The 58,049-nt window shown below is 38.1% G+C and overlaps 1 protein-coding gene across 2 annotated transcripts; it reads right to left on the bottom strand.

Moving 5' to 3' along the window:
- Window positions 1–6,988: 6,988 nt before the first annotated feature.
- LOC120714225 lies at window positions 6,989–38,058 on the bottom strand. 2 transcript variants are annotated; one of them, XM_040000335.1, is made up of 4 exons: window positions 37,884–38,058; window positions 35,035–35,420; window positions 28,310–28,431; window positions 6,989–11,886 (listed from the first exon to the last, which is right to left on the bottom strand). In XM_040000335.1, exons 1-4 carry the CDS (start codon window positions 37,892–37,894, stop codon window positions 11,734–11,736), a joined length of 672 nt encoding a protein of 223 aa, XP_039856269.1. In that variant the 5' UTR covers window positions 37,895–38,058; the 3' UTR covers window positions 6,989–11,733. The 2 variants fall into 2 exon arrangements, 1 of the variants encoding a protein (XP_039856269.1); XR_005691373.1 differs by lacking the exon at window positions 35,035–35,420.
- Window positions 38,059–58,049: the final 19,991 nt, after the last annotated feature.

Raw genomic sequence — 58,049 nt, 5'->3', positions numbered from 1 at the left:
AAAACAGCTCATATGCTGTATGTGCGTAGACATACACTGAGACAGCAAGAGATTCTCTTAGAAAGCCACATCCTTCTGAAGAGCAAAGTCTTTTTTTTCTGCAGTCATCAAAGGGAGAGCTTGTATAATAGGAAGCACTCTACATTTTAATGAGGAAACATGAATATGATGTTAAAAAGTAAAACTCTGCACATGGAAACATGCCATGAATAGAATATAACAGGAAACAACAGCTTCCCTACAACTCACTGTTTTTAGCCACATTCTTCTCTTGAATGTTGTACACACTGTGGGGTATTTCCACTGATACCGTGTGCATATTGATGGGGCCCAAGAGAACAACTTCCTTAAAGTGGACTTGCCCTCACTCACCCTTACAGAGATGAAAAAAAAGCTTCCTTTTGTTCTCTCTGAATTTCTGTCCTGATGCTAGATATGACTAACCAGTGTAGCAGTGTATTCTTCTTATATTTCTTTTTCCCATATGGCAAATAAAACCACAAATCAAAAGTCATATGCCCATTTCTTTCTAAATTTTGTATCTGACATGTCAAAGTCACAAGCAAATACGCGATTGATTGTGTGCATATTGGATTGGATGCATATACAAACAGGGTTAAAGACAAATTCAAGTCTTCTTGTCCTGCTCTTGTGACTAATGCATAATTCTAATTGCACTCACCATGTATTTTGCTGCGATTCTTCAAAACCATTCAGGCAAAGATAAACTTAAGTTTAAAATAAATTATTTCAAGCACACAAAACAAAACATGCTATGCTAGTAGGCACCATAGGAATATTCATTAGAATTTGCTAAACAAAACAGCAGTCATATAGGCCTAGTGACTTCCCAGGAACCCTAATTCCTTACCACTCCCAGCAATTATTGAAAAACTAAAATGAAAATATTGATTTGATAGGTGGTTGTTGTCGGGGAATACACATTTTTCTCTTGTGACCAATAGTTGCCAGGAGGTCACCTACTGCTCTCTAGGCCTGTGTGAATAGGGCTTAACCAAACTCACATCTGCAGTTCTCTTCCCTAGCTCTGTGGAAGAACAGCAGCTTTACTGTTCTCCTTCAGACAGAAAAGGCTTTGATGAAACCTTTATGCTAATGCTGCCAAGCAACAAGGAATACTTAACCACTGAACAGCAGAAGCTTTAGCAGATAGAGAACTAGATATTTCCTTCCAGAGATGATGGAAAGCAAAACCAGACTGAACATAAAAATTTATGTTTAATGTTAATGCATTCATCAGCTGGCTAGAGTTCAGGTTGTTGGAAATCTTGCTTACTGGCATCGTGTATTGCAAGCAGGACTGAGTCATTTACTTTATTTTTTTCAACTGCAGTTACTAAAGTGTGTAGATGCATCACAAAAAAATGAAGATTATTGCATTAAGCAGCAGCATCGCAGCCTAATGCTAACTAAAATTAACGTTGTTATGAGAATAAATATCCAGGTATATCTATTAAATAGTCTAGTAAATGTGCATACATTCTAGGCATTGTCTGTGGAAATATTTTTACACAGCATATTTACATTGTTTTATCATAAAATTTATCAAAGGCATTCCAGAGTCAAAGCTGAGCACATATTGTGTCATTGTTGCTTATCTCTTTTAAGTACTGAACATTAAGATAAGACATTAGATGTATAATGCTCTAAGCATTACGTACGTAGTTTCTCTGCAGCTGTCTGAAGCTGGGACTAGCAAGGCCATTGTGTTTCCTTTTCCCAAGAGCACTGTTGTACCCACTTCTGCTTTGAGGACTCAGCAGTTTATGACAAACTGAGACTACCACACATAAACAAACCTCTTCATCATGTTTTCTGCTCTGTTTTGACCTCAAGTAACAGAAGATTACAGGAGACATCATTAAAATTGAAGACCTAACTTACAATCACCCATGCTCATCTTCAGCTTTACCATGCTTGTCATGCTCTTTTCATGCCTATATTGTTTATTAGACTAATATATAAAGTATGTGTAAGTATAATTATATGTACGCAGTATTTTTTGTGCTGCTGGCACTGAATTCAAATTTAACACATAAGAAGTATTTTTCACTCATCAATATTTGGTTCATGACTATTTGTAGCTGGGTCTGAAATTTTAAAAATGCTGCATTTTGTTTTTATCTCGACTTGACGTGTTGCATCGCATGTCTCTCTTTAGTTTGAGGTGTGCTGCAAGTACAAATGAGTGGTTTGCTGTAAATACCTATAAAGCTAGCATTTTCTCAAAAGTCAAAGGTGTAAAAAAAGAATCAAAGCCTGATAACATTTTGATGATGGAAGTGAAAAAAAAATAGAAGTTATTGTCGTACTAGAAAACCCAACAGTAAAGACTAAGAAGAATCTCTTTATAGCCAAAGGTTTGTTGTATTTAGAGGAAAGCTGGTCATATCCTTTAAAGGTTTTGCATGCAAAGTATTTGCCCCTGAAGCTAGCTACTATATATATATATATATATATATATATATCTCTATCTATCTATCTATCTATCTATCTATCTATCTATCTATCTATATATATATATATATATATATATATATATATATATATATATATATATATATATATCTCTATCTATCTATCTATATATATATATATATACACATATATGTATGTGTGTGTGTGTGTGTGTGTGTGTGTGTGTGTGTGTGTGTGTGTGTGTGTGTGTAATATATTAGTGACATTACAACAACAAGTACCTTATTAATAATACTTATTCCACTTTCATCAGCAGTATCATCAGTCAGAATCAGGCAGATTTTCATGAAGTTAAATTTTGCCACAAGCATGAATCAGTTTTTGCATTTTACTCTTCCTACATGCACATGGTTGTGTGCGTCAGCAGTCAAAACTAGGAAACAGATGTGTTCTGATATCTCTGTGATCCTCACTCATTTAGAGGGTTAGCTGCCACTGACTAATCCCGACTGAACCCACAAGCTTTGTGTACAGCTATCTTATGTAAAAAGAGAATATCCACTATGAGATACTGATTATGAGTTCTGTTATGAAAAGATGGCTAATCTGTTTGTCCCTATAGCTGTACTGTGCATTGTGAGGCACACGGAAGTCAGAGTCTTTGTGGGGAAATTTGTTATTGTGACATATTGCCTTTTACAGAAAGCTTTCTTGTATGTAATGTTTTAACCATCCATGTATGATGTCTGTGTGTGTCTGTGTGTGTGACAACACACAATAAATGAATAGAGAAACACCAGAAAATGCTTTTCTTATTTTGTTTTTGTTGTTTTTTCTTATTAAGTACTTATGCTTAAAAAGGTTTTCCAGATGTACTTTGCAATTTGTGAGTACAATGTGGTTAAACAAAAAGAAAAAGTTATCATATATTTGAACATAATACAGTTTATGAAAGATCTGTATAGTATGTGGAGGGGTGGGATGATGCATAAAATAGTAGCCGAGGGTCAGAGGGATACTCTACTAGTGGGTGTAATTTAAATCTATATTATAATAAAGCAGCAACTTTTATGGCTAAACAAACAAAAAATAAAAGCCTGTGTGAAAGTGCCAAAAATCACAGCTCCTGAAATAGAGACTATAGGCAAAGCAAGTCCATCTCCATGCCCACATTTCCATAAGAACATTAACTTATGTACAGAATCACAGACAAATGTCTTAGTTACTATAGCTTATTTCTGTCTACCAGTTCAAATGAAGACTTAAAATTTCCATTATTAGTGGTGTGGCTGTTTTAACTGACATGTTGCACCACTAAAGGCTACTATAGCTTCCTGAGACCCTTGATACTTATATGGGGACATTGCATTGTGGCTTTTCTGCACCCTCTACTTCAGTTTGCTCAGTAAAGGCCACATAATGAGATACTTTATTTTACGTTTTTAAAAGATTACTTTCTATTCAAATATTAAGGTTATTTTTTTTGAACTTATCAGATTCAACTTTTGCCAAATAGAAGAGAAATTAAAAAAAAACATCCCAACCAAGAGTTTAGGTTTGTTTTGGTGAATGAAGAAATTCCAGCATTTTATTAGTTTGCTAAAAAACACTAAACAACATGTTTACATGTCCTTGTTCAAATACATTTCAAGATCTAGATTTTGCTCAGAGACATGAAGTTCACTAAAAGTGCTGCTGGAGTCATAAGTGTACATTATTTACACATGCAGGTGCTGTTGTGAAAACCTGAGTGTCTAATTCAGCAGAAATTCACCAGACTTAACAAGTTCACTTTTTCTTTTTAAGTTATGATTTACAGGAACATCTGTTTTTATATACTGACAACTGCAAGTAATTTCCATTTTTGTTCTACCTGAGTGTATACATTGTTTTGCACTTGTGGAAATGTAGTTATTTTGTACTCTATACTTAATATAAAAACTTATTATAGGCTAGCCAAAGTTTTACATCAATTAGATGTGAATACTTTTATGTATGCTCTTTGTCGATAACACTTATATACTTGCCCCTTAAATGCAGGACTTTTTTTTTTTCCTGTGGTTCACTTTTCACACAAACAGCACTCAATACAGGAAGAGAATAGACTGGAGGTCTCTGACCACAGCATCCTGAATATGTCTCCTCTTGGCCCTAATACAGAAAGAACTCTGTTACACTAGTTGTATGTGTGAAAAGCAGCAGTGAGGAAACTATGCGCACACCTGGTTCCTGCTGTGTTTTACACAGTAGGTAGTGTAGTCTGAAGGAGTCAAACCACAAACCATTTTTATAAGTACTTCCTATATAATCATAGTGTGCCCAGCATGAGTGCCACTGTTGCCAAAAATCGTAATCAAAATACTTTTTCAAAATTTAGTGTTAAATCTTTATTGTTGAAATTGCTTCTTATTAGCAGGAATTTCTGACAATTGGCCCTAAGTTATTAAGAAATGTCAACAAACTGTTGGTTGAATGACTGCAAAAGCGCCAAAATTGCAGTATGGTTCTTTGATTACACAAACATTTTTAAGAATACGTCATGTAACGATGAAGTCCTTGACCTGCCTTATAAAACTGAGATGAGGCATAAAGAGATAATGAATCATGGCTGTTGATACTTGGACTTTAGTGGTGCATAATCCAAATTTTAAAAACAAGAGCACACTTGTTTTCCCACAAACCAGTTGCTACTTGAACCATTAAAGTGACTGTCCTGAATCACTGTTGGCGCAGTCTAAATAATTATCTTCAGACACTGTACCTTCATACTGAAGGTAACTGATAGCACTTTTATCAGGTCAGGTGCAATACACAAAATGCTACTTCCTTGTTAAAACTACTGAAACCAGCGTTACAAAAAGTGAAGCATTCCTTTACCACATTACACTCCGAGGAGCTAATTGATTCTCTTCTTTTAGAAACAAAAAATACAATCAAGACTTTGTTGATAAGTTAAGTCTGACTCTGTAACTTCTGTCGGTGCTGTGCTTTTGGAAACCGAATTTCCCAGAGGAACCCACCCAAGGGATTAATAAAGTTTTATCTTATCTTATCTTACCTGTCCTGATCCTGAAAGGGGCAGTGGTGTTCTTAGGCAAGGGAATAGTAGATGCAATAGAATCAACATGTGTCATGGTTGTAGATTAGGCTTTAAGGGTCTATGTCAGGGTTCCCCAATCCCAGTCCACGAGGGCCAGTGTCCCTGCAGGTTTTAGATGTGTCCTTGATCCATCACAGCTGATTTAAATGGATAAATAACCATCTTTAAGTTCTCCAGAGGCCTGGTAATGAACTAATCACGTGATTCAGGTGTGTTGACCCATCTAAAACATGCAGGGACACCGGCCCTCGTGGGCTGGGATTGGGGACTCCTGGTCTATGTAAAACATTCAGGGAAAATAATTTCTCAAAAGAACAAAAGTCTGTAGTACTGATTACGAAACAGACTAAACACTAAATATACGACAATTCATTGACCTGTACATAGGACATTAGTGCAACTGAAGTGCATGTTGAACTTCTAAAGAGTGCACACCATATAATACTGAATTATGTTTACAAAGCAGATCTGTATGCTGTAGCAGAAAACAGTCATACATTTTCATTTTAGTTGAACTTTGAGCAACACAAACCTGCTATATGAAAGTCATTTTAGACACCTTTTGTTCTCTTACCTTCAAACCACTAAGAGTTAAAACTGTTACTTCTCTCTTTCTCTACAGATGGAGGAATCCACCCCGGCTGGACTACAGTTCTGACTCACACACGTGTATGAATGTGTTTGTGTTGGTGTCTGTGTGTGTGTGTGTGTGTGTGTGCCTGCAGGCGTGTAGAAACCATTTGTGTGTGTGACCAAGTGTGCGTGTGTTAATGAGTTGTGTATGTGAGTCTGAATGTGGAAGACATATAATTATCTGAGCATGTGCTTTTGCCAAGTTGTGGAAGGCACCGTACTTTCCGTGTACTGCAGATGAGCACACGAACACACGCACGCACACAAACACAAAAGGAAAAGGAAAGGGAAACAACTTTATTTCTTTTTTTTTTGAGATTTTATGCCAATAAACAAACTGATGTTTGATCAAATACAGATCTCATAAAAATAAAATATATTTGCTAATAAAATATATTTTGCTTCTATAATTTCTTTTCTGAAAGATGTACATAAAGAAATTTTATACGCTTCACTTAGATGTTTCACTAATACTTCCAAATAAAGTGAGCATATTGGATGTGTGTGGATGTGATATAAAAGCCTTCAGCTGAGTATGGCAAACAAGTATCTCTCAAAGTCTTTAGGCATAAAATTCAGCTGCAAATGGGCTACTGGGGGAAAAATAGGGGGATTCTGTTTTCTTTTAAAAAAAGAAAACGTACACATGACTGCCTCAAACAAAGTCTGACCTTTACATTGGTTACACATTCACAGTTGTTCATATTAACAACTAAATTCTATTTAAATAAACAACTTTCTATAACCAAACATATGCAAATTAGAATAAAAAGATGGTTTCTATTGACAAATAATCACACTGCTCTGATTTTTGGATTAAATTGAATGTAAAAAGCTTTATTTTAAATTGAAGCAATAATTACATGTTCAGTGTACAGTTACAATATTAACAAAAGACAAATTTGCTACAATTTTACTGGGTCATTTGGAATTGTTTGTCTCAGTTCTTGCACAAACAACCTCCATCCAAGAGATGCATTTCTGTACAGCACTTTCAGCAAAAGCAAAATAAACCGCTATGTCTCTGGGTCCACTATACTGTGTGTTTTATCTTTTTAACAATTCCACTGATTTTTTTTATTTTTTTTCTTATTTTCCTGTCATGAGAATAGTCTTAATAGTCTGGCTTCTTTTGGCATATCTGTTAAACATTTCATAAAATGCCTATGGATAAATGTACTATGTAATTTTTCCATGTAAATAATTTGAGTGGAAAAGGTGTTCGCCACACCTTCAAAAACCAGAACATTTCAACCAGGGTTTAGAACCACCTTAAATTCCATACAAAGGCAGACTGATGCAAACTGAAGTTTTCATAAATCTAAAAGTTGTAATCACAAACTCTGAAGGTATCGCCTATAATTGTTGGCATCAACATGTATGCATCACTGGACCTCAACTGTATTTATTCATTTATAAAAAAGCCTTTGCTATTCCCAAACAAAACAAAACTCAAGACAACAAACAGAAACAGGGGAGATTTTAACTTCTCAGCCTATGCAATTTCAATTCTGGAGTATAGTGGATAATAATTTTGCTGTTGATTTCCCACCTAGGTTATTGTCTAGCCTGCCTGTCTAGTCTTTGATTCAGCTGCAAATATATTTACCTTTATTTACCTTTATTTACCTCAAAAAGAACATGTTGAGGGTTATGGATTTGATTAACCATGAAAGGTCATATAAAACAACCCAAATATGATCCCATTTAAAAGTTATGGGGGGGATTAGAAAAGTGCAGCAATATCAGTAAAACCCTTAAAAACTTTTGCAACTTTAGACATTTAGCAAGGACAGTTATAACAATTATACAAAACACCTGCTAAAAATGATTTCTGCCGAAGGGGACCAAGACCAACGGTGACTCTCTTTCTCCACACATCATTACATCTGTTCATGCTTTTGTCAAATTCATGATTGAAAAATTCTTGTCATGTCGACCACCTTTATCAGTCGGCACTGAAGATATGCCAAAAAAGCTAACAATTTGCAACTTGCTTTTTCACATAACTGTATGTAGATAATAGCTGTTATCTTAAAGCCCCAAAGAGCACAGCACAATATGCGAACGCAGCCTGAGCAGGGTTAAAGCGAGTCAGTAAAACCCTGAATGTAATACAAGTGTTTCTGTGCTCTAACACCTACAAATGATAGGCGGAGAATCTGCACATTGCCAGGTTTCCATATCAGTTTCATAAGCCGTTAATTCATCTTTCAGTTTCCTCCCTGCCATGCTCTTCTCTCACACTCCAGCTGTAATACAGTACTTCAAAATGAGGTTGTAGGTTTCACATGGCACGATATCAAAAATCAACACGCAGTTACAGCGATCTCAGTGTCACAGCAGAGACAAAAGCAAAAGCACTTAGGTTTGGTGCACACGAACACACACCTGGAACGTGTGCAATTCCAAACAGAGACAAATCTGAAAGGTTACATGGTATGCAATACATTACTCCAACAGGAAAAGATAGAACAAAGAGGAAATACAACCAGAAACAGAAAGTAGTGTAAAACAACTTTTGCATTTTCTGTTTAGGTTGCGCTGTGGCAGTTTTGCTAACATAAGTGGACAAATGTGGTTCTCGGAAATAAACAATACATTGGTAAGAGCTCTTTGTGGTTTTCTGTGGTTATGTTAAATCTCTTTGTATCTTTTAATGTATTTTTTATGGCCATTAATGTCTCTTTGTTGCGATTTTTTATTTTAATCTTGTACCAATAAGCCAGATGTGTACGGTGATGTTTATATGACAAATATAATCTATATGACACTGCGTCAGAAGTGGATTTTTACCAATATAAGTACAGATTATTCTAATGACTTTATCCACTACAAGTAATGCTAAATATCTTTAGATAACGCCTGCAAAACCTTCAATTAGTGACCAGTCCTAAACCATCTCATCATATCATAGGAGAAAGCTTGAAAATGATTACTTATAGCTGATGAATAGCTATTAAAATGTAAGATTACACAGCTGACAGAGTAGCTGAAATTCTTATGTAGCAGTGATAAATACCAGCACATTAATGTATCAGTGATTTTCAGTGGTGTTGACACAACTGTGCAAACGTACATTTGATTATTGCTGTGTTACAACAAACTTTTGGGCTAACCTCACAGGGAGTCGTCAACAGTGATTGAACTACGTTGATTCTGAAGTTTTAAATCAAACACATGTATCACACATAATAGCACAGTACATCTCCAAGGTTGCTCACAGGGGCATAAAAAATACTTCCCTATTTTTGTTTGTGTCATGCTTAAACAAACATGCACACTAGGCAATGTCATTTTATTATTATTGGTACCGATCAAGTTAACGTATATTATGTCAATGAATTTGGGAATATTCAACTTGTACCATTCAAACCAACATGGAAAACACGAGTTGTACACAAATATAATTGGTCAGTGTTCACATTGGACCTTTGAAATACAGTGTTTAATGCTTACTACTCCAACCAAACCTAGCCAGTCTGCTTGCTTGGTAAAGTTTGTCAGAAAAGTTCAAGGAGTTGGCTGTGCACCATGCTTTAAAGGAGGTAGGGATGTTGTGATTATTCTCAAAAAAGCCAGTTAAACAGAGCGTCTGTGTCTTTTTTCTCTAATTTTCATGAATCACATCATAAGAAGTATTGATTGATTTGGTTTCCCACCTCCAATAAACTGTAGTGCACAGTTGATTCCTTCACCTTTCCTAGTAGAAGCATGCACTTTTGGTATTATAAAGTGCTTCGGTTAAATGTATTTTTGCATAATCCTTTGACACCACATTATATTCATATAGCAAACAATGTTCAAAGTCAAGAAAATGGACTGATTTATATTTACCCTCAACATTCAAATGGGAGTAAATTCTGATATTTGTAAACACAGACAAGTGTACTCAGTTGTTTGTATTTACTTCAGATTTAATCAGGATTAAGTGGTAACATTTATTTTTTCGTAACATAACCCAATATCTATTTTTTTAAAGGATCATGAATTCTTACATTATAACACAACAAAGGTTTTCATTGGCATCAAGAGTTCAAAGATACAAATACATGTTTTTAATCTGAAGCCTCTATTTCCGCTGTTCACTAATCACTTAGTTATTTAAGAGTCTTTGACTTGCACTATTCAATGTTTGGTGTTTGTCCAAAACTCTAACTAACTATTTAATGACCTGGCAAGCGTATGGAGACTTGGCCAGGTCTGAATCACTGTGCTAATATACGGATATCGTGACCTTGTCAAGAAACCATTGCACTCTGCCTGGTAAAACCAGATGCTTAACGAAGAAGGTGGAAGACAGTAATGGTTGGTTCGTTTAAATTTAAAGGTTGCATAATGCATAAACAAGACACTATGAAATGACACTATTTAATAGTTTTGTTGTTCACTTTGTTCATCAACACCACTCTGCTAACTGGATTTCAACTTAGTAACAATTCCTCCAATTTTGTTATTGAACAAAAATGGAACACTCACATTCAGATTTTGGTTATTAACACACTCTTTTTCTTTGCTTTAATGCTGAATACAAAATGACCAAAGAAGAAAACTGTTATTGCATTTTGATGTCATCTTGCAGGAAGCCATGTACACAGATAGTATTTGGTGGTATAACCCATTTCTGAGTTCTCTAGTGGAGACTGGAAGACTTGTATCTACTACTGCAGGAAGTTGGTTCAATATCATCTTCTGTTATGATTAAGGGTTTTTTGATAAAGTCTAAAAGATGCAGATGGTAAAATCTACTTGGGTGGGCTCAGTTCATTATCAGGTTGTGCTGTATATTATGTACCAATTGTTGTTAAAGTAGTCATGAAACACAGTGATAAAACATCAATTTTGCAGTTTTAGAAGACAACAATTTCTATGCTATATATGTTTAGAAAACAAATGAAGATTCATACAGATGTCTCCTGCTATATATCAGTAACTTAAAAGTACCTTTTAAGGGATAATAATCCAGATTATAGATTCAAGAAAAACATAATACCCAATTCATTTGAGTTCTAAAATGCTGGTGTGCTGTCAATCTGCCACAAGTATTTTTAAAAACAAGTTGGATACTGATGCAAGTCTGGTCCGGCTGATTCCTACAGAGGTCATGAGTCTGCTGCATGATGGCAATGAATGTGATGCAGGTGCAATTCCAAACCAAAGTCATCCATTTTGACAGATATTTTGACCTGGGGAGAACATAATCTTTGTACAAAAAAAAAATTGTATAGAAAGCTAGCGAAGTAAACGAGAAACTGTTCAAGGCACATTTGAATTTCCACAGGCGTCATTTTGCAGAGGCATATTAAGGTATTGCGACTGCCCCTGCCCACAAAGAATTGCAAAATCTTGCCTCTTTGGTAGCATCACAAAATCTTTGAGGCCATGACGGAAAAACATTGGTGCAAACACAAAAAAGGATTAGAGTTCCAGGAGAGTCTTTTTAGCAAATGGAAAAGCAGAGAGTAGAGGCTAAAAATGAGTTCCCCCCAAAAAAGTAGATCCAAAAACAGTTAGTAAAAAAATGCTACGTCTGCCGGGTTTCTAGGTCTACCACTCTCATTTTAAACCTGGGTGTCCTGGGTGTTTGTATTGCCTTGTATCCAAATCCATCGCCCAATCAGTATCAGCAGTAGGCCTACACAGATAAGGGTGACAGGCTCCTGGTGGATATGAGGCACTATGTTCGGCAGGAGAACAACCGGTCTAGGTGCCCTCTGGAACAGAAAGAACAGAGAGAAGAAGAGATATTTTAGTTAATGACAGTTATGCTTCATAGAATACACATGTGACTGCATTAAAATGTAACAAAAACCCAGTTATTGAAACAAAAGCTAACTCCTTGTTCTTACTAGAATATCTTGTTGTATATATGTGGGCTTATATAAAATCAACCCAGTGCTCCATGAGTTGGTTAACAAGTCTGGTGTTACTTAACTTTGCTTCTTACTGAGTTATTTGACAACACCAACTCTGTTTGACATGTCTTAAATATTCACTTGAGAGCTTCTTGATGTGGAACTATAGACTAATCATTGTCTAATCAAGACAAAAAGGTAAGTATTTTAGGGTGAGGGTGCTTGATGCTAATCCTTGTGCAAGTAATTACCAAGAAAGTATTTATTGTATGCAGTTTTATATGCCTAAACTTAATAAAACGGTTAAACTGTTCTATTTAACAACATGTACAGTAAAAAATAAATATATATCTACATGAAGAATTTGCATTAGCATTTGCATAGTGTGTTGCCATATCGCAAAATATTCTGAGTGTGCAGTGATGTAGATCTAAAGCTCATGTAAACACCCTGTGATCACTTGACGTTTTAAATCAAAGGGGCAGACACCTACTGTATGTTTACGTCTACAGGAAGCACGTAAGTATAGTTCTCAACATCCTGCCACAACTCTCTTTTTACTCTCTCCATCTCCAGGTGTGAGTGCATTTTTGAATGTACGTGTTTATATGTATGTCTTCTTATATTTTGGGTTCGTATGAAAGCTTCTGATCTTTCAAGTTCTGACTTTTTTAAAATCTTGTTTTATATGTTGCATGACAGCAGAATTTATACAGTTGATCACACTCTGAGAATATTAACTACCTTTACATGAGAGCATACATACACATTCCCAGAACAAGGAATGTGGTACTGTAACAAAAGCTGTCACAGTCCTTTCACTCCAGCACACACTTTTAATTAACAGTAGCTAACCTGAAAGTTTGCTGCAGCTGATATTAGCAGCACTTCAAAAGCCCCATCTACTGCCCAATACTGCCTGATAAACTCCATGTTACCATTTGAGAAAAGCCCACAGCAGATGTCAAACATTAATGCTGTATGCATTCTACAGTGACAATGAAATGGTTCAGTACAAGAATGTATTAAAATGGTAATTTAATGTTGCACTTCCATACAGTAGTGGAAAACCAAGCAAGATACAAATGCCTGATACAGCAAGTGCCGAAATGCCAAGCACAACTGAAGATGATTGGTTTGATATAATCTGAGCACAGAAGATGTTTTTACAAACACATATTATGCAAACTGTTAAAATAATAAAATAAATAAATAAATACTAATGAAATTAGATATATTTGTCTTCTGTTACTGTTACATTTCATAGAGTTTCTCAACTTTTTTGTGAATGAGGGTGTGCTACTGTACTCCTAATTAGTTAATTGCTTTATAAACTGTTCAGAATTGTCAATACAGCGAGTAAATTAAGTACTGAACATGTCACCAATTTTCTATGTATTTCTAAATGTGCTGTTGAACACATGAAGAAAGGGAGGTGCAACAAAGCATGCAAAGTCATGACACCAGCTGAAATCTATTAGTAATTAGAAAGCAATCCTGCCAATTTTTGCAAATTAAAATCAGCTGCTTCAGTCCCAACTGATTGGCTTATAAAAAGGTCTCATTACCAGGTGTTGCACAAGAAACCTCTTGTGATTGATAAAGTTACTGAGCAGACCTTTGTAGCCTTGATGTTGCGAAACATTCTGATGGTGCTGGTTACAAAAGAATTTCTAAACTACTGAAGGTTCCAGTGAGCACTGTTGGGGCCATAATGTGGAGTTGGAAAGAACATAATTTCACTGTGACGACCACAACCAGGTGCTCCCAGCAAGAAGAATGAAAAGAGTTATCAGAAGTGTTATTTAAGAGCTAAGGAACATATGTGGGGAGCTACAGGAAGATCTGAAATCAGCAGGTACAATTGGTTCAAAGACAAAACAATAAGTAATGCATTCAGCCGCCATGGCCTGTGTGCTTGCACACCACGCGAGACTCTATTGCTGAAGAATAAGCATGTCGAAGCATGTTTAAAGTTTGCTGAACAACATTAAGACAAGCCTGTGAAATACTGGGAGAATGTAGTCTGGTCAGATGAAACCAACATTAAACTCTTTGGATGCCATAATACACACCATGTTTGGAGAAAATAGGGCACTGGATCAACCCCAAAACAATTTCACATAACTGAAGTTTAGAGGTGGGAGCACCATGGTGTGGGGCTGTTTTTCAGCATACGGCACTGGCACGTAATTGAAGGACGGTGGAATGGAAAAATGTACCAGGATATTGTGATTTAAAAAAAATCTGCAGCAATCTACCAGGATGATGATGATGATGATGATGTTGAAACGAGGGTGGACCTTTTTAGAAGGAAGATCGTCCCAAACACACTGCCAGGGAAACTGTTATTTTGCCTGCCTATTGATCCCGCTTATCGGTTCTTACAGTCTCGTTACATTTAGCTGATTTTAGTTTGTGTGTAGGAGGAAAATAGTGTTGCAGTCTGCAGCATGGATATGGACATTACTTTTTTTTTTTTTTATTGCACAAGGATGAGAGTGTGATGGTAAAGTGGAAACCGCTCCAGGACAGAAACAACTGCATTATACTTTTAACATAAGTTTGGCTCTTTGCAGGCACCTGTACAGACAGCATGCTAACGCTAAGCTAGCCAAGAGCCCAGGGTGATGTTAAAGCTGAGTAAATATGGACCCCTGCACAGCACCGTGATAAAGTGAGCCATCATTTGTGGTGAAATCAGCCACACGTAAGCTCACACGTGTCTTCATTTGGATAGAGATTTGTGCTGGTGTGTAGGGCTGTAGCCTCAGGTTAATGCTGTTAAATGGTAATTATGACACCTTTTAGAAATACATTTCCTTAGGAAACTGGTGATGTGTTCAATACTTATTTTACTTGCTGTAGCTCCAGTGACACATTCAAGCATTATCACAATGTCAAGCTGAATTTGCTCAAATTTTCTTTTTCAAATCATTAAAAAATAAAAGTTGAAGCAAACAAGCTGAAAGCTGAGTCTGGTTGGATTTTGGGTGCCCAGTCCTCTTGTCTGCATGTTGTAACAGAAATCACCTGCCTTGTTTCACACTGTGCCCCTCAGCTGTGTCTATTTGTAACTCCTTGCCTCAGTCATCTAGATACACTTGGCAGGCTGTTGATTGAAACAGGTGTTTTCTTTTCTGTACAGTAACCCTGCAGCTGATCGCTCAGTGTCTTGGCCTCAGTCCATTTCTTCAGCAGCAGGAAGAGTAACTTTTCAGTAATAATCTCCCTGGTCAGTAGAACAGGAACACATCCTCAGGGTGGATGCTTAAAAAAAAAAACTCTCTCCAGAAACAACAAAGTTCCTGTTACTGTGGAAGGGGATCCCCACAATGAAAATTATGTAGTAACTTGTGTACACAGAAAGCCATTTTAGACAACAACAACAGAAACTTTAGCTACTTCACTCAGACGCAATGTTGTGCAAGTTACTGAATGTATTTTCTTCACCCACTTTAAAACCTATTTTAAGAATAAAACACCTGAGTAACTGAATCCTCTCTTATATAATTAATAGCTGGAAATTACAGCCACAACTACCCGGAGTAGCTAACAGTGGATGGTTTTGGTTGAACTGCAGCTTTCAGGTGTGAGTTTTAATGAGTTCCGTACAAAATGTTTGCTTAAACTGCCATACGTGAATAATTTAAAGAGCAGCTAAGGAATTTACAAGGGCAGGAAGAATCTTTTTTTCTTTTCCCTCACGTTGTGGCTTTAAGCCTTTCAGATTTAGCCCGGATGGACAGACTGTGCAACATCATCCAGATATCCGCTGGCACAAAATAATGCTGCCTGCCCCAGGCCACACTGTACTCTGAAAAACAGGATCTTTACAGATGCAACAGGGATATAAAAGCTGTGTGGTTTAATTTGAAAAGTGAGCCAAAAGCCACAGAAGCCTCTAATGCCAGAGGAGGAAACAGGTGAGGGGAACACTAGTTAACCCTGAAATGAATCACAATGTGCTTCTAATTCCACATCTGACTAAACAAAGAAGCAAGTTAGATGACCAAAGAGCTAGCAGAATGCTTATTTGAAGAAGACATGACCCTGATTTTTTACACTGAAACAGTTATGGCAGTTGAAGGTAATGGGGTATAGCTTATCAACCGTAGGGTTAGTTCTGGCAGGCAAATCACCGGTACCAGCTGATAACATTCCTAGAGCTATTCTCATACAGGTTGGTGTGCCATTTAAGATATCTATGCATATAGTTTCTGTAGTTGGGGTGGCTGTAGCTCAGCAGGTAATCTGCTAATCGGAAGGTTGCTAGTTTAATCCCTGGTTGCTCTAGTTTGTGTGCCAAATATCCGACAAGATACTAAGAGCCTGGATTGTTGGAGCACCCAAGTTGCTCTCCAATGCATCCTTTGTGAATGTTTCTTAGATAGGAAGCATGTGTATAGAAAAAGGTGCTTATGCGAATGAGACAAGTTATATCAAGTGCTTTGACCCCTTAGGTACAGTAGAAAAGTGCTATAAAAGAACTGATCCATTTGCCACTTACATCCCAGCTAATGCTCTCCCCACTTGAGGCTTTCCCTGTGTGGGTAAGGGTGGGAAGGCCACAGAACATAGCAGTGGTGCCAAATATAAATTGCTGTAGATGGAAATAACAATCCCACTTTACTAACATCTCCTGACAGAAATGCTCTCAAATGGTAACGGCAATCTGGAGACAATCGCTTGGAAGATGTTAACATTATATCTGTTAAATATTATCCTGTTAGCATTGTGGTGCTAGCATTTGGGTTCAAGTACCCTTGTGAATAGCTTCACAGAGCTGGTGGGACTGAAGACTTAGTTTTATTATCTGTCAGTGGTTTAAATCAAATTCACCATGACAGAGGGGAAAAAAATTGCACATCTGGAAAAACATCTTATTCTGACAGGACATGTGATACTTTTTCTTCCTTTGTGGATTTTTCCTCCAGTAATCATCACTTTATGAACTTTTTAACTTTAAATCAACAATTCAGCTACACCAGTGTAGGAAGTAGCCGATCACCGGCAGAGAGTCAATACAGTAAGACTGATTTCTCTAAGGCTCAGTTTCCCTGAATGTCATCAGGGGACTGTTGTATTTGGCGGCAAAGTGAAGAGTAAATTCTCCACATGTTGATTTTTTTGGCAATTTAGTTTCATCTCCGCAACCTGAACGTCTGCCATTACTATATATCAAGACTCTTGTCTTGAGTGAAGTTAATACCCATTAATTCAGCCTCCCCTTTCATTTGGCATCAAAAATTGGCGTCTCACATCACACATTACCATTAGAGCTTTGCCTTTGTTTATAGTAGAATATTACACTGGATTTCAACCCGAATAAGAACTTTTGTAAAAGCAATAAAGAGTTGCAATTTTCCTTCGGCAACTTATTTTCTCTAGGCCTTCAGAGATGTTATTATACCTTCTTGTTATGGAAACAGTGAGATTCTTATTATTATTGTTAATTTGCTTGCAGCAATGTTTATCATGTTGCACATTAAAGACTTGTCTCTCCTCAAAGCAGCGTTGGAACACAGACATAAGGTTTGTGGGTTTTTGTTTTGTTTTTTTGCTTTAGTTGGCAGCTTTTCTGCGCTCTTTCGTCACCTCACCAACCACTGTAATGATTTGACTGTCATGATGGTCTTCAGCTTGCAGAGTAAGGGAAGGGCTCCTGTTGGCAGATGTATGGGTCTCATGACGCAAAGCAATCTTACTGAAAGCTTTTTTCATTATAACGTTTTATTTAATGGTCCATTGATGTCTAGATACTATTATAATATATTAGCTGTTTTTGGTACACTGAAGAACATGGGTTATGTGGTTTATCAAAACCAGTGCAATGAAAAACAGGGAAGCTCAATAGGAACTGCTTGGATTCACAGCATGTGAATTTATTCCAAATTAAGGATTTGGATTAATTTCATATCCTGATCAAAAAGGCCAAAATGCCACTTCTGAATGACCTTCCAAATCACAGTATGTGCTGATCTATAGTCATGCTTGGCTGCAAATGAAAGCTGAGAAACTATGAATGACAACATAACAGGAGGATGTGGTGTACCTGAGAGGAGCCTGTATGCAGACTATCTAAAACCACCTCTCATTGTTATCAAATTAACTGCATCTAAGCTATAATTAGAACTGGACTAATAATACTTTATTTGATAACATGCATGCTGGAAGTTTCTTTACTTCATAGAGTTCAAAGAAATAGTCTGCCGTTTTGGCAAACAGACTTGTTTGCTTTCTTGCTGGCAGTTTGATGAGAAGATCAATCTCAGTGTCATGTCCATGCTTTGAGTATGAGAGCAGAACGTTTTTAGCTTTGCTTATGATAAAGAACAGCAAACAATGCTTTACAATATCACACATCAACATGTTTTAACTACTTTCTTTTGCTGTTTTAACATTACTGTAAATCCAGGGATAAACCAATAAACATCTTAAATCAGAAACACTGTGTATAGGGTTGATCTGTTACTCTGGACGATTGGTTGTATTTCACAGTCAGTACAAGAGGTTTGAATTGCACTGCAATCAGAAGCAGATGTATTCCTTTAGCTGACAAACTGCGGGCTGAGAGACTGACATGAAGCCAGAACCAGTTTCCCAAAAAACTTTTCATTTTCAAGCTTACTGTATACCTCAGGATTACAGAAAGGAAACACGCACATGCACACCCAGACACACATTGGTAATTCTCTAATAGTTTCCTCATTTGAACTCTTACCTCAAATAACCTCATCCTTCATCTGAGAATAGAAAACCTGCTGCCACAAATCATTTTCCTGCTGTCACTGCAACTCTGCAGGCTCCTAACAAGTAATTCAAACAGCACGTGCAAACACACGAAGGCACAGTGTACAGTGCATGCATTTTCCCGCACACACACCCACAGTAATTGCTAGCGGGATGTAACAGCAGGCAAAGTGTGACAAAGATGCCAAAGGACGAAAAGCCAAACTTTCACAAAAACAGATTCAGAAAGGCAGGAAGTCAGCCAATCATCGGCAATTCACCAGTCAGGCATTTAATCAGTAAAAAAACATAATTCAGCCCATCAGTCAAACAAGATGATACAATTCATCTACTTAGAGATAAAACAGTTTATCACAATTACTGCAGATTCTTTCATGTTTGCACAGTGAATTATTTTGGTCTGTTTGTTTTGGGAAGCCACAGGTAAATGAATCCTTTACTGTTAACATCGTGCCTTTTAAAAATGTTGCTTACATTTATGTTGCTGTATAATTTGATTTGATTTCAGCTTAAAGGAGCGACCAGTTTAAAATGTTTCATTGGTGATCTGAGACTCCAACATTGTTTTCCACTTTTGTATAACAGTAGTCTTTTTTTTCCCCCCTTCAACATCAGCACAATTAGCAAACATGCATGAGTCAATCTGCCAGTTTTAGAGCACTAAAGGAGATTTGAAGTCGAAGATTCCCCACTGGCTTTTGAATGCAGCATATTTAAAAACCTTTGCAGTGTTACCATGACACTGAGAAATATTAAAAGTTGACAAGATGCACTTTGGATCCAGAAATCTAAAAATTGTGGATGCAAAAGGTGATGCGAATGAAAAGACAGCCAAGTTGTGCGCATTCTGCAAGTGATTGTTTCTGCCCAAAGTCTTTGAAGACAGACATCTCTGATGCAAGGGTTTTTAAGTTTCTCATCTTTCTATCTTGCTCTTCTTCTTGCCTCGTTCCTTTCACAGTGGAAACATTGAGTCAGCCACTTCCAAAGAGCTCGTGTGATTTTATTTGGTTACCACAACTTACTATGCTGCTTCTCAAAAATAGCTTTCAAAACAAGGCTACACTTTCAACCACACACATACACACACTGATGCACACAATGCAAAATGACTCAGGTTTTGCTACATTATTTTTCTATCTACTGTTACCATCTCTGTGGTGTCTGTGCCACTTTGAATTAAAGTGTTTTTCTTTTCTTTTTCAGTTGTCTCTCTTTTTAAAAAAAAAAAAAAAAAAAAAGCTTTAAAACAAAACTATGCCATGGGTCTTACATGCATGCTATAGCTTCACTTAATCACATACCATTGCTAAAATAAATGTAAAATTTAAGTACTGAATGCAAAAGTACTGCAACCAAGTATTAACAAGTTCCTTTTCCTGTAAAAAATGTCTTTACTGTCAGCTTGAACATCTACTCATTGATCTTGCACAATCTGTCCAAACTGACATTCATAGAGTTGCACTGGGAAATATGCATAATAACGGCTACAAATACTTGCATAACAATGCCCAACTCTTGCTACTGAGTTGAAAGATTTAATTTTTTTTCTGTGTGTACTTTTTCTGTGTGTACTTGAATAATGGGTGAAAGGTTGGGGTGTTCTGAATACCATTCTTTTGAGGGCTTTAGAGAGATGGTGGTATTCAGAAACAAATAGTTACCATAACATTAATTCACCATTGTCGCTATATTTACAAGTAAAATTATTCCTCTGAGAAAAAGCTCGAAGCACCAGATTGGGTGAACATCACAGTGATGCAGTTCTCTGCTATCTCACTCGAGAAACGGAGGGAAAGCTGTGCTAGCATTGACCTAGAGATTTGATGTTATCCTGAGTGGGGTAAATATTGATAAAAGACCATGATAAGTTGCCAAATCTTGCAGTAATAAAGTAAACTGAGGTGTGGTGTTGACTGCCATGACTGAGAGAAATAGGTGATTATGCATTTATAAAGATTTATATTAGAAACCTGAAATTAGTCAATATTTCAAATGAGTCAATAGTGAAATATTTGAAGCCCTCAAATAGAAAAAAAATGTACTGATGCTGAAATAACTTTCCTCTCTCAGTGACTACTGTCCTAGTTTCTTTGAAACTTTGAGACATCAAAGTTCCTTCCGTTACAATAGCTGACAGCAGAAATTGATAATGGTGTTTAAGTTCAGAAAACGCCTTTAACAAAACAACTGTTCAGCTAGCAGGCCATAAACAGGCAGAACCTACGGCAGGCACTGTGTAGTCACAGAAACAGTGCTGTAGGCAAACCTAGATGGTTAAGCAAGGGTTAAAAATATTGCCCTGCACTTTGTCTTTCATACACACTCAATCACTCTCTCACACACACACAAATACAAGCAGCCAGCCAGTGACACCCGACTGGTCCAGAGTGTTCCTCAGAGTTATTTCTGTCTTCAGGACAAAGGCTTTTACCTCTTACTGAAAGACAGTGTGTGTTGGGAGTTTCTGTAAGCGTGTGTGTGTGTGTGTGTGTGTGTGTGTGTGTGTGTGTGTGTGTGTGTGTGTGTGTGTGTGTGTGTGTGTGTGTGTGAGTGTGTGTGTTTGGACAGGATAATTAGACCTTGTGCTTTGCTCCCTTAGAGTTCTGTAACCGCAGGTTTGAGCCATAATGAATCTACACTGTCACGGACACTGGGCTGTCGCACCACACACACACACACACACACACACATGGGCATGGACACCATTTTGGGCATGTTCACAGAAGTCTGAAAACAAACATGCACACATTGTGTAAATGTTTGACAGAGAGAGAGAGACAGAGAGAGAGAGACAGATATAAAGACAGGGAGGAAGAGAGAGAGAGATTGGATGGATTAACTGAGGGCAAAGGAGAAAAAGCTGAGTGTGTGGAAGATTACTAAAAAAAACAAATGCTTACTCATTACATTTGAGATTATACACTGCTGCATATGTTTTCCAGCAAAATAATTAACCACTATAATATAGTATGGTTGTATGGTATGTTACAGTAGTAAGTGCTTTTCAAACTTCTCAGGCAGTAAAGTGAACTAAACCCAGAGTCTGTGTCAGTGTAGCGTCTCTGTGAGTCACTCTGCAGTCTGAAGTGAGGCAGACTGTTTCTTATCCTTCAGGCATCTCTTAGGCTTCAGGCAATGAAGTCAAATAAAGCTCTTCTGTCAACCTTAGCAATGCTGGCAGCTAAGTGTTCAAAAGTAATGTGATACGGGCTGATAATAATGTTTTTCATTTTGAAGCTAAAAACATAATAAATTCCCCTATTAAGTATAAAATTGTGTTAACTGGGTCCTGTTTTCATAGATATTTCAAGACAACTTTGGATCAGTGACTCGCAATCCTAAATTGAGGAGTGCCAAAGAAGCAGGGTTGTGAGATGAATCTAAACAGGGTGGTTGGATGTGTCATTAGTTTTCCTGATCATAACCCAGAGGTCCGGGCAGCTTCAAGCTCAACTGTTGACCTGGTGGTAAGAGTTTAAGTTCATTCTAATCTTTCTTATAACTGTTATAATGTTTCACACACGACCAGAAACGTAATTCTAATAACTATAAAAGAAAAGAGCATATCAGCAAAGTCACATAAGGATAGATCATCTTGGAACCGTGATTTACCAAATGTGACAATCCGTGTACCATGTACCAAATTTTGTGGCAGTGTAATTAAAAATTGTTTGGAAATTTTGGTAAAAAAACAAAGGTCAGCATTTTAGATCTGCTGGAAGAAAAGTTAGAGGCCCATCAACATTAGTAGAAATCATTCTCTGTGGAGCACGTCGATGTGCAGAAAAGAAGACTGATAATTTGATCTTATATTTTTAGATGGTTTTATTGGATCAGTAGAGATCCAAAAATGTATGTGAAATAATGCAACTTGAAGAAATGCTCACAGCCGGCTTGGCATTTTTGAGTTAAAGAGGCTGGAAGTGAAAACTGTTTTAGTTTTAAGGAGCAATAGGTCAAAAGGGTGTAGGCTTTAGGTTGCAGGCAGTCACACCACATGCTTTAATCACCTCAGTTCAACCCTTGTCTAGCCCGGCTGTACTGGAGCCAGATGATTCATCATTTACTGCTGTGGCGGTTTGATTACGGTGTAAAGTTCGCGGCAGTGCTGAAGACTTCTTATATTTTCTTGTATTCAGAAAACTTCCTAAAGTTCAACTCTCCAGGTCACTTCAAGGATGCAGTCCCACCAGGATATCTCAACGCAGACACAGCCACTCACAAACACTCAGATAAGACATAAGAAACCTGAGGGATGTGAGAGAACATCTGTTGAGAATTTGCTTTCTGAATTACATGAGAATGGAGTGCCATTTGAGTTCACCGGGTTGAACAGGTGACTCATAATGCAATAAGGCTATTTTAGAGCCTGCATGTCTTCCCCCTGCTCTCTCCCAGCTTTCCTGTCATAATAAAGGCTTTTAAAAAAAACCATAAAAAGAATGCTAAATGTAAAACTTCAATATTCGAAGTGGTAATAATTCACATTATTCAGATAGATGGATTTAATTATCTTTAAAAAATGTCTTGTTGCTGACCTTCTGAAAATGTAAGTATTTTGAGTGACCAGTAGGACGTACTATGAAGCATGCTCAACATAGCCAGGATTTCTTTGTATCAGCTGGCTTGAAAAAGTCTAAAACCTAGTCAGAGAAAATTGGTGGTTATCGGATTTGTTTGTTAACTCAGGCTTTCTGCTTTAGGCTCTTAGTGCGCTCACATAAAGCAAAGCTTCTGATGGGTCATTTGACTCTTCTGCACAAAATAGATCAACTGAGCACGAGGTGCTACAAGAGGAACGGGTGATAGATATCTATAAAGAACAGAAAAAATATAACAGTAAAATACAACCCTGCAGCTGCAAAGTAGACAAGAGAGTAACACTGCAGAAAATCATTAATCTTATGAATTAATTGTCATCACAAACTCACAGTGGTAGAAAAATATATCAACATAAGTTCATATGTTTATTTTACTTCTTGGTGCACTCAGATGTTTATTTCTAATGTTGAAACTTAATGCATTTAAGGTTGATCAGTGTACTCTTATTTCAGCTACTGTTCTGTTTCATAAAGATGCATTCACAGATAGCCCGATCTTTTTGTAAACCGCATATTTCTTGTAAGACTGCTTTCATACTCTCATCCTTGCAAAACTGCAAGAAAACCATGATTAAAAACTGGAAAAAAGATCTCTGACAATCATTTCTCACCAGTTTCACTGAAACTTGAGCAGTTTCTCTTTCACTGTTTATTACAGCTGAATTTCCTTTTCCTTTTTGTAGTTACCATCATATTACACTAAAATCTGCATGACCTGAGGTTTTGTAATTGCATGCAATTTTTTAAATTAGCTATAGCTCAAGTAGATTAAACAGCACTTCACTCACGATGACCTCCTTCTATGCTTTCTTTAGTGGATAAAATCCAGACATCAGAAGTGTGCCTGTGTCGCAGTCCTGGTTTTTGGAAACTAGAGCTAATCAAAATGCGCACTGTTGTCTCAATATGTGGGATGAAAGGCGAGGGATTAAAACTCTGTGCAATCACCCATAAAGTGAGAAACCTGGTCAACCTTATGTGTAACCACACATGTGCATTTATACACTGCAGCATCAACACCTGGCAAGAGAACAAGGAACAAGTCTCCACGTTCCTCTTTTCTCCGTCTCATTATTGTTCTACAGCAAGAACAAACACACCTGCACTTACTTTCTGGATGATTCTGCAACCACGTTCACAGATGATTTCCCACTAAGACACACTGGAAAAAAACACACACACGCACACCTATCTCTTCCTGTCTTCCACAGCAGTGCGATAGTGTGACAAGGTGTTGAGTCACAGCCTTAACTCATTTTGTTCTCACATGTATCCAGCCTCTTTGTGTTTAAGTTTGTTTCGAAGCCGTTGAGGCCATGGCAGGCTCACGCCACTGACGCTTATCACGTACTAAATCCCAGCTCGTGGGACTGTTCACATATGGACTAAATTAAATACTTTCCCCGACGTTAGTGCACTGAGTTGTAATACTGTAATCTGTTAAGCTCTTGAGTTCAACCAGTCTCGCCTACCTTAGTGAAAACAGCATAGTGACATTATATTTTATTAAGGCAGATGGAGTTAATTCATCAAAAAAAAAACAAAACAAATAAAGGTAAATGAAGGCTTTCACTTTATCTCGTTAGCACTTACATTACAGGCTGGGTGCTGACATATTGTTTGGTGACGCTGGCTATAAAACTAAAGGGGCTGGAGGCCACTGTTCACGAGGAAGTACTTTTTGTATTATGTATGTTTCAGATGTTCATCCATCCATTCGCTTCCGCTTATCCTTTTCAGGGTCGCGGGGGGCGCTGGAGCCTATCCCAGCTGTCATAGGGCGAGAGGCGGGGTACACCCTGGACAGGTCGCCAGTCTGTCGCAGGGCCAACACACAGGGACAGACAACTATTCGCATTCACATTCACTCCCACATTCACAGCTAGTGGCAATTTGGATTATCCAATTAACCTATCCCCACAAGCTGCATGTCTTTGGACGGTGGGAGGAAGCCGGAGTACCCGGAGGGAACCCACGCAAACACGGGGAGAACATGCAAACTCCACACAGAAAGACCCCGGCCTGATGGTGGAATTGAACTCAGGACCTTCTTGCTGTGCGGCTACCCACTGTGCCACCGTGCTGCCTTGTTTCAGATGTTACGAAACAAAAACTGCAACATGGGAATAACAAAGCTAGTTCAGATACCATGAGCTCTGAGGAGAAATTAGTGAAGATGTAGCCACATTGTGGCTACATGAACCGGTAGAGCCATCCACAGCGTGTCTCTACTTTGCTGTAACAATCTAGGACAATTAATCCCTTTAGTAAATAATTTGTATATCTTACACACACACACACAACACACAAACAACGTGAATGTTGTTTCTCTAAATCGTGGGTGTGTCAAGGCTATATACAGTCTGTCTTTTACCACGAGCACTGCATATTCCTTCATTCAACTATAAATCTCCACACATGTGTGGCATTAATATATGACTTAATGAACCGATCAGTCTTACTAAAGTGGGCTATAGTAAGCTAATACTTTTGAGGAACATATAGAATCAGTCCCACAAACTACAGCTCACTTTAACATCAGTAATTTCAAATGTTGATTAAACTGACTGATCGAAAAGTCAGTGTGTTTATTTCTTTAAGAGCAAAAACCCCTCCCAAACTGATAGTTATATCACAAGGGTATCTACATGCAATAGAACTAACATAGCCTATACTTTTTTTAACATTAAAAAATGCAACTTTATGTCACTTACATATATGTAAAAGTAAACTATATTCTGCCTCATTGTGTATCGCATCCTGAGCTCCTTTGTTTGGGCCTTTTATCAGTCACAGCGCCTTACGTTTAACGTTTGACCTTCCTGTGCAAGCTACATAAGCTTCTGGCTTTCTTCAGTGCAACTGCCAGTTAGTCTAGTAGGTTAGGGTGAACGATCACAATGTCAGGGCAGTGGATAACATCCCCAGCCTATTTCTTTGTAAGTTTGTTAAGTTACCTAACACACATGCGCTCACTTTCTGGTTGGCTCTGCAATCAAGATAATGGAGGCACTAAAATACACACACGTTCCAAACTTGTGTGACAAGGTGCTGAGTCACAGCCTGTACTCTGCTTTCCTCACCATCTTCAACACTGAATAATGGAAATTGTTCACAGAGGATGTGACAAACACCAGCTTTTTTACTGCTTTTTTACTGAAAACATTCCAAAATCATGACCTCACTGACCTCCTCTGAGTAACTGTATGGTCAGTGATTACAGCACTGACTAATTTAGGTTTGTTTAGTGTGTGGAGGATGAAACCTAAACATTACAATGCTGAGAAATATTAACAAATGTTGAAAAATAATTTTTTAATCATCGATTTCTACATTTGTGCTTGTTTATATTACTAATGCATTAGCAGTTTACACGGCCGAATCTCTAATATGTAAGCGCAGGGTCACTAGAGATCAGATATATGAGTTGGTATGGAAAAAATGCAGAAGCAAAGTTGCAGAGAAGGTTCACTCTATTCCTGTTTGCTGCTCATTAGTTACACAGACAAAAAAAACACTCAGTGAGTGAAGCAGATTTCTCATGCATCAAAAGACTCGAATGGAGACTTGCAGCTTTGTAACTGTTAAGCTTTTGACACTGAGGGAGTGTTTTAAGCTCCTTACTGAGATATAATAGGCCTGTCATGCATTTTTCTTGACTTCTATTTTTTAACCCATTTCTGTGATGAGATTAAAGTGAATTTAAACTAGATCATGTTTTCTCCTCGCTTCCTCTCTGTCTTCCCAAAGCTCCAGTCAGCTCTTTGATAGAGGAGTAAATAAAGCCGCAGTGATGCAATATGCCGAAATATTGCCAAGGAAAAGAAGCCAAGAGGAAATTAAGTCTGATTACAACTTCACAACTGCACCATTCACAGGATTTATACTCCCAAGAATAATATGAACGTCTCTTTAGCAGAGCAATAGTCAGAATACTGCAACTGCAATCTCATGGAACAAGTACCGAAGCAAGCAAGGTGATAAGAATTTTCTTAAACCTGTATTTTTTGTGTGTGATTTGGCCTAAAGGGTATATATAGTAGGAAGTTTCAAGAATACTGTAACTGAGAGGCTAGAGCAGCATAGCATGCAGAAAATATTTAACATCTCAAATGCGATATATATTAATAAACTGAAAAAGCTCTGATGAATTTCACCTTCGGCATTTACAAATACATCTATGTAACATATGTGTCTTCGTGTGCTGCATAATGAACTTCTTTCACTCTCCCCACATTAAAAGGTCAATTTGTACCACGAGGTTTATTTTTGTTTCTTTTCAACTTCTGTAAACATTGCTTTCCTCTCTCTACGCTTACCTATCCATCACCTGCTCCTGCACTGTTGAGGTTTTTCTATCATTAGGCTGTTTTCCTGTTTTTTGGTATGTTTTTTAACTGCAGTGGTAACTGTGGCATCTGGATTTTCTGCAGATTCAGGCTGTCTGTTCGTGTAATACTTTGATCACAGGTCTTTTTATTTTTATCAACCAAAGCAGAGTGGAAATGACCAGCTGCTAAGAGACTCTGATCACACACACACACACACACACACACACACACACATTTTGTCCTGTTTTTTTTTCCTTTCTTGTTTCCTGCCCTGCTGAACATGTGGTTCATTTCAGCAGCATCCAGCTGCAAATCTGGATTCACAGAGAAACACTGAATGAAAAAGGCAATTTTCCAACAGCCTATATATTTTTGAGTTGCTGAGATGAGATGATTTGGCAAAAGTCGTTTATATCCTTTAGTTAATGGCAGTCTTGTCTGTCAGCTGATCAGCTTCACTACCACAGCTGCAGGGTGTTCAGCCTTCTGGTCAAGAGATGTAAAAATGTATCCTGCTGCAGGCTGGTTTTAACACACATATGACTTCTTTCTCTCTCTCACGCACACACAGAAATAGTGTCAGTGATCACTAACCCTTTGCAATAGGAGATGATTATACTCGTCTCCTATTCGTCTGAGCTGTTGTCCGAATGTCTCTGCCTGCATGTCCCCTGCTGCGTTTTGCTGCCACGTCCTAGAGGGGCTGGGTGACGGATCTGCAACACAAAGTAAAAAGAAAACATGCCATCTTTGCATATGATGATCAGGTAAACAACTGTTATACATCCTGCGTGTCAGTTCCAGGGTGCAACAGCATTAACTCACATGATCTTTCACTACATTTCTGAAGAGGTTAAATGCTCAAAACTTATCCACCGAGACAAAATATGTGTTTATTTATGCTTCATATAAGTGAAGCATAACCAAAAAGTATTTGGAGCTTTATTTGTGGTTAGGGGTTCAGACTTGAAAACACTGTGAAACTTCAGCACAAAGATATTTGAAATATGACTTGTAAGATTAAGAGAAACCACAAAGGAACACAGAAACCGAGTGCATGTATTTACATAGCTTTACATACGAGGTGTTTCAAAATGGCGGCTCTCTGATCGTAACTTATGTTAACAATAGGTTGCCCAGAAAGAAAATAAAGTCCTTTTGGGCATCACCGGGCACATGGCTCAGACTGTGGTTACACCAAATTCACTGCAGCCAAGCTAAGTTCCTTGAACTTGATTCACTTGTTGATGTTGAATCTTTAAAAAAAAACGTGAACAGATGTAACAGAAAAGCACTGTAACTCAAACCTTCATCGTTTTTTTTTTTTTTTGTTGTTGTTGTTGTTTTGGAGAAAATCATATGTGATGTGCATGTTCGGCTTTCCCGCCAATCCATGACTGCTTTTATCAAAAAAACACACCAATAAACTCCTTTTAATGGTAAAATTTTGAAGAAACTATACGACAGACAAAGAAGAAAAACAATCAGAGTGTGATTCATAAAGTGAGACTCCTTTGGTTTTGACCCAGTTCAGTTTATTTGATGTTATAATCGATGCATGCTCACAGTGACATAATAAAAACCCCAGAGGAGATGTAAATCAGGGTACTTATTCAACGGGGTGAGACAAAATAGGTAAATGACAAACATATTTGTTAATTATTAACAGTAGAGAAGGTTATCAGACACATTTAGTGCACTTTGAGTGCTTCATGGTGTTACAGTTGCCATCTGACCAGGATGAGGAAAAGTGCGAGTGTGTTCATGTGTCAGTGCGCGTGAATGTGTGTTTTCGTGGTTAATCTGTTAGATTTTCAGTCTGAACTACAATACGATTATGAAAGGCTCTGACCTCTTACCGATCTCCGCTTATGACTCATGCACGCCATTATGAAACCCAGACTTAATATTTCTCACATCCTCTGATATTGACGAGACCAATACAGCAATCAATTCATCAAGCTGCTGACTGCAGCATCAGCAAGAGGGATTTTAATGGCGATATGGGCATGGAGCTACGCTACAATGCCTCAAAGTGTAATAAATGCTGAGTAATCACTGAATCTCACTGATTTATTCGGGTTTGGAAGCTACGAACGGTGCAGGTAGGCGATGGCAGGATGCTCAAGACATCAAATAATGAATTTTAAAACACAAAACAAGAACTCCTATGAAGTCTTGCATATGTTATTTGTTTCCTCCTTTCAAAGATTTCTGTACTGACGTCCAAGATGCTTTTAAGTAACACTGCATGTACTTAGCGGGTTAAATACTGTATCATGCACGAGGACTTACTTTATCAGGATGTTCCTTTGACAATGACCACAATAACCAAAACGACAGTTATACATAGTATACATGATGATACTGATTTTGTATAGGAGCAGTTCTAAGACATCAACCTGGCTGCTGTAATGCAATCTGCTGACAACCGATTTTGGCTCATAATCCACAGTTTGCTCATGCCGAAGGGCATTCAGTTAAAAAGCAAAAAACAAATGCGAGCAAACAGTCGCATCTTAGATCAAAAGAGTACCAGAGTAACCTGAATAAATAGTGAATTCCTCTAACAGACAGTAAGTCGGCTTTGTGCAGCTTAGTAACTTGAATTTCAGCTAAAGTTTATTTGTAAGATCAAAGCCTCAGGCAAAATCCATCTTTGTTCCATCCAGCCCTGAGGTTGTATTATAATTAGACTGTGTTAAGGACAAAAACTCACAAGAGGCATCTGTTTTGCTCTAAAACTGAAGAAACCTGACTGCACTGCGAGTGTGATCTTCCTGTTGCTGCAGGAGGAAGTACTGCGATGTCGAGCAGCAACAACAAGATAAACAGATCTTCCTTAAGCCCCTGCACCATATCTAACACACAAACAAGTTAGCAATCTTGATAAGTGAGACTTTTGTGTGTGATTGGGGGGACAATGTGTAACTTATTGCACAAGTCCGTTTGTGTTTATTGGTCCTATCTTGCAAATGCAGTGGACTGATTGAGATGCAAGTTACTGTCTGCATCTTACAAAAGACCTGAAGCCTATTTTGGCTACTAAACACACATACTGAGTCCTTTTTTTGAGTGGCTTACTTAATAAACAACACGTAACCACACACATGGACTGCTCTGTTTTGACTGCTATCTTGTCTGTCTGGCTTCAGTGAAAGAGAATAAAAGAGACATAAGGCAATCAGCAAAGCTACTCGCTGCTATTATGAAAAAGAATAGCGACACATACAAAGCAGAGAATATGCTCAGGTTTTCGGAAGTTTTATTTCAGCCTTAGGAGATTACTTTGATATTTACAAAAAAATAAAACCCCACTGTGTTTAGAAAAACAAATTGAAGGATTAAAGCTGAGATGTAAACAGAGAGGGTTAGACTGTAATGTAACGTAACCGCACAATTTTACCAGTCTGAGCAAAACAAATAGGTTTATTCTCATTAAGATGACAGAACAGCATTATTCCATAGAAGATTTATTTGCCTTCCACCGCAGAAACACTGTGAAGGCATTTACTCTGTTAGTTCTTTTATCTGTTTTTTTTTTTTTTTTTGCCAAGTTTTAACCTCCTGGCAAAATTTTGTTTGTTACCAAGCAACAGGATGGGCAACTTTAGCCAACAGCATCACAGCTAAAAGTATGAGCCTTCTGTTTTTAAGCTGTGCTGATGTAAACAAGACAACTGGAGCACTATTTTAGACCAGTGATGCTGGAGGTGGCAGTTCTTTCATTTCTGTTTGGGATTGAAATAAACAGAAAACAATAAAAATAGGATCCAGGCTGTGATAACCGATAAAAACATTTTGGGGAATCCCTCAATGTATGCTCAAAACCGTTGGTCATAAAATTGCTGTGGGAGTATACACTAAATATTTAACGTTTAATGAACATCTAAATACAACGGTGGCACGAATGATTTGTAATGAGTTTGTGGTATAGAGATTAAAAAATAATATTGGCACAACATTTTAATGTCCACATTTGAAAATGTGTTTATGTGATGATATAATCTAAGATCATAACTTGCACTTCCTGTTTTATAATATTTAAAACTTTATCTGTTTTCATCTTTTATTATGGCAATTTGAATTTCATTTTAAGCTCTTTGGATAAGTTAAACAGCTTCTACTTCTACTTTAGTATCAACTGAACATTCTAATTAACAGCTAACTGACATGTATCTAGTTACTTTACACCTCAATCAATATATTAATTCCATAAAAGGGGAAATACATAAATTCTTAGTAACAACCTGCTAGCATCCTGAAGGCCTCAAATACTGCTGTTACCGGTATGTTTGCAGAGGACATATGGATAAAGGTACTAGCAATAAGGGCCTCAATCCACACTCATCAGATATGCTATATGAACAAAAGTACCAGGCCACCTACTCAGTACACCTGCTGGAGCTGTTCGGCCATGGAAACCCATGCCGTGAAGCTCTGCAGTTATTGAGTCAGCAAAGAGTTGGTGACTTTTACACACTGTGCACCACTGCCTTTGGTGACCCTGCTATGTAACTTTATGTGGCTGAATTGCTGTGGTTCCTGCACGCTTTCACTTTGCAATAATACCACTTACAGCTGATCGTGCAATATCTAGGAGGGAAGACATTTCACAAACTGACTTGTAGGGGTGGCATCAACATAAGCTCTTTAAAACGATTCATTCTTTCACAAATGTTTGTAAAAGCAGGCTACATGGTTTGGTTAGGTGCATGCTTTTGTGCACCTGTACCAATGAGACAGAAAACACCTGGATTCAAAGATTAAGAGGTGTGGTCCAATACTTTTAGTGTCACATTTAAACACACTCGGTAAGCTTTATGTTTCAGCATACTAAATTAATGTTGAGAAGGGACAAAGTTCTTCATCTTTAACTCAGTGTAACCGAGTACTTTTGATGCCTAAACCTAACCAACAAGACTCCAACACCAAATGGACACCTTTTCTGCAACAACAGCAGCATCTGAGGAGCAACAGTATTTCACACTGGGAATGGTATAACTTGAGTCTGCATCAATGCTGATGGAGGCTAAAGTATGACACGAAATTGGTGCAGTTTGGAGAATCAACATGTAGTTCAGCTTATACACATTTTTTTTTAGCAGAATGCAACCCTAGACTATCTAAAACACAACCTGACCTTAACTTTAGTTTATGAATCCTAGAACTGAGCATGTTCTTTGTCAACTTCTGCAATATAATGGGTGAGAGGTGGATCTGACTGTGAAACCCGGGGAAACCACATGCTCGCTGTCATCCACACTTATGATTGACTTATTATTTATAATCAATAAGATTATCCAGGATGAACACTTTTCTTTTTTTACTCCAGTAATGACAGTTTACAAAAACTAACTTTATTTTTTTATAAATGTGTCCTAAACCAGCAATTACCCCATTGGGTAAGTCTCTTCTGAGGTTGAAGAGCAAAAGAGCTGAGGCCTATTTTCCCACATAGGCTTTTATACTTTACAACTACAAGTTTATTGCCAACCTTCAGTTGCACCCCTACTGGCCATTAAACAGAATGCAGCTTTAAGGTACTTCTGTGTTGTCACTTTTCAAAGCAGGAAACTTCAGCCATCTTTAATACTGTTAAAGCATGCAAACACAGCCCACTTAAATGTGACCAACCAATACTACTTGGACTACAAACTGAAACCAGAAAGATTCCATTACCAAATATCATGCCCAGCCATTGCTCAATGTTTGTGTGTTTCACATCTGCATTTCACCTGCAAGTTTGCTAAGTGATACTTAGCGAACGCTAAATAATGCTTACTTTGAGGAGTCAAGAGTCTTTAAGAGTACAGACTCAATTATCATTATGAAATACTGATACATTATGACTCTTTCACATCATTTTAAGTTTGACTAATAAAAGTGTTGGCAAGAATATAAATCTGACATCCATTAGGCGTGGCAGTAACGATGATGTCAGTGGAAATGTGTTTCTTTAGGTTCACTGACAGGTTCCTACATTGTGTGTGGAATAGTACACACATGCACAGATTCCTGGGCATGGCCCTGTTAGTCTAGCCATGAGTCAGGACAACATCTGAAACAAACCAACATCAGCAGGATTAACAACTCCTAACAGAAACATGGTACAGAATGGTCATCACGCATTACACCATTATGTGTTTGTCTCCCTCAAACCCTTACAGAGTAAGGGTGGGATTAAGACTTTGAAAACTAATGTGAATACAAGTTGTCACCGTTTCTGCTGTTTTTTTATGGGGTTTTTTGTTTTGTTTTTTGCAAAACAAAATCACACATCCAACCTATTGGATCCACCTTTGTCCACAATGTTAAAACTATCACTCACCCTTTGTATAAACAAGTCAACAGTTTCCTTTTAAATTAAACCTGAGAATGTTATTCAAATGTATCCTGCAGGTTTTAGAAAGGTTTTACACACTCGAAGGCAGCAGGCATTACTTGCCAGAAAACAAAGTACTACTACAGTGGAATGAAAACAGAGAAGCAGCAGAAGTGGATTTAGCAGCATGGAGGAGTCATTAGTGTGTTTTATATAAGCATGTTTCCACCTGGATTTGTTGGATTTCTCTTCAAGGGCCAACAGAGTAGCACATGCAGAGTATTAGTCAATAAACCAGAATCTCAAAAACAAAAAAGCAACAACCTTACTCATGTGAGAATACCAAGCATAGCACATCAAGGTAGTGGAAAAACGGCTCTCTTTCATGACTAAGCTCTAGAGTGAGAAAGGGGTGAAAACAAACACATCTTAAGTATGAAACTAGATATAAAAACATCCTAAGTATGTTTTTGTTCATCTTTTCGCTATCATTGGTAACACTCAACACCACCGACCGCCCAAAGCCCCGAATCTTTGATAGAGGAAACGTGAGGGAACTACTTGTAGACTCCTATCTAGTTTCCTATTAAGCTGCATACCCACACAGCCGTCTTACGTCCAGGGTAGTCTTTGTTGCCTGAGTCAGGTCAAACTTTCACCCACACCTATAACAGTATTAGCAGTGCGTTTAGGCATTTAGACAAATTCCTACACTTTAATTTGCATTCTTTATTGTGAGCATGAAAATTGTACTGTGTGCATGTCCTCTTTTACCATCTACAACAACAGCAACATCATGACGAAAGGCGCAAGGCGAGAAACACCTTTACCGTAATGTGAAGTACAGCCACCTTACATTACCAAATGGAGTTCCTGCATCTCGGTTTGTCACTCCATCACTTGGGAAACGACTTTACAAAAAGACACCTGAACATCTTCCACGTGCGTGCACTCACATTAATGCGGCAGTTATACATGAAGAGTCTGTGCTCACCGTGTTGCGTGCCCGGTCCTTCACCGTGCACCTCACCCATGCGCTGCAGGGCGTGTATTAGCACCTGTCCGGTGAGGCTCGGGGTCTGTATCGCTTTGTCAGACATCACTGGCTTCGGGGAGAGCGGGGAGCTTGGCAATGAGTCGCAGTCAGAGGAAAAATATCCACTGGAGGAACGGCGAGGGAAGCGGAATATCGTCCGGCTCTGAAAAACGTCAAAGCTCTTCGGGGTTCTGCACCAGGAAGGCGAATCCGGTTCTCCTCCTCCGGTAGAGCCGCGGTTTAAACGGGACGTTTGCGCTCCTGTGGCACCGACAGGTGGTAGATCTCCTCCGCTGGCCTCCGATGCTGTTACTGCGGTCGAGCCATCGGACGAATTTGGTGGTCTGTTGAATGAACAGAGCGGCACCGTCAGTTTGGCTGGTCATCCCTGTGCTCAAACAGCCAACAGCCTCTCGCTGTTGTTTCGTCTGGAGTTTCAGCCGCACGTATTCCAGCGATCCGCTGGCAGGACGTGACTCTGTTTCCAAATATCCCATCAGAACTGCGGGACTTCTGTCACTTAACTTAATTTTACACACACGCGAACTTTTTTTTTCTCCTTTTTTTTTGCCAAATCATAGCAGATGTAACGTGCTAACAATAAGTGACTTTTATGAAACGGTACTGTATTGTAACTTACTTCTCTGTGTAGCTGAAACTCAGATAAGCACAGGGAGTTCAGGAGCGAGTGTTTGGCTGCGCGCTGAGCGTGTTCCTGCTCTGTGGCCCAGGTTTCCTGTCCAACTGGCTGCCCGGTGCGCCTCCATTGTTTGAAAATAAATTTGCTGATTGCGGCACATCTCTGTTTGCCTGATAGGAAAAGCATGAGGAAGCCCCAGAGTGACTTCAGCTGCGTCACAGAGAAACAGCCAGAAATAAATGCGCCGCAACAGACCGCAATCAGCCTGCATATCAGCATTTTCAAATAAGTAAAATATAACAATCTTGAATTTCTGACATCGGTGCTTATTAGCAGTTAATAAAGGGATTTGTGAAATCAAGTTCACTCAAGTAGTCTACTGGTTTCTGCAAAGTCAGTTTATTTAAGGTGATTTGCGCTGAGATAACAACGATTTACACATGTGCCATTTTCCGTTTGGATTACTGAGCTTCAGACTCTCAATGTGACAGTCTTACAAAACAAAATCATGAAAATGATGTTTTGTTGCGGCGCTTCCTGTTTGTCCAGAATAAACTGCAGCTTCCTCGGCGCACGAATCCCCCGCTGTAATGACCTGTAGTGCAAGGCGTCTGCCAAAATGAAATTCTAGGCAGACATTTTTTTTATTCGCCGGTATTCGCGCTTTTATTTCGCACATCTCTAATGTAAATATTCATCATAGCGTTGATTTTAGAGGAGCAGAGGAGGAGCGACAACTGTGTGAACCGGGCGCGATGGCCGTACTTCAACCATATGAAAATTTTTACTTTCCTTGTGGGTTTCAGTACCGATCCGAGCGCCTCCGGAGACAGTTTGCGCACTAGAGAAATAACAGTGACACGTTCGTGCGGCTACTACGCCAAGAGGGAAACAACACAGTGGGAAGGAAGAAAAATCCGCAAAGCCGGTACGAGAACACTAACTCGGTGTGTTTTATGTAGGTGCAACAGGACAGAAGATGTAAGAAAATTCGCTCGGCGACACGTCTGCACCGAAACTTTATGAACACAAAGAGGTTTCCGTGTCTTCGTGGGTGACGGCTGACAGTATCATCGGATAGAAGAAAGTGACCTCTCGGTTAACATATTAGGTTTCACTTAACTATTAAAACACAAACAGCAAAATAGCTGAGCGGCCGTGTGCGCGTACGGCATTACTCGCTATCCCTCTCATGGTTATCTGCAAAACCAAGTGGTGTCGTGCGCCATCTCCAGTCCTGGGAGTCTCATAGTAGCATGCCAAACATATCCATTAGTGTCCGTAATTGCCCATTATCACAAGAATTAATGGGAGAAAAGTTCAAGCCAACTAGCCGGAGTGGATAAAAATCTCCCACGCCGGCGTCATCGCCTGACAGTAGCCGTTAAGTAGAAACGCGAATGAACTCTTTAACCTCCCTTAACAAGGGAAAGATGAAACAAAAAAACAAAAAAACAAACAAAAAAAAAACAAACAGCTCTTCTGAGGAGTTTAAATGGAGAATTGTCGCTTAAATCCTCAACCCACTTAGCGTGTGCTTATTTCTTGAAAGAAGCTGTCGTCACTCTATCGAGCAAATAAAACGCATGTTTTTCCCCTCTCTGCATCCCTGGGGACACCGGCATTCACAGCATCTCCTTTACAGTCAACACAACCGATGTCGGGTGAAACCAGACGTTCACCCGTCTACAGAGTTAGCAGATTAATAAGCTGAACTCGAGCCAGCGCGCCGCGTTGCCAAATATACCGGCGGAGTCAGAGGGTCGCTGCAAAATTCACACCCAAATCCAGATCAATGTAAAAGAAGAAAGTCCCATCAAACACGGGACGGTCGTTTCAAACACCCACTGCACTACTTTGGTAATTGCTTTAGTAACCACTTAGTAGACATGCGTGGGAAGAGCACTTTTGTTTAAAACACCTTTTAAACAAAAATGTCTTCATGGGGATTGCAGTGACATTTCACAATAATATGAATAATTCAAATTTAGATCTACTGATTTCTAGATTTTTCCACAAATCTACCAATATACTAGGCAGGTGTCGGCTGTTTGCAACGTGACACCTGACACAGCGACTGAAACATCTAAAGAGCACGTTTGTAAAGATTTGTGTATTTTTTTTTAAGTAACACACATATTTTTTGGAGCCCGTCTTTAAAACTCACCTTGAATGCATTTCAGGATCGTGCCTCTGAGTACATAATCCAAGTAGAGCTTAAAAAAGTAACATGAAAACACAACAAAAAAGAATGAAGTGTTTTAATCAGTCTGCAAACCTGTAAACAAACTCAACCCTTTGTTTGCTTCCTCTCCCTTTCTCTATGTCGCGTCAATAAGGCAAACTGTGCGTAACAGTACACTATCTACTCCAACAGTCGGTCCGCCCAGTGGGAGGGACCAATGCTTTAAAGCCTATTACAGCTCTTGAACGACCTCTGTATGTCAAGAGGAGCATTTCTAGTGGCTACCCATGAGGCTTTCTTTATGCTCAATGTAAGGACACCAATTATTAAAAGTTACAGAAACAAAATTTGCAATGTAATTACAAAAAGTTTTGTTAAACCAAAATTGTCATTGCACTCATTATGCCACAGGCTATCTGGCCCCAATTTTTTGTGCTTATAACTTGGCACTACATACTGCAAATGATTGATTCCCAAATGTTAAACAAGTGTTGTATGCACGCTGGAACAATGACTGAAAACAGGGAGGGGGCACTCTGTGATCTCTCTGGCACTTTTACATCTGCCTACATTTATACACATTCTTCAGTATTATAAGATTTAAGCCTATTGCTGGACTTTGACATTTTTTGGTTTTCCCTTTTTCCACTGCAGGATATTAACAAGATGAAAAATAAATGATATAATACTTTACCTTCTTCTTTTTGCACCTTTTAGCAAAAAGAAGTTTCATAAATCTTGTAAAGTGCACTGGCACAGTCAAGATTTAAGGATTTGTATACAAAATTACAGTACTATGTAAAAGTCTAAGGGCACTCATCATTTCTTTGTATTTTGCTAGGAAAATGGGAAATGTGTGCAGCAGTCTTTTATGAAACATCGAAACATAAATGGAAGTGCAGTATATAAGGCAAAAACAAAGTTTCTGCAACCACAATGAGCTTGAAATGCTATACCATAATTCTTCACTACAGTCTAAACTCTCATAGGTAAGCTTTCTTTTAATTTCTTTACATGGTCTCCAGGAATAGTTCTCCAGTCTTTGTAGAGGACATTCTAAAGCTTCTTTGGATGCATTTGTTGCACACTGCTTTAATAATGCTGAGGTCTGGGCTCTGAGGAGGACAGTCCATGAATGATAATATTCTATTGTGTGTTTTTCTGTCCAGGTATGCTTTTAGCACATTGGCAGTGTGCTTGGGATCATTATCATGCAGAGAAATTGAGCTCTTCAGATGATATTACATAGTGGAACAAAATCTGATGACACCTCCTGCATTCATAATTCCATCAATTATGAGAAGATCAGTACCAAAGAGCCTCCATTGTGTTTTTCAGATGGCTGTGGTCACTCACTGTTATATTTCTCTCCTGACTCCCTCCCTGCATATTGATAATTTGAACTAAAAATTGTAACTTTGGATTCATCGCTTCATAAGATCGATTACCACTGATTTTCAGTTCAGTTTTTGCGTAATTTGGAATACCTAATCTTTTTCTCGCTGTTTCCCTTCCATAAGACAGTCACTTTCACTGAGACCATTTCTGATGAGGCTTCAGCTAACAGTAGATGGGTCATCTGAAAGCCCAGATGGTTCTCAGGTTATGTGTCAGGTATCTGACACATAACCTGAGAATGCTCACATCTTGATATCTTCCTGTTTCCTAAAGACATGACTTTCAGATATGTTTATCTTTAAGTTTTTAAGCCTGCCACCTCTTCTTTTCTGCCACTTGTCCAGTTTTCTACATTTTTTCCAAGACATCGCACATTATGCTAATATATATCAAGTTTTCAGTTCTTTCAGAATCACCATGTTGGTGCAGAAATACAATTTCTTTACCTGTCAAACTGTGTTATCTTTGGCCTGTTATTAGATTTGACTAAAGAAACTGGAACAAAGTATCTCTTTTTGCAACACGCTACTAGTTACAAAGTGCTTAAAGATACAATCTAAAACTTATTCATTGCTAAGTTGTCTGGTATGTGTAGACAGTCTAGTGGTTCATCCCTTGAGTTAGGTGCCTTGAATGATTTATAGTAGTGTTAAGTACCTTGTCAGGTATAAGGTCTGGATTAAAAATGAATGAAAAAGCAGCCAATTCTCAAAGAAAAACTCTAAAAGACATTCAGGAAACTTAAAGAAATATTGCTGAAGAGCACTTTAAAAAAGAAGAAAATCAGACACCTTGGAAGCAAAATATAAAGAACTGATTGGTCTCTCAAGAGTTTTGCACTCTGTCTAGTTAAAACTACAGAATGATTTGCGAAATTAACACCTGCCCCTGTGCACCCAACCCCCACACACTTCTTCAAGAAATTCATAAACTGAAATTACTACTACTTTTTCCTTTTAACTGCCATTTGGCCTCATGCATCTTCTGCATTTGAAATTGAGACATTCACAATCTGGATGAAACTGACACCTACACATATGACTGCTAGCGTGAAAGTACACATGAGATAGGACTGCTGTTATGAATCATCGTTAAGGCCGTCTTAGTACCATAACTGTATTCCTTAAGATAGATATTAAAAAAAAAAAAACACCTAAAGAAATGTAAGTTAGTTGGAGATGCAACAAAACATGGATTTTACAGTTTATATCTGCACTGCAGGAAGTTCATATGTCTGATTCTGATTAACAACATACAGTAAGATAATGGAATAATTCAAACACAGGTAAGAAAAGCTTAAATTCTGGTGTGCCATTCTCTAATTAAGAATATATTCCTTCACCACATGACCGCTTAACGATTTTGTTGTGAAAGATCCATAAAAGTCCAAAAGCGTACCTGTAAAAGTTATCCAGTCTCATACTCAAGTTTATCTTCTCAGGTTTGACCAAGCAGCTTCTAGCATGGCTGCTGTATAATCCGCAATTTACTCTGAGAGTTCAAACTTGGGCAGAAAGCAAATGTGATATGAAATATATTAATGAGAGCTTCATATCTGGCTACAAACAAGCAGTTTTCAGTTGAAGAGTCCACAGATTTCAAATCTGAAGGCAGAAACAAAATTGTATGGAAAAAAAAAGAACATTGTGATACACTTACACTTTCAAATCAGGTGAGATGAAAGACCGAAAGAAATCTCATCATTCTCATCACTATTTTGCATACAAGAGTGAGTTTGTCAGCACACAGTTTCTAACATCCTTTGATTTCTATTGAAAAAGATTCAGAAGACATTTTAGAAACTGTGGTGTGCTTACTAGCATATGCTGCCACAGTAGGCTTTAAAAATCTAGCAGTTTTATCCATTTCTCTATATCAACCTTTGTCAATTTCCTAAAAAAATTAAAAAAAAATGTCACGTCGAAGGACCAGCATTTCGACGCACTGGAAGAGATCAAGTGCCCATCACAGAAGCACATGCAAGAGAATATAGCAAGACTTCAACTGAGAAATCATCAAATAGCAGCACAGATAATGGTCCTAAGAGGCATGAGGCGATGACCCTGAGTTGTAAGAATTTGTTCAAATCTTGTTAAAACTTTCAGTTTTTATAGACTTGTTCTCGGAAACCTCTGATCACATATATACATATAATTTAATCAAACAGGTAACCAATAAGTTTGTATTGTATTCCTTCTTCAGCTAAGGTTCACACCATATATGAGCAGACGTTTGACATTTACACATTTCTACTGCATTCAGACAAGTCTCCCATCTTGTTGCGAGTGCCTGCTCTGTATTGTGCACAGTGAGGTGCGGAGGAGTTTTGCTGCAAAATGGAAAAGTTGCATTACAGTATCAACTGCCAAGAAACAATAAGGGAGGCCCAATCTACACAACTTCAGCAGCTGCAGTGATAAAGGACTAAGGGAAAAGTCGCACACACGTATGCACAAACACACACAGACAAATCAGTATGAACAGACAAGAGTGAGACACTCAGTACCATTTGCATGTAATCAATACCAATCAGTTGCTCAGAGTGTGGGAAAAATGTGTGTGAACTGCTCTACAACTCTGCCTTTTTGTGTTCATTGGGAGGCTTACAGCTCTGTTTATTGTGATGATGATGATGATGCAGGTGATATTGTCGATGGTGCCAGTGATGAGAAAGATAATATAAAGAACTACGAGACCAAAATAGCAAGAGTGGTAAACAACATAATAACCTTCATCTTCATCAAGTGTTTTACAAAACCCACCTGCTGATAACTGGTTATAAGTCAAACTGAGCAAGATCAAAAAAAAATATATCGATAAGAATATATTTATAAATATCTTATATCAGTGGTTTCCAGCACTATGGTCTAAAATAATTACCATTTATGCAGTGCTACAGAATTTATAATTTGTTGGTTTAGTCACAAATCCCTTTGGAGTTGTGTCAGGAAGGGCATTCACCAGAAAAACTTTGCCAAAACATGAGGAGCTACCGGGTGTGGTGAATATGGGAGCTTTATCTAAATAAGCTGCTTTCAGTTGGTCCCTTAATCACAGGGGGTCACCACATGTTAGATTTTTATACCAGATGCCTTTTTTGACACAACCCCAAAGGGATTTGTGTGTCCTCTGGGGATCAAACCAGGAAACCTTTGCTTGTTAGGCAAATGCACAAATCACTACCCAATGGAACCACTAAATACACACTGGCTAATGAGCATGAAATTAGGTAAATACTTTAATTTCGTGTAATAACTTTAACAATTCCTTGATTATAATTTAAAATGGTTTTATTACTGCAACGATGCCACGGGCAGTAACGCCTGAATAAAAGAAAGTTAAAGTAAAATGTGTGTGTCCCTGATTTTGTTTGATATTAAAACACACTAATTATTTCCATTGGTTACTTTTGAATGGTTCAAAAGTACAGTACAGTACAATAAGTACAGTCTTGGATTCTTCAGACCGTATTAGAAACATGTCTAGATTTCTTAAATTGACAAAGGAATTTCTACAGACTGGAATCCATTCCCCAAAGGCCTATGTATTTTTATTCTGGCTCATGTTACATATACTCATGTCTGCTGAAAGCAATGAACAGCCATGACCCTGAAAACACACCATCATTATGTTTCTTTTAGCAAATGAGCAGAAATTTTTTTTTCTCTCTGATTTCTTAGTTTATATATATTTGTTACACTACAATGTTACAGAGAACCCCAGTAAATAAAAACATTTTAAATCATGATTTCATTTACTAATGGAAAAAAAGATATCTAAACCCAGACCTACCCTGTGTGAAAAAAACGAGTGACTCTTTAATCTAACAACTTTGCAGCAAGAAATGCAATCAAGCATTTGTGATATCTGGAAATGAGTGTTTCACATCTCCGTAGAGGACTCTTCTTTGCAGAATTGTTTTAGTTCTGCCACACTAGAGGGTTTTTGAGCACGAAGAGCCTGTTTAAGGTTGTGAAAAGCATTTCGGTTGGATTTAAGTCTGATGTTTGACTGGGCCTCTCCACTTCATTTTTCTGAGCCATTCAGAGGTGGACTTACTGGTTTGTTTTCGATGTCCTGTTGCATAACTGTCAGGATTCTCTGTTAGAAAGCAGAACTAATGGTTCCATCACTTACAGCAAGTCATTCAGGTCCTGAAGCAGGAAAGGAGCCCCAGACCATCAGACCAACACCAACATTTTTGACTGCAGGTATGGCATTCTTGCCAAATGTGAGCTGAGCCATTGTCTTGTTTTTAGTTAGCAGTGGTTTTCACTTTGGAACTCTCCCATTTTTCCTCAGCCTCTTTCTTATTGTTGAATTATGAACTCTGATCCTAACTGAGGCACGTGATATCTGCAGTTCTTTAGTTGTTGTTTTGGGTTCTTTTGTGACCTCATGGATGAGCCGTTGTTGTGCTCTTGGACTAATTTTGGTAGGCTGGTCAATCCTGGAAATCATCACCACTGCACCACTGTTGCAGTTTGAGCCTCAAAGCCTTAGAAATGGCTTTGTAACCCTTTCAGACTGATAAATGACTTTGTTTCTCAGCTATTCTTGAGTTTCTTTTAAAACTGATGGTATGGTATGTTGCTTTTAGAGATCTTTTAGCCTGCTTCATTTTGCCAGACGGGTTCTACTTAAGTGATTTCTTAATTCCACAGGTCTGGCAGTAACCAGGCCTGGGTGTTGCTAGTAAAATTGATCTCAGCTTTCTAAAAACGATGGTTTCTTCATTCATGATTTAACAATGAGCACAATTACTTTATTAAAATAGGGCTAGGTAGCTTTGGATGTAAGTGCGACAAAAATGAGAAATCAGAAAGGGAGAATAAAACTTACTAAGTTTTATTATACAACCTCACCTGTACTTACAGGCGTCACCATGCTAACAAGCTAAACTTAGATAAGCACCTCGATAAGTAATGTGCTTTCAAGGAACAGCATGATAGCATGATGACATTTTTTAAGGTGGTCATAGAAGCTGGGTGGAATTAACATGCCATCAAGGTAATTGAAATACACGTGGGCTTTGTCACGCTATCACTTCTGCTGAGTTAACAGAGGGGCGAGATAAGAAAGAGAGACGTTCACGCATGGCTGATTTCACGGCTGTTAAAGTGCTTCCCGCTTTACAATGATGTTTGTGGCTGCCTGCGCTCCCCTCAGCAAATCGGTTTAAACAGGCAAATCATTGTTGGAGCTCAACACTGCAGGAACACTGAAACTTTCAGCTGCCCCCAGGGAATTTAACAGTAATTACAGATTATTCACTACAGTCGACACAATATACACATAAATAGCTGTTAATTCTACTGCAGTGCCAACTCAGCAATTCTGTCATACAAACAAAATGATGGCCATAGGTCGCCTGTCTATATGACCTGATAAATAGTAGGTTGGGGGTGACAAATATTTCACAGTTTGTCCACAAACTCTATCAGTGTTATAACAGTTATTGTGGCAGTCCACTCCCCCAGGCATCAGTTCCCTATTGAGAAACAGGAGATATTAACAGCTGCACCCTCAGTAGTTGCTGGTAATGTTGGTAATAAACAAATTAAAGCTTATTTTACTGCTGTGATTATTGTCACTGCACTAAATATGTTGCCTCAGGACAGGCTTCATTACAGCTTATCGACCCAGGTGTTAGTCAATGAAGCATTGAAAATTTGAGTCAGGCTTCTCGCTGTTTACTCAGCAAGAAAGACACAACTTATAGTGTACAGACAGGACTCTTTTGGCCTTGAAAACCTATATATTCTATTTAAATATATGTACATAGAAGCTTCTTTTCTTTTTTTAATCAGTCAAGAAAGTAAACATTAAGCAAATATACTTTAGAAATAGTCAAAAACAAATTAAACAACACACAGGCAGAACGTTAGAGCATTAAATAGAAAAAAAGAGCTATGTTCAATAATATACAGTGATACACCACATTCTCTTAAACACGTTAAGATTCACATGAACATATGCATCAGAGCTGTTTAGCAATAGATGAGGTTGCAGCAGCAAACTGTTACGCCTAGCAAGCCTTGTAACCAGCTCTTTGAACCTCCATCTGTACGGCGTACACGGACATCGCAGCATCAGAGGCAGAAAATGATAACGCACTTTCATTTCAAAACTGCATTGCAGAACAAAAACGATCTCAGGTTACAAAATGCCTTCGGCACCATTTGAGAAATAAGGACTATTACACAATGTTACATGACAATTCACATTCACTGGGTATGCATGTGCCAGTCTAAACAGGAAGTAGAGAGGCTCTGTTGCTTTGTTTCAGCGCGATGAATCAAGGAAGGACAGTAACTGAGTGAGAAGGCCCAATCAGGAAGCAAACGTTCACCGAACGGTCACTGAAGAATCAGTTTCTCCCTCTGTGGACATCAATACTGCAAATGAACTCAAAGCTGGAATTGTAGTTTTAACTTGTATGTGTGTGTGTGTGTGTGCGCGTGTGTGTGTGTGTGTGTGTGTGTGTGTGTGTGTGTGTGTGGGAAGAGGGCCACGTGCGTCATAAAATATCCATCCAAGCTTTACTCACTGCCTAAACCAGTTTAGAGAGAAAGTAACTAGTGTCCTGTGTATCACCCATTACCTAAGCTCTACCAAACACTGCCCACTTGGTCCTGCCCTGTTCTCAGCTGTTACAGAGCTACAAGAAAAAAAAAGGATTATCACTTCTGCCAAACATTATAAACGAAGAAATCAGAAAGAATAACATGCAACATGGAAACTTATACTTATACTGGAAACTATACAGTCTAAGTTCAACTTTACTGCCACCTGCTGCCTATTTATTCAAATAATAAATATTAGAGCTGAAACTATTTGGTGATTCAGTGATTGACAGAAAATGAGTTTTCTGCAATGCAAAATGATAATTAACGCTTTGAGTCCCTTCAGGTTACACAAGAAATCATCTTGGGTGCTGAAAAGTTTTGATTACTATTTCTCACACTGGACATTCTTTTACTTTTCAAGCACTTTTCTAGACAATGTGATTAATGATTAATTAGTTGAAAAATACATTAATAATGTAAACCATTATTAGAGGCATTCTGAGTTAAAACAAATTATTTAAAATGGAAGCGGAGCAACGGGCATATATTTAAGTCTGAGTTTTAAAAAAGTGTGATTACCAGGCTATTGAGTGGTAATGGAAACTACCAGCTAGTGCTCACGCATTGAAGCAAAGCATCCCCCTCCCCCAAGAAGACAATACTGACCACCTGGACCAACAGTGTGTGTATGAGTGTGCGTTTGTGAGTGTCCAAGCATGCAAGTATTTCCATAATACTTAGTGTTGACCGGCTGTAATGTGAGAGGTCAGGACACAATAGCACTGTGACTCTGAAGACCTAACACCATGCTGAGAGAGGTCACATCTATGTGATAACCACCCCCACCTCCAAGCACACACACATACTCACACATACACACACACACACACACACACTCACGCATACACACTCACGCATACACGCATACACACGTGCACACACATTTACGTTTTTTTTTTCTTTTTTTTTCTATTTTTTCATTAGGCATTGTGCCTCTACACACTCTCCTTGAAGTAAAATCATGGACTTTAAAAAAAATAATTTATAAACTTTGGCTTACCGGATTTGCAACATAGACAGAATTTTATGTGAGACAGAAAAAGGAATCAAAAGTAACTGATTGGTTGATTCTTAAATGTTTCTTAGCTCCTTGTGTATTGTTACTTGTTATTTAAACCACACTTAATGATGAGAAGAACATAAGATTTGTGGATTGCATGGTAAAGAAAACGCAGCAAGTCACAGTGTCCTTCAGGATATCAGCAATGTTGGGTCATTACAAAGTAACATATTGTGATGTAAAGTAATGTTACAAAGGAACGCATTACTGTAGTCACATTCCCTTTTTTGAGTAACACAGTTTGTAACGCATTACTGTACTAATGCATTTCTTAAGAACATTCTTTTATTCATTCTTTCTGCATTACAAAGTTTCTTCTGTTGTCTGTTCTCTGGGCACATAGAAAGAAAAAAAAAAACATCAGACATGCCGTATTCTAGCATTTACACTATCATCAGCTAATTTCAGTTTGTGTGTGGGAGGAGGAAAATGGTGGAGCAATACAGCCACACAGCTTTTGAAGAGTGAAGACGTGGACATTACTTTTGTTTTTATTGCACCAAAAGGACAAGAGCGCAGTGGTGAAGTGGAAACTTCATGCAGGACATAAACAACTATTACACTGCTAACAAAATTTCGGCTCTTTGCAAACATTTGCAAAGACAGCATGCTAACACAAAGCTAGCCAAGAACCTAGAGTGATTTCAAAGCTAAGTCCAGCAGCCAGAACCTGATGTTGATCAGGTAACAGAAGCAGTGATGAGCAGGACATTTCTGCCTCTTTGTGTTTCTAAAACAGAATCACTTTAAAGTTTCTTATGGTCATATGATTGTTGGGTTTTTCTTTGTATCTACTGTACAATATAAAGCGCCTTGAGGTGACTTTTGTTGTGATTTGGCGCTATATAAATAAAATTGATTTGAATTAAGGCTGCTATGCTTTCAGCTGTCAGCTTTCTGATGATGCATAAAAAAACAACAGAAAGATTGTCCTCATTAGGATAGGAATTTGTGTTTTTATGTGGGACTTTAGTCTAAGATGGATATTGTCTCACATTGCATTAAGAGATAATGTGTTTCAGTTCATTTTTCAGACTAACAAGAAAACAGTGTAAAAAAATATACTGTAAGCAGCTACTTTCTCCAGTTAGTAGTTGACTAACATGCTACCAATAATGTGTAATACATTGTTTTTCTGGACTCTACACTGGAAATCCACAAATATGTGTCCATGTTAATAATCAAGGTTTAACCTCAGAAAATTCAGCACAGGATGTGGAGCTCTACCAAATTTCAAAATGAAAAAGATTTCCGTTCATAAAACAATTGAAACTATTTAAGCTTTGCAACAAAGTACTCTGGACTTTAGTTTTTTCAGTTCATTTTTATCTGTATAGCTCTAAATAACTACAACAGTTATACAATAATACAAAGAAAAGAGAGAAAATCCCAATAATCATATGACACCCACTGAGCAAGCACTTTGGCGAAAGTGGGAAGGAGAAACTCCCTCTTAACAGGAAGAAAACTCCAGCAGAACCAGGCTCAAGGACGGGTGACCAATTGGGATGAAAGGAGGAAGACAAGACGAAGACACGCTGTGAAAGAAGCAACTCAGGACACTCACCTCATATCAAAATGATGAAAAGAGAAGAAAAAAAGGACAGTTTACTTTTACTATTTACTTCTGAACATCAAGAGTCGGGCACTTTATGTGAAAGAGGCTGAATTGTTTCTTTTATCCTACAAAAAAGACTAAACAAACAGCGTGTTTGCTTATGTGAAAAATGTAAGTTTTTAATAGAAGCTGAATATTTTCCGAAATATCACGATAATGTAACTTTTAAGATTTGTTGCTCAAACAGGATTTAGTAGTCTTAGGGACAACTAAAAAAGGGAAACTGCAGTTCTTCCAGTGGCCACTTGAGGCTGGCTCCAAAGCAAGTCAGTCCCATTAGACTCTTGAGAAAATCACTAGCATCAAAGCAGAAGCAAGAATGTTTACAGCCTGATACACAAAGCATTTTTGTGTAAAAGGGTTCATTTTTTCCCCATAATTCTGTTAATAAGTCTTTAAAGATAATTACAAAAAACAAACAATGCTACAGAGATACTTTTAAATTGGTACATAAAGGTTGAGAGGCTGTTACATTAGTAATATAATACCCTGCACTTGCACAGTAGATCATTTTATATATATAAAAAAACAAAAAACAAAACACAAGCAACATCTGAATCCAGCTCATGTACTTGTGGTGATTGCCCATGACATCTGTTTAAATTTAGATTATAATCAGATACCAGGTGATCCAGCAGCCTCCGTCCTGTCTGCTGAAAAAGATGAGTGAAAAAGGTATGTTTTTTTTCTTAATTCAGCCTTTTAAATGAAAGTAAAGTTTAAAATTAGGGGTGTGGCCACTTTGAATGACGGGTAAATGCTGATACAGAAGACTTTGTGGTGTTGGTGCATTCCTGAGGTTTTGTTCATGCGCAGTGATTATGCAGTCTTCTGTTTAACGCCACATAAGACTGTGTTTAAAGAATCTGTGATCCATTTTTGGTGAATGAAATTCTAGGCTCACCTCAGTATGCTCGTAGTATGTTGGTGGACTAATTATGTCTGTCCACTAGCTCATCCAAATATGTTTTCAAACATATCCAAATAGTGAGTCTTCTGTACTGTCTCGTCTCAATGGTCCAGTTCATTTGGTAAATCTATGCCAGCACAGAAAATGTTGATTAAAAATAAATAAATAAATAAATAAACAAGCCATAAAAACAGAACAAAATCATTTAAAATGTTTTAAAACTTTGCTACACTGATATTTACTTTTAAAGATTTAGGGTTCAATTATTCCCCAAAATGCACTAACACGCAAAAGAATCTAGATCCAGTCGAGGCAGCTTAAGATCATACATCTACGCATCTTGTCTTGGGAAGTGAATAAGCTCATTTATTATGCAATTCTACCCCCAGAGGGACAAAAGCCTCTATCTGTTACCTGGAAAATCTGTAGGAGATCTTCTGCTTTGATGAGAAACTGTCAGTTGCAGTCTGTTGCTTCATGACCACACTCGTTAACCTCACTGGAAGCCTAACTAACCTGTAAAAGAAGCTCACTCTACATAAATTTGTTTACTGATTTGCAAGACACAAATACAGGAAGCTGTATAGCACAATGACCAAAGTAACCGCTCCCTGTTTGCCTTTTTTTCTGTCTCTACCCTCATCTTGCAGTTCTGCTTATAATCCTTTATACTCTTGTTTTGCTCCAGCAGTCCAGTAATACAGTTGTTCTCACTTTGCTGTGATCAAACACTAGTGACAGACACACTCCTGTGCACACACACACACACACACACACACACACACACACACACACACACACACACACACACACACACACACACACACACACACACCTTGTGTCGTGGATCATTCTAATTAAATACTTTACTCTGTTGTCACGTTGGGTTGGACCCCCTTTCGGCATATTGTTTATCCTTCAGGCCATGACACACCAAACAAACCTCAAAGGCTAACAGATAAAAGACCAACAGAAATACTGGTTTGCAATTTCTGCTGAAATTTGCACTTTTAGTACGCCACAAAGATGTAAACTGATGGGCAGCATACGTTCAAGTGTTCTGTGCCTCCATTAAAGGAATGAACCATTCTAAAATACAATGAAAGAACACAAAATGCCCAACAAGAAGCAACGCAAAAAATGCCTCTGTGATTCTTGTAACTATCCTGTCAGAAGTGTTGCATGTGTTATTTGTAATACAATTAAAAAATTAAGCTTCTTTTCTTGCGGCAGAAGAAGAAAAAAGACAGAAAGACGATGACTGGGGGAAATTACCAGTTCCTCACATTCAACAACAAAGTGGATTTTATACTAATAACATACATTCAAAGCAACATGTTGGTTTGATTGTTAAACACATGCTGTAATTCTTAGCTTTAAAGAACCCTCATGGTATTGAAAGAGAAGTGCAACAACAACATGGACTGCAGGGAAAAGTCAGAGAGAAACCATCGAAATCAAAATATCAAAGAATCTTAGTGCTTTTTTCAGATTAATGATGTGCACATGCAAAGTGGTTCATTTCAGATATGGTCTTTTTTTTTTTTTTATCATTCCAGCTCACTGTTAGCCATCATAAAGACCATGTTTTACTCACACTGCATACCCATAAACACTAGTGTATATATTTATCATATCTACTTCCTATATTTTACTACATATCTACATGTAGTTTAACACATTTTTAACTGAACTTCTGCTAAGTAAACCTTAGGTCAAGTTAAACATTAATATAGCAAAGGGGTCCTTGAGTAGAATCTGTGTTGAGTAGATTAAATAAAAATGCGAACATTTACTATTCCATGACGTGAATTCTACAAACTTCAAGTTCAAGCTGATGGCTTTGTTGCTTCCTTTTGTGGCCTCCAGGCTGACCTTTGAAGTATTTGCAGTAGTATTTTAATTGACTGATTTTGAGTCCTTCAGCTGCTGAATTTGTCTGTCCCTGTGATTTTGCATGAGATCTTTCCAACCAAAGTCTTGTATGGTTATTTTGATTTTATATATATTGAACACGGCTGTTTTTAACGCTGCAACTTTGTGTGGGCGAATTTTGCCTTAGCAGTTGCTGAACCTGGGGACTGTTGCATCTGAAGGGCCACGGCGGGTTTACGAAGCAGCAAAGCAAACAAAAAGCACATTTATTAAAACCGTCAGGTGCTGAGCAGTGCACGTGCACAGCTTCACACAAAGGTGCAAAACAAAGAAAATGAGCTGCGTTTTGTGAGGTGAAAGTCAATTTCGTTTTTGGAAAAGAAAAGCACGTGGTTAGAGAGGTACCTCAACAGCTTAGTGTGAACAGAGGAAATGGAAAAATAGACATGGTTGCTCTAATAGATGGTCTCTACAGTGGCTGTGTATGTTTGTGTTTGTGTATCTTAACTGCCACATGTGGTCAAATCAAAGAGTGGAAAAAACACACACCTTTGTGCTGTTATCACATTTGACCCAATAATTGGAAAAAAAATGTTCTGAGCTCATCTCTCTATGCACATTTCAGTCTTTCGTTTCATCGTGTCAGGATGTTTGTTTGTTCTAAGCACTGAGTTTGGTTAATAAAAATTACTTTTGTCAGGGCTTAAAATGGGTTTGTGTAGATACAGATAGCAGCATAACGTTAGTAATTTTTTAAAAAAAATTTAATTTTAGCAACATTTTAGCCTTCTTGTGGTAAATTGGTGCCAGATACACGTTGTCACTACACCACACTTAAATTTCATTCCACAGGCCTTGTTCAAAGCAGGTATTTTGAAATTTTGAGATGAGGCAATGTAACAAAAGGGCAAGCACACATTATACACCTGCATGTGAAAGATCAGTCACACATCCCCTTTTACTGCTGTAAAAGTTATTTGCACAAAAAGACATGGCATTTAACATGCCAACAACCAAAAAAAGCTTTTGTTTTAGTTTCAAAACATAATGCGAAAGCATGTTGCCAAAGAAAGGATTGCTGAAATGTCAAAGCAGTCTACCTTGGAGCCATCTAATTTCAACAACATGACCTCATAACATTTTCTTACCTGAATTTTCCTCTGTGTGTGTGTGTACGTGTGTGTTTAAAATTTCTGTCTTGTGCAGCACACGTGCACAGCACATGTGAAAAATAAACCCACCACAAACTCCCCTAAAAACCCAAAAGGTGATATTCTGAGACGGTATGCATATTTAGATGAAAGAAGTAGAAACAGAATATGCACTCGGTGTTTCCCCCCGCAGAGGGCTGGTGTCATTTTAGTCCCACATTGGTGTATAGAGCAAAAAATATCAATGTCATTGTGCTATAATACTAAAAATGTTGTTTGTTTGTTTTTATTATTAGGAAACTAATGAGATTGTGAGATAAGAGGCAAGTTTCTGTATTTTCAGCGACGTTAATACATTGGAGCTAAAATTGCGATTCGATTTTATGTTTATAATATTAGCATTTTTATGACACAAATACATAAATAAATAAAATAAGCATGCTCAAAAGTTTTTGAAAGAGGTGTAATATTTTTAACAGGGAACCTGCAGTTTGGTTTATTAAAGGAAAAATAAAAACCAAATGTAATTTCTAACAAGCAGAAGAAATAAAACCAAAATGCTGGATTTTGTGTAGGGGGAGATGACCGCCATTGCTAACCGTTTGAAACAATAACTCAATATGAGGTGGACTTCCCCTTAAATAGACCTGGACTCTTCTGAAGGCAACACAATTTGAGTTTGCAAGCAGTCACAAAGTCATGATAGATTTCTCACAAGTAATGTATCATATCTTGACTTTCAATGAATGACAGACTTAGAAAAAACAGTTACGATCAAAGGAAACTCATTGCCGTTTTGCCAAAAGGTAGTGAGCCTGACTGCTAGATGCCATTTCCATTTATTGCTTTAGCATTTCATTAAAAGCAGTGTGCAAGTGAGCTGCAGTCCAAGCCACAGAACCAGTCTGGACATGAGCAAAATGTTTTCTCTGTATCATGATTATGGTCTGCAGTTATGTGGAATTGTTTTGCGTAAATTGTGAGTGGATTAGATGTCATTGCATGTCACTGATTTACAGCAGCTTTGCTGCGAACTAACACTGGCCTGTAGAAATGTTATCAGCCAAGTACTGACACTCCCTAACACTACATCCTCTCAGTATGAGCAGTAAAATACATCTCCCTGCTCCTCTGAAGTACTGCTGACTGGTTAACCACAAAATAAGCCTCAGGAATACACAAGAATCTCCCCCGATACACCTCTCTGCCCAACAATGAATCTGCATTAAGCTGGGAACTGATACTCTGTAAAAAGAACATATATGAAACAACTGTCTTCCTCAATTCTAATGGTGTCTGCACAAGAGAAGAAGAGAAAAGCTTCCTATGAAGCTGATGGAAAGTTAGGTCAATTTGAATACAGGTTGCTGCAACTGTTGTGAGGCATGTGATTCCTCTTCACATGCCTAATTTTGCTTGCAAATGGGCAGATTAGTACAAAGGAACACAATATGCAAGAAATAAGGTTTTTGTTTGAGGTTTAAGGACAACACAGCATACTCTGAATGTGGAATAATATAGCCAGTACTCTTTAGCATGCTTGTTACTTGTTTATATTGTTCATATCAAAATATCAGGGTTTTATTGGTAACAAACCAGACAGATACACACATGTTAGCAGCATGTTCCATCATATACCATATCTCTTTGTTTGTGTGTGATTGTGTGTGAAGTTTCCATTGAGAACAGTGGGCTGACTCAAAATGAAAACTCATTGTTTCCTCTACGAGCCTTTGAGACAGAAGATGAGTGGAAAACTGGTTTCACACAGACATGCACACATGCAATATTCAATAATGCAAAGATTATGCACTAAAAATGAAAGAATCCAAAGCACAGTGACACTGACATTGACACATGAATATTGTAATGTGAAACAGACATGCAGTAACATCACACACCATTAAACAGCCAAAGCAAACACAGTGTTGTCTTTGTAGAAATTAGAGCAACTAAAATACCAACATGCTCATCAGAAGAGATCAGATGTCTAAAGAGGGAGCTGAATTTACATTATTTTAAAATCTGAAAGAATGTCAATTTGTTTGTTTGTTTGTTTACTTAAACGTTAGTCTTAACAGATCATTTCTATTCATTTCTCCCTGGTGTATTTCCCATTAATGTGGCTATTGTGGCTTTGTGGTTCATGCTAATGTTGTTCTCACCACCTCCATTGTAGAGATTACTGCAATTGAGTTGCAGCAAAGTGTCAACTCATGTAAGCTTTCCAAGACACGTGACTTTACATGGATGGTATTCAGTTTTGAATTTGGCCCCAAATTTATGTGAGTTGACTTTTTGGTTGCTGTATGTTTGTTTGTCTGAATCAAGCTGACGTTTTAGTTTGATGGTGGATGCACAAATGAGGAAAATGGACTAAAGACTAAAGAAGCGGCAGAAAGACAGCTGTATCGACTTGAACGACACCATCCAGAAACCAGTATCCCTGCGCTGGAGAGCTATTGCTGCAAAGAGTAAAACCTGCTCATGCTACACTTGGAAAATCCCGACATGTCGACAGAGATAACGCTCGCCCGTGAGCACATAATGGGATGACTCTGGGATGACACATGGATGGAACAACTGTCATCTATACTCTGTTATCCATACGTAATAGAAAAATAGCCGTTCTAGATGACTTATATCTTTATTTACTTCCTTTGAGACTCATAAAAATGCTTTCCAATGCAAGATTTGCAAAATGGGAATAATAAGATTATTTTTTCATAAATATTCTGTAAGATCTATCGCTTTATTTTTTTGTTGATTCTGAACATAATCATACTATTATCCAGGCTAGCTTGTATTACATCCTTAGATCATCCAAGGAGACGCAGAACTTTGTATGTATACTTGTATTATGTGTGATAACCACTCAGCAGGTGGGTCTGCCCATCTACGTCTTTTGAAGATTAAACAGCAGACAGAAAAGAGTAAAAAAGGACAAATTATGTACAAAATATTAAATACATAAATATACATTATGGCAAAAAATACTGTGTAGTGTTAGTTGTAATTAAAGATTAACACAAGCATTCAGGTAAAACCTTCTTCACTGTATGCCTTGTAAGTTTTAATTTGAGTTGCTATCATACAGTATTGCAGTCTGTAAGACTGCAATACTGTAATCAAAACTCTTGTGGTGAACATAAAACAGCAGGTGAGAATCGGCAACAACCGGCAAGGCAGAGAAATCTCCCACAACAAAGCAGCACACCTTTAACTTTTCTTTTTGTGTCTCTTTTCTAACCTTGTTTGTTTTTCATCTGTGTTGTTGCTTGCACGCTGTGAGGTTTTTAAAATTTAGACGCAAATCCCTTTTTTTAATCACTATCTCTGTCTCTCTTTGTCTCTTTCTGTCTCTGTCACTCTCATCAGCGCTCTCCTTATTCTTTATTTCCTCTTCTCTTTTAACCTCTTGCAACTCTCTAAAGGTGCGCGCATTTTTGTGTGGGAGGGTAAAGAAAGGGGACTGGAAAGATTATAGCCTTTGGGGTGTGAAAAAGTGTGGTTTACTTTACCTCGACCGCCTGAAGCAGTGTGCATAAAGTTAATCACAATCTAACTTTGTGTCTACTGCACACCCTGCCAAAATTTTAGGTAAAAGAAACACATGACTACCACTGATACTGGCATGGGAGATAATAGCATCATGCTTTAATGTGTGTGTGAAGCTGGCTGACAAAATTCTGATATTTTGAACATCACATTCTAATTTTTACAGATTAATAATGCATCAGTTTTACAATCCAAATCCACACAAACTAGTCGAACAATCAGTAGCCAGCAGTATCACACTGGCTGTTCACCAACTTAAGTATTACCAGCTCTTTATACGTGTTTGTGTGTATACTTCAGCTCCAGGAACACTTGACACCATGAAGAGTCACATCTTAAGCAAGTCTGTCCACTTTTTTCCCCTCTATGTTTCATTAATATCATGTGACGGTGTCTAAGCCACTAGTTGTGGTACATTCAACTGCAGTAGTAGTAGTAGCAGCCATTGTTCCCGCTCACAGATCACACATTCTAGTTTGTAAATTTGGCAACACAATTCAGTAAGGTGCCATGTTACAGCACACAAGCACACTAAACTAAATAAACAGCGCCTCTCAAAGGTTATTAAGTGCAATTTATTTATTTAGATCCCCAGTGCTCTCTACATTGAAAAGCATTAGATCTTCAAATCCATATTATTTGTTGAAAATTCAACAATAATAGGGCCAAAAATAATAAACACTCTCTTTTAGAGTATTTGAGAGTTTCTCAGATGGTAAATCACTGAGATTCGAAGCAAGGAACTGATGGTGAGTTTGGGGAGAGAATTATTGTTAATTCATTTGCTTTTAGCCATTTAGACTATTCTGAGTGTGTGTGTGTGTGTGTGTGTGTGTGTGTGTGTGTGTGTGTGTGTGTGTGTGTGTGTGTGTGTGTGTGTGTGTGTGTGTGTGTGAGTGTGAGAGAGACTTTAAAACTTCATTAAATGATCACTATAATGGTATGCTACCCTCACCAACCACTTGGACCATCTTTATCCTTCAGAATTGCTTTAATTCTAGGTGGCACAGATTCAACAAGGTGCTGGAAACATTCATCAGGAATTCAACATGATAACATCACACAGTTGCTGCAGATTTGTCGGCTTTACATCCATGAAATGAATCTCCCATTCCACCACATCCCAAAAGGGCTCTGTTGGATTGAGATCGAGTAACTGAGGAGGCCATCTGAGTACAGTGAACTTACTGTCATGTTCAGATGATCTGAGCTTTGTGACAAGGAACATTATCCTGTAGGAAGCAGCCATCACAAGATGGGTACACTGAAGTCATAAAGGAACTGACATGATGGCTAGCTGTTACAAAGGGGAAAAAACTGTTCCCCACATAATTACACCAGCAGCAGCCTGAAATGTTGATAGAAGTTGGGATGGCACCTAATTTTGACCCTTGCAACAAATGTTGCAGAAGAGAAATTGAGACTGAGACAATGTCTTTCCAATGTTCCAATGACCAATTTTGGGGAGTACATGTAAATTGTAACCAGTCTCCTGTACTTAGTTGACAGGGGTGGCACCCGGGGTTGTTTTCTGCTGCTCTAACTCATCTGCTTTGGAGTATGATGTGCACGTGTTATGCATTCAAAGATGAGTTGAGATGAGTTTCTGTTATCTTCCTAACAGCCTTAAGCAGTTTGACAATTTTCCTCCAGCAAGAACTACCACTCACTGGATATTATCTTTTTTCCACCCATTGCCTGTAAACAGTAGAGATGGTTGTGTAGGGAAAACCCAGATCAGCAGTTTCTGAAATACTCAGATCAGCCTGGCTGACACCAAATACAATTAAATCACATTTCTTCCCCATTCTTATGCTTGGTTTGAATTACAGCAGGTCATATTGACCAATGTCTACATGCTTAAATGCTCAGAGTTGCTGCTATGTGATTGTGTTAACGAGCAGCTGAACAGGTGTGGCTAATGAAGTGGTTGACGAGTGTATATAAAG

The sequence above is a fragment of the Simochromis diagramma genome, unplaced genomic scaffold, assembly GCF_900408965.1.
Source record: "Simochromis diagramma unplaced genomic scaffold, fSimDia1.1 OVJJ01000596.1, whole genome shotgun sequence".
In the NCBI taxonomy this organism is placed as follows: domain Eukaryota; kingdom Metazoa; phylum Chordata; class Actinopteri; order Cichliformes; family Cichlidae; genus Simochromis; species Simochromis diagramma.
The sequence above is the reverse complement of the archived record's forward strand: the minus strand, read 5'-3'. Positions and strand labels throughout refer to the sequence as shown.

What these genes read in the sequence shown, in the direction of transcription:
- LOC120714225 (XM_040000335.1), bottom strand. An exon ending in AGGACCGGGCACGCAACACG is followed by an intron (nt 28,432 to 35,034) that starts GTGAGCACAGAC and finishes TTTGTGTTGCAG; the next exon opens with ATCCGTCACCCAGCCCCTCT. An exon ending in ATCATCTCCTATTGCAAAGG is followed by an intron (nt 11,887 to 28,309) that starts GTTAGTGATCAC and finishes TTTCTGTTCCAG; the next exon opens with AGGGCACCTAGACCGGTTGT.